General features: G+C 36.3%; 1 protein-coding gene across 1 annotated transcript; it reads right to left on the reverse strand.

Moving 5' to 3' along the window:
• Positions 1-1154: 1154 nt before the first annotated feature.
• LOC131031398 (upstream activation factor subunit spp27) lies at positions 1155-40193 on the reverse strand. Its single transcript, XM_057962516.2, has 5 exons — positions 39364-40193; positions 7903-8014; positions 7594-7768; positions 7334-7506; positions 1155-1651 (listed from the first exon to the last, which is right to left on the reverse strand). Exons 1-5 carry the CDS (start codon positions 39507-39509, stop codon positions 1532-1534), a joined length of 726 nt encoding a protein of 241 aa, XP_057818499.2. The 5' UTR covers positions 39510-40193; the 3' UTR covers positions 1155-1531.
• Between the last annotated feature and the right edge of the window lie 25317 nt (positions 40194-65510).

Raw genomic sequence — 65510 nt, forward strand, 5'->3', positions numbered from 1 at the left:
TCATAGTTATAGGGGTATTGGTTAGCGAGGATAAGAATGAGACTAATATTTTGCCAGTAAATGCCATGAGCTTGTAGCACAACTGATGTTGGATGATCATAGAAGCAATAATGAAATAACTCAAAGATGGACAAAGTGCATGATGGAAATTTACCCATACCTTGATAGAAACAAATAAGAAAGAATGAAGGAAAGTGTATTAATGCCCAAGAGTGCTAAAAAAATCTAACTTCAATAGCACAATACCAGTGGAAAATAGCACTAAAGCCTGAAATAGAAACTGAAGCCGAAACATTAAATAAATAAAGTGCAAGGAGGTTTAGACTCAGTTACAAAGCGTAGCCATAGAATACAAGTACATACTACAGACACAAAAGCCAAGTGAGGGGAGGAGCCTCCAAGGGACAAAGAAGCAGACTGTTGAAAAGGTGCATTTTGTTTCATTTAGATCTTGTGATTTTGGTTAGAAATGGAAACTTGGATGATAACTAACAAGGAGGTCAAATTATCATTCAGATAAGCCAGCATCATGGGAGACAAAAATGTGTTGCATTGGAGAACTGACTGTACATGTGATCATGAATGCAAAATTATAATGCAGAAAATAATGCTATGACTATTTTGTTTGATATATTCAACTTGCTTACTTGCTTGGATTTTATCATGTGTTTTAAAGGGCTTGCCTTTAGGACTCATTAGAGACCTTATTAATGATCTAACGATGCTAGCTACCACATGTCATCAACGCACAAATGATCAAACATCATCAAAAAGTAAAAGATATCAATATGTGTAAAACAGTCATCTGTATGTATACTTGTAAAGGATACCTTTGATCAACATAAAAAATGGAAAATGGATATAATTTCTTCAGCATTTATGTATTTTTATCAGTAACTTTTATGTTATAGTCAGTATCATGCAAAGACAGACTTTTTTATCACTTTAAGACTAGCTATTTTTATATGGAGGATTGATGAGCGCATGAATTCAGGTTACTGCTCTATGTTGTATGAATAGCATCCAATTCTTAAGACTTCCACAGCATGCAATAAAATAATTTGAAGATTAGAATTTACATACTCATATTTTCTTTTCCAGTATACAAGAAAATCACAATAACTTGCAATAAATGATGCCATCAGAGACAGTAGTAGCAACAGAAAAAGGCCCTGGTTATTCAATCATGCAGTTACCAGAACAGAAGGAAAACAATTTCACAACTAAAATTGTCTGTGTTAAGAAATTTATTAAGTATTGTAAAGATTGACCTCAAAGTGCAAGTCTCCAACTATCTCACAACTAAAATTGTCTGTGTTAAGAAAATTATTAAGTATTATAAAGATTGACCTCAAAGTGCTAGTCTCCTTTCTGAGGAAGCAACAGATTGCTGTTGCATAATTCAAGCATGGTAAGTCCCCATGAGGAAAAACAAATCTATTAGATGTCCCAAAGAAACTTCATTACAATTTCATGAATTTACCAAATAATTGCTTCAGATGGTTGCAAACAACCTTTTTTATTTGCAGTGCTATCCTCTTGAGAAGTGAGGAGCTAACAGCTTTATCATCTCAGATTCAAGGAAATTCTCACAGTCAAAGAGCTTTTCTAGCTTTTCATCACAATTCACCTTTTCTTTATCCAACATATCCTGCATAATATCATCATACATTATTAGATTTTTAAAATCAAGTGATGGCATGCTTAGAATTCACACCATCTTACAAGATATGCCACACAATCAAAATTAAGTTGAAGGAATTAAATTGTAAAAGCAATATACAAATTGTCATAAGAAATGATCAAGCAAAAGCGCAATGAAGAACTACTTAGGAGCTCTGAAAGAATATTCAAATGTTTTCCTTAAGTTTAAAAAAATTATATTATCAAAAAACAAGGACAAATCCTGTAGTTACATCATATACCAAGAGATATGTCTCATAGTTACATGATTTACCAAGAGAATACTTAACTTGCTATCGAAGCAAGTTACCTTTACACATAGTAGAAACAAGAATATCCAAATATTTTAAGGACACCCTCAATACAAAAATTGCAAGCACCATAATATACAATAGTTAGGCTTATAGTTAAGGGTATATGTGGATGCATCCCCTGTCCTTTTGCAGGTGTCTTCATACTGAGAACATTCTGGTGATGTGGACATACCTTGAAAACATCTGCTTATCGTTCCCTACCCCTTGAGTCCGCTAGGAAATATCCTAGAGACAGCCCAGAAATGTAGGGAACATATGGCAATCCCTGGGATGGCCAGGGGATGCAAAGATTTAGTTTGGCTGTCCTGGAGATGGCTGGCCATACTCCCTCCAAAAAAATCATTACTGTTTTTTTTCTTTTCCAGTTATAGTTAAAAATTCAAAAGATTCCCTGTGTAGTGGGCCCCCACCCCACACTTAGTTCAAATGCAAAAGGCATAGCCCCTTGTCAATTGCAAACCACATATTCACTAAAAAGAAATTGCAGTGATAGAGTTAACGAGGAAAAAAATGCCAATTATTTGAAGTGCAGGGCAGAATTGTTAGTAATCAAGGTTTACATTTTCTACTTTGTGTTAGTCATTAAAATGTAAAATGTTTAATTAGTTTTGTGGTAGTTGTGTGTTAGTTTCCCATAGGGTTGTTTGGGGAAGTTGTACAAGAATGCAATGGTTTATAAGAATTTGCATGATATTTTATAATGTATCCCAGATAACTTAATATTTTGATTGTTATTCAGTGTTATTACTCTACAATCATGATTTTGTTTTCAACATTTTATATGCTCTTTCATTTTTAACATGATATCAAATAAGATGGAATGATTCTACACTTGAGTGCAAGAAATGCTGGATAGTCATGTTCTGTTGCAGACTTCCATGGAAGTCTGTTCTTCTATTGAGATGAATTTGTATTAAAAGCAAAGTAGGTTTAAAAAAGGCATTCGATGAGGAATTTAATGGAATGAATGTTGTTTATTTGTGGGGCTGTGTTCAACTCTAGTGCTCAACTCTTCTCATGAGAATAACAAAACTTCATTTCATAGCATGCTTTAACTTTAAAGGAATGAGAGTATGTTTGACCTCTGATCAACTCATTCTGCTTGCACCACTAGGAAAAAACACAATTTTATTGCACAGAATCATCGCAAGGCTCATTTTTGCGAGGGTTTTTCAAAGAGTTCACAGGTACCATTTTTCAAACAAGAGAGCTTAAGTATTGTTAGTATAGGAGTAGGAGCCATTGGTTGTTGTCCATCCCAACACAGTAAGAAGAATAGAATAGGGGATTGTATCAAGGAGAATGATTTGGCTTGAATTTTCAATATTGCCTTGTAACCCCTCCTCGTTTCACAACACCAAATCTGTAATGTCCCCTTTTGGGATTTTCCTTAATTTAATCCTGAGACAACAATTCCAACTTAAGGTGATAACTGTAATATATATATAAATATAATTTTATCAAATACGAGAACATTTTATTATAATATTTGACTTAAAATTTCTAAGAATAGTACGAAAGATAGAACTTATCTTTACAGTCATTGCTATCAATCTACCAATCTGGTATAGGTTTGCAACACTACTCTCGTCTTAAATTTGCTATAGTGGAGCTCTTTATTTTTACCCTTAAAACTGTCCAAATTCTCTTCATGAATCTGATATGAAGTTCTTCGTATATCTTCTTTGGCATATTAGATATATCTTCTTTCTTACTTCTCTACCCCCTCCATTGTTCATTACCAATGATATCTTATACTTAATCGAACAGCTGTAATCCTTTTTCAAAGAATGCATCTCTTTATTATAGATGCAACTCCCCATTGTATTTTAACAAATTACACCCCTTCATTTTTAATCATTCCATATTCTTATTAAGGTTTTGTTAATATTTTAATTCATTTGCTTTGGATCGCACCTTCTCAAAGACAACACAGATTGCACCACTTCATAAGTCGTATCTTCTCACCCATACGCTGTCCAAGGTATCATTCTCATAAAATTTGAGACGTAATTATTGATGAACTACTACTGTATCTGAATGGCCTGTCTGAAGCTCTTCTGTCAATCACAATAGAGGAGACACAATTATTTATTGCCCACAATTATTTCCGCAAAGGCAAAAACTATAGACTTTTGCATTTAATGAAATTCCATGCACCAAATATTTAGAATTAACATAAGCCTCCGATGGACTGTCATGCGAGTATTGTATATATGAGACAATGCTCTCCGTCTGGTTGCTTTCCCTTGGTTATTCTAGGTCCGCTTCCATCTTCCCTGTCCCTTTTTCAATCCAATGATTTACCTGATATATCCCTTAAGAAGGGATGAAGAGTCACCACCTTCTCACGGTATGCATCTCTTCATAATCGAGGCGTCCCTTCTTAACTTGATCGTTGTTCTATCAATATAATCATTGCTTTAAACAAATGACTGATTTTGTAAAGTAATCACTGCTTAATATCTTTGTAATAACTTGCTTTCTTTTGCTTGTTTAGTTTTAGAAATTAGGATTTGGATGGGGGACATCACAAAATCTACAATATCAGGGTTTGTTTTTATTTCCCCATCTCTTAAAGTCATGTCAAAACAAAGTTTGTGCAGAGAATTTTTTAAAGTGATGGGCATAAGATAAAAGAAAGGTTGTGCTGGCAGTTCTAGAAAAATGCTTTTGAAAATTTTATTTTAGGTGTGTAGCATGTTAAAATAGCTTAGGCACAAATCTTTTTCTTTTGGCTCCATGTTATAGGTTCAAACTTGGAAAAGTTGGTGTTGTTCACTTCATAATGCAAATTGCTTATAGAAGTGTTGGATTTGCTTCTTTAAACAAAAGGCATTGGATTGCAAAAGAGTAGAATAGTAGAGTTGGCTTGGAGGCAATCTAAAAAGACACTTCATCATTGTTTTAGTAATTAGGAGTTTTTGTTATTCCTAAATGATTTCATTGTAAAGGTGCATTTTCAGTTGAACTTGACACCTTACAAATGAATTATTTTTCTTGTTACCTAATTTTCAAGTCATCCATGTGACAATTAACAAAAATTTCAAAGATTTTGATGTTGTATTTAGTGGATTGAGCGTAAAGAGGTTAAAGAAGGGTTTGGAGGCATTAGAGGTTGGAGAATTTTGTTATCTTGAGCTAACTTCTTGCTCAAAGATGGTAATTTGCATGAGAAGATAAGTTTTTCATTTGTGTTCTTTTCTCCAAATATTGATAATGTTGAAAAATTCATATGTAAGAAGTCCACATTTTGAACATAGGAAAGGATTTATTGTTGATGAAACTCAACATGGATTGTTGTCTTGATAGATTGGGAGTTTGTGGATCTTGGGAATTGTAGCCTTGTATGGTCATGAGACAACTTGATAGACTTGTAGCTTGACATGTAAGGCCATCAAATAATTTGGGAGATTTATAATTCAAGAGTTTGAAGGCAGATTCAAGATCTTGGAAATTCAATTTGGGAGGAGCTACACCTTTACGAGGATTGCAAGGTAGCTTGATGGAGTTCTAGCTGGTCCAATTTTTTTTCAAAGAGAAGCTTCTAAAGAGTATGAGATTATGATTTGTCAACATGTTTTATTTTTTCTGTAGTGTAACCTTATTTCAAGGATGTATATGTATGTATGTATTTATATATATTCTATTTTCAGCTTGCACATTTATTTTTTTAATAGAGCAACATAGGGAACAACAGTGACAGAAGTGCCTCATCCGCTGCTTAAGTGGGTTCATTTCTGTTTCTTCTTCTGTGAGATTGGGTTTTCACTTGAGTCTCTATACTCTTCTTTCTGATTTAATTGCTACTGGAAGCTGGTTTATGCCTCCTTTGTGTTGGGGTTCTTTTTTCGCCCCTTCCTTGGCTGTTCTCGTTACAGTTCAAGGTGCTTGTTTAAGTTTTTGGGGTTCTTGTGAAATCTCAACAATTGTGAGAATGGAGTCTTAGTTCAAGGTTGGCACCTTTGTTTCCCGTTGGTTATTGCTCCGGTCAAAAGATTCTAGTTTTGTTAGTCTCACTCCTTGTGATACTCGTTCTCACTTTGCTGGTGGTTTTTCCTTTATTTTTGCCTCTCATTTGCCTTGATGGCTGAACTGTAATGGGTCTTGGGCCTCTTCTGTGCTTACCTAATCAAAACAGTGATGGTAATGAACATGAAATGAAAGAAAGGAATAGAAGAGTTTCAATTGGGTAGCGTTTGAGGTGAACTAGGACAACCACACAACCCACTTGAGCACCCTTCCACCATCTTGAAACATTAGGCAAATGGCCGTTTAAAATCTTCTCCAATTTGTGATAGCTATAGATAAAGATAGAAAAGAAAAAATTGGGGGGGGGGGGGGGGTGGTTAAGTAGATTGTGGTTGTGTTATATTTACAACAAAGAAGTTAGAGGGAGCTACACTAGGGTATATGGTCACCTCTTGGGCATTACAAGACAAGGGCTTAAGGTTTTTCTACAGAGAAATACAACTACATGAAACAAGGTCTAAGGGTATGCCACTGCTAATAGAGTTTACACAATCTGCTATGCCATGCATGGTTGCTAGTGGTATTGGTGATATTTCTATGAGAGGATAGAGGAAGACTAGTGGTAGTGAGAGGCCAGGGATAGTTGTAGTTATGTTCAATTTGCAATCATCATAAGTAATTGAGTCTTTTATTGCCCAATTTTTTTCGCCCATGCTATCCCATGTCATGTGGCACATTCTCCTTTTCAAAAAAAATTCATAGATTTAATTTCTATTGGGCCCTCATTCACCCCCTAGAAAGCATAAACTTTGCACTAGTCTCTTTGATCAAGAATATTTTAAAGCGAGTTTGGTGATAGAGAGATGAGACAAATTTGGTTTAGGATGGACTGCTTTATAATCATGGATGGGTGGACCGATACTAGACATTGGTCACTCATCAACATCATAGTCACATGTGCAAATGGGTCATATTTTCTTAGAGCCATTGATTGTTCATGGCAGTACAAGGATGTGGACTTCTAATTTCAGAATTTAGGAGGCCAGAGGAGGTTGGGCCCTCAGATGTTGTATGGCTGTTCATTGATTCATCTCATGGGTGCAAATTAAATTTCTTAATGGTGGAGAGTGTTAACAAGCATATATTTTGGACTCCATGTTTTCATGTCACACAGATAAGATAGATTGGGTGGGGAGATAAAACATGATCACACATTATTAATGCATAAGCAGTACATTGCATGACTAATAACTGACCAACATGTATTATTTGTTTAGCCACTATATATTTATGCCTATTATGGCATTTCAAATGCAAAGATTCAAGTTTTACAGGTCCTTTTACTGAGTAACATAGACACTCACCTGTAAATTGTTTTCTGTGATATAATTCCATAAATGCTTCACAACCTCTTCCTGGGGCTTTTCAATTTCACTAGTTCCCAAAAATGAAGCAAGGCTGTCAGATATTGGGGCAGGTGAAATAAGGGGAGCAGCATTTACATTTGCAATCTTTTTGGCATTTGGCTCCAAATCATCTGCAAAGCATGGGAATAAAAGTAATAATTGCTGAGGAAATATTCTTTCAGTTTACAAAAATTTTGCAACCAGGTTAATAGCATTACCATCTACAGAATCAATTGCCCATATGTGCCTAGCAAGTAATTTGTTCATCTGGAACATATCAGTTGAATTGGTATCAAAGACCAAACGAAGTGCATCATTGCAGATGATATTTCTCTTGTTATTCGGGTCTTGCAAATTATTTGCCCGAATGTACATCCATAATTGCTTCACAATCTGATCCACTACAGAAAAGAACATTAGAAAGCATGAATACTGGAGCACAAGCATGTTGTAGCTAAAAATAGACTTCTAACCAAATTGCCCTTAGATGAGCTGTCTTTGAAAATATTTAAAACTATGTCTGACACCTGGGTTCGAGGCATTGTTGGTTGACCCACAATAGCCTGTAACTCAGGTGACACACCACAAACTTTATTAAGGCCTCCTGGTCTGCTCCTCTTCCTTCCTTCCACTGGTGTACTGCAGATAAATGCAGATAAAACAGTTCATCAGAAAAGTTCTTTGAATTTACAATGTATATTTTCAAAAGGAATACTTTAATCTATTTAATGATATCTACAGGACCCTTACTTCCAACTAAAGGATTCAACACTAAAATATCAAACAAGAAACTATGCAAGCTCACACCTATATTGTGCTGGATGGAAGATGCATAAGCAATAGTTTTCCAGATAGGCAACCTACTCAGGGAACTAGCTAACCTCTGTACAGGTATTTTAAATTATCAAGGTTAAAATGAGATAAGTGATTTAGGGGCATTTTTAACTCATTCCAAAAATATCACTGAATTGAAATGTTTTGCTTTTTTGATCTGTGTTATAATTTCACTCATCTAAGCTATAGGAGTGCATGTTTTCCCTCAAAAGTATCAGGGCTAATTTTGGAACTGATTTGAGATATTAATGTATTTAGATGTTTTGTGCCATTGCCCTCTATAATCCATAGAAGGTTCAGTCTAGAGGTGGTACTAATGCAATGCAATGGAAACAAGTATAATGGTTGATGAATAGATGTGACATGAATAAATTTTCTGCATCATGGGGGGTATATCGTTTGGTGATTTGAGCCCTTCCCGTAGCTGGTGTAAGGAACTGTTTTACAATTGCACATTCACTTCCTACAACAACCTCCTCTGTGGAAATCTTAAGTATGTCATTTATTGGCAGGCATGCATGTGCATTTGAGTATTAATTACTGGGCCTTGTACAAAAACTTATACATGATTATATTTATGTGTACATGATGAAGGATGTATAAGCAACTGCATGGATGATAGGGATTCCAGCTATGGCTGAGAGATATGCCCATGCCATCTAAGCATGCACCCCATGTATTATCTGTCATTTTAAGAGGTACTCAAAAGAACAATTGTGTGCACTCAAGATTTTAACACACTGTGTATAGCCACAAGGAAGATACTACCCTAGAGCCATAAGTAAGATACTACCCATAATAGGGTTGGCTAATACCAAAGTGGTACCAACCATAGGAGTGGAGTAACTTATGCGAGTTTATGATAATTAAGGTTTTTAACATACCATCACTGTGGAGAAGAGACATACTGCGTAGCTTCAAGTGTTAAATTCCTGTTTTTTACATACCATCACTGTGGAGAAGAGACATACTGCATAGCTCGAAGTGTTGAGTTCCTGCATTGATTGAGTAAAGTTGCATTGCATGGCATCTATATTAGTTCTAAGTTCTAACTTATAATATTCTATAATTCTATCTTGCCTAAATGTATTTCAGGTGCAGGTGAAATGGCCCGAAACTTTGAATGGCAGAGATGGAAAGGATGACCCTGGTGACAATACACACATGGGAATCTTAGCATTGGTTCCATCACTTCCATTTACTGAGTTTTTGGAGGTGGATAGAGAATTTCAGTACCATAATATTCCTAATTGTGTTACACTTTGCTCATTTTGTAATGTATAGGCATTCTTCATATGTGTATGTGACTATGAATCACATTAGGAAGACTATACACGAGATACTATTGGATATGCAATCTAAAGTCACAAAACAACCATGGATGTGCTGTGGGAACTTAAATCTTAATGATATCAGATTTCCATAATCCATAGCTTGTTCTTACACTTTCTGGATTAGACTGTGTATTAATTTTTTTGCATCAACGTTTGGGATCACACTCCATGATCCATCATCAGGATACTAGAGAGCTAAGAGCATGAAATCTTATTAGACAGAAGTGCTTTGCATGACTACTTTTTCAATGACGTTTCTAATCAATTCAAAATCTTTTTCATGAGAAACTGCCAGAGGTGCAAGGATAATGCAAACTAGAAAGCCTTTATCAAGAGGTGAAGAATAGGTGGTCAGTATTAATGAATAGGAAGACATTAATTTGGATGAAAATATTGAGAATCAGAACTCTGAATTGCAGTTTCTGTAGCTACTTGTATATATAATGAGCATACAAGGAATTTTCAGCAGCTTACTAAATTCTTTCTCAAAAGCATCGTCATACTGAGCTGGCAGTAGTAGAAATGGATGTTCTAGGTCCATAATTTAGGCCCCAGCCCTAGGCATCTGGAGAAGATCTTCAGAGAACACAAGAAACAGTAAAAATTAGAAACTAAAGAACCCAAAAGAAAACATCATCCTGCAGTTCTATGTGTTGATGTGGCTAAAGTCATGCTACCAAATCTCTTCAGTCAACACAATAGAATTTAGTGGCAATCCCATTCTCTCTTGCAACCTCAAGGTTTATATTCGTCAGGTCTTAACTGTGGGATGGTTCAAAGGCTAACGTGTCTTGCTGGTAGGCACCAGGAGGACTTACGTTAACGGATAGAATAAGCTTCAAAGTTTACACGGTGTCCCTAAGACTCTACAAGTCTTGCTTTCATCAGATTATCAATACACATGATGCTGTTTAACGGGCTGTAACTTCATATTAAAAAAAGGAAAGAGAGAGAGAGAAAGGAAGAGATACTAACTACTCTAACTAAAATAGCACATATGGGCAAATAGACGGGAATCTTATAATTACCATAATCCAACTAGCCAGTTGAACACAACTTAGTAGAATTTGGTGCAATATTCAGAGGAAAGTTAGATTTTCAAACTTTTAAACACTAATGCTGAATCCAAAATATGCATTCATAAAAGTGTTTAACAGCCGCACTAAATACATGGATATGTTTAGATTAACCATGCAGGGGGATTATAATCAGTCAATCCTTAATGGTATGAACTTAAAATCCCTATTAAATATTTTCCCAAATACACTACTTGTAAACAAAATGCGCTACAGAAATTTAAATGAGGAAGAAAAAACCATGGACTCACAGGAAACATGTACAGCTTGAGATTCCATTAAACCTGCAAATATTTTTGCAGAGTTTTTGCAACAATTGGGGATTTCTTACCCCCCAAAAAATAAGGGAAAACCAGTCCCTTTAAATAGAATTCCAAAACTTTGATGAATGGCCAAGATTAAACAAAACAAGTGGCCCAGATTCATTCGAAAAAACATGACTACCCATGCCTAGTTAATAAGGAGCATACCTCCCAACTAACTAACCAACTAACAACCATAAAGCTATCCCCCCCAAAAGTGCATTGCACGGAGCTCAAAAACTGAAATTGTACTTTGGTAGTTGGGGAGAAATAACTAACTTTGGGAATGCACTTTTTATCATCCCAAAGTAGATATTTTCCACTCTTACAATAAAAAATCACTTTCCTCATTTAGGTACTTTTTCCAAATGTCCCAGCTTGCAGCTCACTTTGCCCAAACATATTCTTGGAACCTTATGCCAATTACCCTTATCTCCGGTCCAGGGGGTGTAGCTACACAGTTGATTCGGAACATAATGACTTGTTACCCTTTGCAGCTCCAACTCCCAATCTTCTCTGTTGGTCTCATACTCTCCCGTTGTCAAATGCAGCTCACTGGCCACTACCATATCATTCCTGGTGTAGGGAGCCCCTCATTATTTTTTAGCCGGCCTTTCCAACGTAATTTCAGCTCATTATATTTCATCTTAGGCCTCCAATCGCCAACAAACTTTTGCAGGAGTTGTGTACAATTAGTCCCAATACGTGCTAAGGTGTTCTCGGAGTCCTCCCATGCATCATCAAAGAGGTCCACGTGGTCCCTTTTTAACCGCATAGTTTGGTACCAACTTGCGAAGGTGCTGAATCATGGGGTTCAATGATCTGCCGGCTTGTAGGGATCTTGGAGAATGTCTAGAATAAGGCTGTCATGACTGGAAGTGAGTTATCAACCACCTCTCTTAATTTATCGAGCCCATCCTTGGTGGATGATATTTGCTGGGTGGTCCGATCTATTTCATACTCCAAAAAGGTCAAACCCTGGAGTGTCTGATCTCCCATATTTGTCACCTCTTCGAACCACTCCTGCATCACCTTGTCCAAAGGTCTCATCCTTTCAAATTCGGCGGTTGTCTTTTGTGCTAGCGTCGCTAGAGGAACTTAGGCCTCTTCAATAGGTTGTAGTGGTTTCAATAGATGATCCATGTAGCCCTTGTCTTGCTCAACACGTGCCTTATACATCTCTCTCAACAATCATTCTTTCCAGCTAGCCTAACATTATATCCATAGAATCCTTGAATTTCTCCATCTCCTGACTTTTAGTAGCCTTTCCCATTGGGATAGACATAATATTGTAATCAGCCAATGTGACCTCCTATGTGGACTTGCCTTCGGGTGGGGCAACAATGTGCACCATTCGGTTTTTCTGAGCATCTTTGGTAACCTTGGAGTATGTCTTTGGTTTCTTTTTCCCTTTAGTTTGAGGCTCTCCTATTCGAGAGAATAGATCCTCTAAGCTTATAGTTTGGGCTCGGTATTGTAACCATTCATGAGGGACAGTCTATCCTGAAGTGATTGCTAACTCCCTGCCTTTCTCTCCTGATGCTTCAGCAGATTCACTATCTATCTGTGGCTGATCAGTCATGGAAAATGGCTGATTTGGATCTGTATCCTGATCTTTGCCTATAGCTGAGTTCTCTCCAACCTCACTTAGCAATTGTTGAGTGACCTCAAGTACGTGTTGTTCATCAATTCCATGGAGCTCTTCATTTTTGTTTTCCTCTTCATTCCTTTCAATGACCTCATCATCTTTGTCACTTGCCTTCTTTGTCTTTTCCTGTTCCGCATCTTGCCTGCCATCCTCATCATTGGGCCGTATCTCTCATTATTCAATTTGATTCTCAGGCCCATCTAGATCAATGATCTGCATCTCTTTCTCTTGCACATTAGGCTACTATGAATCGATTGCTTCAACAACAGTTGAATCATTTTGTTATGTGTGAGGGGTAGGTTAACACTCTAGCTCGATCTCACCCTTTGCTGGATTAGGATCTTTTGGCGAAGTGGTAGCAGACGACCTCCTTATTGTTATCATTCCTCGCACAAGAGCCTCAAGTGACTGGCTCTTATCCTTCCTAGACCTCTTTGATGTTTGATTTCCTTTACTAGCCTTCACCTTCTTTCTCTTCTTTTCAGGCCTCCTCTCAATCTCTTCTTCCTTTGTAGCACTCGATGCCTCTTCCTCTTCTGATGAGTGAGACTCAAAGCCTCCCATTGGGTTGTAGGTGAATTGTGTCCCATCATGGGTCAACTTCTGAATCTGCTGATATAGCCAAGCATCTGTAAGTCTCCTAGGGCCTTCCATTATGGTCTCCAAATCGATGACCGAGTCTTGAGACTAGTTGATTGAAGGTGGGTGGTCCTTTACCGCTTCATAGTTATGGTACTGCAGGCAATCCCCATAGTCGACTAGCAGATATGGGGCTTGGGCATACTCGAAAGTCCTGATTTGATGCACATTAAGCCTTGAACGTTCCCACCGACGAACCTCAAAGTCATCCATGCAGTTGGCCCAATAATCCTCTATATTCATTTCACTCTTATAATGCCTACCATAAGCCTTCCTTCCCAATCTAGTAGGGTGGAAGTTATTCTTGAAGGGGTGCTCTTGTAGGCAATAGGATGCCAACTCCTTGCTTGATTGCTCAGCTTGTGCGGGAGTCTTAAAATACATGTCATTGTCCCCTATGACCATTGGGAATGTGACCCCTGACATCTTGTCGCTAAGGACTTGCCCGACTACATGTACTTGCCTAGCAACCTCCAAGAGAATCATCCTATCTGTAGGGTATCGTGGGACCCTGTAAGGAGAGCCTTCGAAACCTAAAATTCTCAAGTAGGAGAATCGGGGAAATTGGATGAACCACGTTCCGTACTTCCATATCAGTGCGATGGGTTGTTTAGATAGCCTTTGATGCAATCCTTCTTGCTTTGTCCTGACCATGTGCATGGTGAATGCATCATTAATGCACTCATATTGGCCCACTGCATAGGCTATGTTGTTTTTCTCCCTCTACTTTATGTTGTAATGTAGTTGAGGGTAACAGCCATATACTTTCACCTGATTTGGCTCGTTTCCAATTTCACTTGGGCGAATCAATCTCGATGGTTTAGGGTGTCTTGCAAACATGTATACCAAGTAGGAAGACATTATGAAGTATTTCTTCTCTGCGAGATGGATTAGTTGTGTATGATTGTTATCATTGATGATTCGAGCCCAATCAAAATTGAGCTTTCCTACAAAGACTGGCTCTACAAAGTAATACATCCATTCCTCAAACAGATTGGAGTGAGGGAGTCCCATGACTCGGCTGAGTAAAGTGATCATGTCTCAATACTCCTCACTGAATTCACTCCTGTAGACCTTCTTGAGGATCCTCGTGCTAGGGGCTCTCTTCTCCTTAAACCAATTTTCATTGATCTTCCCTTTGTACTTATTGGGATTAGTGTCATACATTGCCTGGGCCTCTTCCATTGCCACCACAATTGCATCGTCGTGGAATGGGATGTCGAATGCCTCTCCAATGGCCTCTGGGGTGAAATCAGCCATTACCATCCTATTTGCAAGTACCACCCTGTTGTCCATCCTATTTGGATAGCTTGTGGGAAACCTACTACCTATGCAATTCCACTTTCTACCATCCTCTTTGTTTTCCTGTAGGCATTAACAACATATACCATATCTTTGAAATGTTGAATATCAACATGTCCAAAATTAGTGTCGCGTACATTCTCCCAGTTACTTTGGACCTTTGATTCTCGTATCACTCCTTGATATCGATACTTCAATTTCTCAAACTTGCAGGGGTTGTCAACCTTGGGTGCCTGGGACGTCCCTGGTGCATTAGGTCCTTTGGAGGATTATGCCACCTTGGGAGGCATTTACCTCGCACACTTGGACGCAAATTACAAGGCGGATTCAAAATGTAAAAGTGGTTAGTGGTGCCCAATAACGGCGTTTGCAGCGAAATCATGGGATAATCAGCATAGAGGCATGAAATTGAAAAGGTTGTTATGATGCGTTGTCCTTGCTTTCAAAATTTTGTTGCATGGCTAGAAATTTGAATTTTGAGCACAATTTAAGTTTAAAGTTTAATGGCTTGAGCACAATTTGGCCATTTAGGGATCGTTTCCTTGAGGCATTTTAAGTTTTAACTTTGTTCTCCAAAAACATAGGGAGATTTTTGGCATTTGAAGGATCACTGGGAAATGTTTTGAAGTTTCAGTTTCAGCTAACATCCTCGAAATTTTCCCAAGTTTAAAGTTTTTGAAATTTTGGGCATAAATTTGGATTTTGGCAGCGCCCATTTGGCCTAGGGTTTGATTTTAAAATTTGCATATAAAATTGCATGTACACCTTAGATTTAAAAAATGGCATCTATCACATGTTGGAAAAAGGAACTCTTTCATTAAAATTTCAATGATTCGATGCATACGTGGAGTTTTGGGGAAATGCCTGGAATACGCCTCTTTCTTTGAACCCTCCTATTGGTGTGACTTATGCGTGAACAAAACCTTGGCGAGTGAGAGGTAAAACAAAATGCTATTTCAAAATGCCCCCCTTTCCTTAATCGCACAGCACGTGGATGCCCTCTAAGGGTGAATGGCAGCGGATAAAGGGCAGTATGCAGAAAATGCCTTGCTCAACACCTGTCAAACTTTCCCTCTCTTTCTTTACTTGCTCGCCTTCACTGCTTTAATGGAGAGAAAGTGAAACATGGCGGTACTAAGTAAAAATGCGAACATGAACTTCTGTATTTTAAAATGCCCTCTCCTTATTTTCAACTTTCACCCCTAGCTGGCTAAGGGAGATTTTGGCAATTAGAGGTAGACATGCAAAGTTAAAATGATTTTCATCGAACCTCTTTCTTCCTTTTGTCATTTAAACAACTTATCGCACTCTAGAGGAGAAAACTCGGCTTTGGAGCAAAAATGCAAACTTGATGTTGCATTTAGTCATTGATGTCAATTCGAGCCAGTTGTGTTTAGTGTGATCTCTGCACTTTCCTGAGTTTGTATGTTGTTCATTTCTTGACAAGTGGCAAGTCTAGATTTCTTAGTGTCCTTAGTGGCAGTTGAAACAGGAGTTCGACAGTGAGCAGGTTTGTCCTCTCTGTCGTCAGTTTCATTCCTGGTGGCAGACTGGGTGCCTGTCTGTATTTTGTGCTGGAAATAGCAGGCATAAGAACCGTTTTATTCTCTGCCGTATTATTCAGAGCTTAGTTAATCATTGATTTCTCTGCTAATTTTGTGTGCGAACTGCTCTTTGCATCCTTTTATGGACTCAGAAAACGTCTTTCTTTATATACCTGGTGTGCTGGTGTATTGGTCGCTTTTCCTGTCATATCTGTGGAGGTCTTTTTGTTGTGTGCAGAATTTCAGTGCCGTTGATTTCAAGGTGTTGTGCCCTTGCCAAGTGTTGCAAGTTCTGTGACATATTCCATTTGGACTGTCGATCCATATTCAGGGAGTTGTGTGAAACAACTACTTGTTCTTTGAAGCCGTTTTTTTTCTGAGTGATGAAGAGTGTGTGGCAACGGTTTAGGCAACTGTTTTTAATGTTTTGATATTCTCTCTGAAATCTAATGCTTCAGTTTTTCCGAGTGTCGTATATATGATTGGCTGTTTTTTTAAAAACGGAAGTCTTTTTCTTTGGCAGAGTATGCAGCCAATAATGATGTTTTCGGCAAGGTATTTGGCTTCTTGTAGTGCCGTTTTTTTGGCTTTTTAATTTTCAACAACTGAAGTGAAGTTGTCTGTGCTTATGTTGATGCTCGATAATAACAAGCCAATTTTTCATAGAATTTTGAGTGGATAGAAGTGGTGTGATTTAAAAAAAAAATAGTATGATACAATTTCTGGAAGAAAATTTTCCGAGGCTGTCTTCTATTTACAGATCCTGAGGTTTTGGTTCAAAAAATGAGAGGTGTATTAGGGAAGACGTTGTGTATGAGATATTACGATATTTTCAGCTCCCAATTTTAGTTAGAAGTGAAGTTGGTATGTAGTGTGAGACGTGAGTTTGGGGATTTGATTTTCTTTTTCATCAAAGAGGATACAGTGTCATATTGTTTGTTGCTGAAGCTCGGTTTTTAAAAAAGGGTTGCATCTTGTGAGAATTTGTTTTCTGTTTGAAATCTGTGCATTAAGATGTAAGCTTATTCAAGCGGGATTTACACTGGTCATACTGATTGAAGGGAACTGTGCTGTGCAAATATCATTCTCTACTTCTGTATAAAGTCTGTTTAGTGCAGAATGAATATGTTCAAAGTCAATGTGTTCTGTGTTGAAGATGTCTACCAGATTGAAATTACTCTTATGTGATGTTTGGGAGTAGCATATCAAGGCTAGATAGTTTGAAATCAGTGCTGCCTAAACAGTTATATATATATATTCAGTGAATTTGCTGCTTGTAGAGAAAAAGGACAATGTTAAAATGTTGAAGAACTGAGATATGAATTTCAGACAGAAGTTTTGCTGTACCTCTTTTTGCTTTCAATTCAGTGAGTTGTGTTTATAGAGTTGGTGCTCTCGAGGTGATTGTAACCTCCAGTATAGTGAGTTGGTGCTCCTGTCTGTAATTGGGTTGGTGCCCACTTTGATAATGGAAATTTTTGTATGACGTGGTTTTTTACCCGAAAGGGTTTTCCACGGGAAATTCTGTGTTCATGTGCTGACTGTCTTTTGAATGTTTTGTTATAATTTGTAGACTTTAGCCTAGACAGCTTTGTTATATTTTATCACTTCGCTGAGTTGAGGCAAAAGTTCGGCATTTAGAAGCAATAAGTGAATCTTGATTTAAAACGCCTTCTTATTTCTTTTTATCATTGTGCCCTCTAGGCAAAAGTTCGGCTTTTAGAAGGCAAAAGTAAAGTCGATTCCCTTGTGGTTTCTTTCTTATTTTGCCGATTTGGGAAAAGTTCGGGTTTGGAAGGTGAAAACGCAAAGTGAAATGTCTTTGATATTTCTTCTTAATTCACTCCCGACTTAACCTTTTCTATGGGGGAACTATTGGTTTTGCAAGGCAAACTGAAAAAAATGCACGACTTCATGTCTAAAGGTGCCCCTTTTTGGTCTTTTTACTTAGTGCTTGCTTGCTAGGGAAAAGTTCGGCGATGCTAGGCGGGTACACAAAAAGAAAATGCGAATTTATCTTAACTCCCCTTTTATCTTCAACTTGGTTTTATCGTATTAGGGGAAATTTCAGTTATGTTAGGGAAAATGCAAACATCACCTTATAAAAGAGCCCCCTTATTTTTATTAACTTTCGCCCTCTTTTTGACTTGAACCACGACTCACTGCATTTGAAGGTGGAATTTTCGGATTTTTGAGGGTAAAGTTGTGCAAACTTTCACTTTTCTTTAGATGCTTTCCCTTCTTATTTTCTTGTTCCTTTGATTTGCCATTTTGTCACTTAGGGGAAACAATTCGGCTTTGGTAGGCAAAAGTGCAACTTTTTACCTTTGTGCTTTTTTTAAACCAAATTTACCTAATTTTCCCCTTTCTTTCATTTTGCACTTCGCTTAATGGGGGAAAAAGTTAGGCATTTTAAGATCAAAGTGCAAGCAAAGGCACTTTTACTCCTCAGATATAAGTTTGATGAATTCTCCTCAATCTTCAGTTTGTCATGTCTGAACCAAAATTGATTTCTCTCATCCTGCATCTAACTCTGCAAACTAGACAAAAACTCCTATGGGACCTCAATGAGGCAAAGAAAAAAAAGAACGACAAAGGGGGTCCTTGCCGGCAATGGGGAGTGTGTGCAAGGCACAACACTATGCAATGTGATGGGGTTGCCCAAGTTTTGTGTTTTTTGATGGTGGTTTGGGTTTGCCCTAGGTTTCATACTACTGTGCTTTCTGCATAGATACTATGTAGTATTCGTTACTCCATTTTTTTTTGTTTCACAAGAGTTTGAAAAATTTCTCAATGAAAAATGCAAACTAGAATTCAATAGCATATAATTGCAGGAAAATGTCCAAAACATGCATGATTTTTTTTATGTGAACATTGAATTTCTCACGCACTTTATTCAGTAAATTTCTGTTATATTCCATTTACACTTTGTGGCAGCAATTTATCTTAACCTACAGTTCATATAGAAAAGGCGTTTTATATCATTCTAGCCTTGATCTGAATGTGCAAAACTGAACTGTAGAAGTGGATTGTGATATGGTAGACAGATTTGTGAAGGTCGATTTGTTGTAAATTCTACCACAACACCCAAACATGCCTTTATCTGAGAATGCAATATTAATTCGAGTTGTTGCTTTTAACATTGGGATGACTTTACCAAAATGTTTGACAATCTGATATGAGCCCCACACCTTTCCTTATATAGATGCAACTGCCTCCTTACATGCCTCCAAACTGCCATAAATCCCATTGCTATTCTCTTATAGGTGTGACTCCCACACTATGTATTATTAATAACTCGTTTATTATAAGCAGAAGACTAATAGAATTTGTATGGCTCAAATTTGCAAACAATTAAATATTAACTGACCTCTTGTGGCTTGCAAATTTCCCAATCTTGGAAATATGTATATTGCTTTGTTTCAATCTCTAACTCCTCAAAAATTCAGCACAACTTGTGGCCTTGAATGAATTATGCCATATTGGCTAGGGAAGAGCTTTCACTCTTAAAACCAATCTGTGCTTTAGGGCTTTCCTCTTAGGGTTGTTGTTGAACAAACCTACTCAACCTCCACACCAAGGGTTTCAAGTAAATATCAAATAAATCAAGAAAGAGGAAATGACTTCTCTCAACCTTCTTTTATAACTCCTTTTTGGGAACTTTCTAGAAGTTATGTTTTATAACCATTTATTAACTTTCTAGTTAAATCAAGTTGTATTTCCTAATAAAGTGGCTTTTATTTTAATTTACTTTTGAACTTTATGAGTCACTTTATAATTAAAATAATTATATTTTTGCGCAACCACCAAGTTACAAAAAATACTAGAACAAACCAAAAATGAATTCCAATCACGCCAAAATACTCTTAAGCTCTTAGGGTATCAAACTTAACGGAATTGGTAATTTCCAAAAAATAACAAACTTTGCCAAAAACATGTGGAGAACTTCCAAAATTTTGAAATTGCATCCAAAAAGTATCATTGGAATCATCTAGATTTCTTGAGCTCATTGCCATTATTAGAATTCCTTTCCAATTAAGTTGGCATTCTCCAAGAATGTTGGAATGGACCAAAATGGGACATTACAATCCTCCTCAAAATTGTTTGTCTTCAAGCAATGCCAACTCAATTATTGATTGATCTCGGATAAACCCAATGTGATTCTAGGCAATCTCAAAACAATCTTAGGAACACTATACCATGCTTTCATTACACCGCTTTGATTAAAACTAGAATATCCATTTAAATTTCTTCTATCATTATTTCTTGTGTGCTAGAATAATGAGCCAAGCTAACATACACACACAATCTGGATTCTTTCTCTATGGAGGGGAGTATCTCATACCAAAGTGTTGTATGAAATCTTTTATCTATCATACCACTAGACATCATTTGAAACCCGATCAAATTATTCCCATGTGGATAGTAAGCAAAGAATAGTACATCACTCACAATTCTATCAATGTAGATATTACATCCAACTTTGCTGTCAAACATGATCTTGGGCATCTTAGCAAACAAGTTAGCATTGTATTTGTTGAAATTTGTAAGTTGTTCTCTCCAAGAAATGGTACAGATCTGTTTGAACTGAAAATATATTTGGACAGCTGTAATCCTTTTGGATTTCCATCCAAGCCAAAGGTATGTTGGTTGGGAACTTTGTTTTCTTCAGTTGAAATTGTTCACCAAAATGATTCCATGATTTACAATAATTATTTTAGCATTTGTTCAAAACCAAATTCAGCAGTGCATTAGCTGATTTAATCAAAGTTGGCTATGTGAAACTGCGACGACAGCTGTAATAATGACTTTTGTAATAATTCATAATAATTGAAAATGGCTGAAAATTCTTTAACAACGATCTTCAACTGAAAATTGCTCCATCCCTTGACTGAAATAGTTTTTCAAATTACCTATAAGTATGCAACTATAATTGTGCAATAGGTGATTGAAATGATAACTCAACTAAATCCAAAATTTTGACCCATCATCCTCCGCAGTAAAGTCCTTTAATCATTATAAACCTCTAATATACAGGGCTAGCAAACTTCTGCATAAATACTCAACAATGAAGTAGCTCCACCATGCTTATGCTGTGCTAATTTAGTATTCATGTGAGTTTCATCTAGAGATTTTCTAATGGTGTTTGAGATTTCTTCTTTAAGAAAAATGCATCCCAACCATCCGATTTCTAACTCATGATTGTGTTCATCTCCTTGTTCCATCATGAGAAAATTTCTTCTCTAGTTCCATGAGTTTACACTCTTGATGATCTTCCCAAAAGCTATCATTATTTGGAATCTTCATGGTCTGACGAACACTAAAACCATTATGCAATATCTCATCCTTAATGATTTCATCTTTGTGTCTCTAAGGGCAGTTTGGCTCCATATTATAGTCCTTCGCAGCTTACCAATCCTTGTATTAAATTCTTGTTCCTTGGGTGTGGCTGCAATAGATGATTGATTTTCTGCTTTGTAAAGTAAAAAGTGAACCAAACTAAACTCTAGGTTGAGCTCATCAACCTCTTTCTCCTTATCTTTTTCTCCTTATCTTTTGCAAACTTGATAGTGTTGTGCGTAGCCCACCATGCCCCATCTCAGACAGGGACCCCGTTTGGCCTGCCCGAGAGAGAGAGGGAGAGGTCTGTAGACAAAATTCAAACTTTTCATTACCTTCCCATTACCTGCTAAAACTGATAAAAACACCGAGAGGGTGTAAAAAGATAGCAGTGTTTCCAAGATCAAAGCGAACAAAGAAAGTTCAAACCTTTTTGGTGAAAACGCCTCCTTGCTAGCCCATGGAAAACACCGAGCATGGTGTAGCAGAAGATCAAGAAAGGAATGGAGTTCGATCTTTTTTCCAAGGCAAGTGCATTTGTTTCAACCTTCCTGAAACCGCTGAACAAACCACCAAAAAACACCAACAATGCTAAGTGCTGAAGCATCGATAACAAAGGGTTTGCACGTCTTGTTGTTGCCAAGAGAAAGCACAAAAAATGTCCAAGCTACTAAAGGTCGAAAGCAACATAAAATCGGGCATAGTTGTCAAAACAAATTAGGGGCAAAGTTGTATATCAAAGCCCAACAAATGCTGATAAAAATCTCGTAAGATTCAAAACAAAGTGAAAGTTTGAACTTAGGTCAAAGCATGCAAAAATAGATTAGATTTTTTTTTACTTATCGCACTCATGCAATAACAATGAGTTCGGGCGTTGAGTTTTTGAATTGTTTTCACTCCTAAAGCCTAAGAAATATCGAACAAAGTCCCCCAAAATGATGGCCAATGCAATGAGTCAAAACAATAAACATAGGTGTGAGTGTTCTTTTCAAAAGATCATTGCTTCACACCTTAGTCATGCCAAGCTAAACACTGAAAATGAGTGCTTCAAAAGTCGAAGCAAGCAATTAAAGCTCAAACATAATTGTTTAAAACAAAGCAAGGGCATTTCAAAGAGATAGGCTAAATCGTATTTCGACTTGCCTTGCCTTGATCGAAAGAAACACCGAACTCCTCTTAGAAACCATCAAAGTTGAAATCGCAAAGTTGGCTTTTTTCCAAACAAATTGACCTAAGACGTGATTACAAATACCAATATAAATACCGAAAATTCTTCGAAAAGTGTTTTGAAATCGTGTTTTTTTTTTAAAGACATAGCCTATGCCCAAATTCGGTGTTGATAAATCATTGCCATCAAAGTGCAGCAGGATAGGGGATCGTATCATTGAGTCGGTAGAAAAATGTTAAGCAGAAAGAGGGCGTTTCAGAAAACAATTACTAGAAAGGGGAGCGTTGCCAAGAAGAAGGTGATCCCCAAGCCCAAAATCATTCCATAACCATGAAGGAAATAAAGTGTTGTGTCCAAGGACATTCCTATCACATGTGGGCCCAAACTTTCCCAAGGTTCTGCGACCTTCTCACGAACAATAGTGTTCATATCCTTCGGAGAACAAATGAAATGTGAGATGAGGATTAACCCATGACACTACCCAAGTTGAAGGATCCTCGGGGCAAAGCCCAAGAAGGAATCCCACAACCAACATCCTAAGGAAGCCCATGAATGGAGTCCATGAGCAAAGTGACAGGATTGGACATGCAAGGATTTGTACTCCCACCACAACACCAACGAAGAATGTGTCCCAAAGATCGAGAAGGAAAAACCATCACCACTGGCAACAAGTTGAAAGACAACAAAACACTTAGAATGCTACAGGAATATGCAGAATCAGAAATACACAATTGGAAACAATAGAGAAATCAGTTTGTAAAAACCAAATTGCTTTATTGTAAAATGACTACCTATGGGCCCCATTAATGTAAATCAGCACAAAAGGGGGACACATGTTAGTTATTTCTCAGCTACTTGATTTACCTCGAGCCTAGTGAAGTTTTGTCTTCTAGCAAAATTGATTAAGAACAATTGCAGGTAGCTGAAGCGGTTGAAAAGGGGTAGTTGGGAAGTTATGAGAATTACAAGGCATGGGTTAAAGTTGTCAGGACTTCTAGAAGGTAGATTAGAGCCATGGGATGAATTCAATCCTGGCCTTTGATCTAAAATGTAAAATCTATAAAAGGCCAGTGCCTCTCTCTTTGTAAAGAGTTAGATTTTAGAGTTAGACAACTAGCAGGTTAGCAGTTAGAATAAGAAGTAGCTGTAAGTAGAATAGGACTGTTGGACAAAAAATGTTTTAATGGCAGTTAGAACAAATGAATGAAACATTGAAGCATGGTGTTTTGTTGTTTGTCCTAATTTTATTGCATGGTTTCTCTTCATCTAATAGTTAGTGTTCAATGATTTTAATGGTGAAGTGTAAAGGTATTTGATTTGATTTCAGGTTCATACCATTGGAGTCTTGTTGACTACAGGTCTCTGTGTATGGTTAGTCTGAACCCAATATTGTTCTTAGTTCAACTGCGGGTGTTTGTCTCAGGTTGCGCCAGAATTGGGTGCCTGAATGAATATCCATAGTTTGAAAATCTTTTATTTCCTAGGAGCTTGCTAAGTAGGAATTAGTTTATGTGAAATCTATCTACCCATGGCACCAGCTATTACTATCATTGTCCGTAGGATTCCTAAACCCTATCCTTTTGCTTTTATTTTCCCCAATTCGAAAAATCAAGGCATTGTCAAATGCAAGCCAGCTTGTTGCATTCCTAGGTCCCCTTTGTGTTTACCAGCAAACACATCACTGTTGAGTTATCCTCGTAGTCAAGACCTGATAGTTGGAACCTTGATGTTATCCCCTATGATTAGTACGAACAACATTAGGGGTTTCCTTATTCAAGAGAGGATAAGATACTCAACATTTTATTCTGTGTTGACGAAAAGATTAGGGTGCACTTTTTCCGCATCAACAAATAGCATGATCCCTATCTATAAGCAATTGTAAGTAATTTGATTTCATTATTTTGAATACATATTTGACCATTTGCAAATTTGCTAGAGTGGTCACCAACGCCTTTTTGCCTCTCCTCAATTTAGGCTTTCCAAATGAGGTCTTCAATGAATTTTTGTGTGCTATCAACTCTTGTCAAAACTTGTACCACTTTATTTTCCATGACAAAAAAATGATTCTTCAATACTTGCAATTCTCTAGGCCTTTGATCGATATTAGCAAAGTGACTTGACTCACCGCACAACAAAATTTTTGAATTGTCTTCATTTGTAGGAATAATATCATCTTCAAAATCAGCTATCTCTCTAATTGTTGCATTGCAAATTCTTTGAATAGATGGCATGATAGCATTATGCTCAAGCAATGAATCATCAAAGCCCTTGGTTAGAGGTTTACACTTGGTACATGGAGATCAAAACCTAATGGGGTATATTTATTAGGCCATGGATAGGACCAAAGTGTCCATTTAAAACTATTACAAGGGAGACAAATTTAAATTTGATCCCATTTAGGAGATCGTTGATTGGAGGTGGAACACTTAATTCCAACCCATTCATGCAATAGGGTAGTTCCTCAATTCTGAGTTAGCTTCACAAATCCTCATGGAGAGGTTATTGAGGGCCTTATGACATGTATTAAGAGGATGACACTTGAGGTTAAGGTGAGAGACCTCATTGTTCAAGAATTGTAATTTTTAGGATTGGTAGGCGTAAGCTCTTTTTTTGTGCACTAGCTATCCAAGGAAGAACTACCTAGCTAGCAAATGACAAAATTGGAGTCTTTGCATCACATGCATATTATAAATTACAAATTACAAATTTACAACTATTGATAAAATATGGTTTGCTTTTTAACTCTTGAATATCTAATTTTGTAGGTTCTTGATGGGTAGATTGGGGTGCACATACTCCAAATTTTCAAAGTTTAGCCTTTTCATTTTGTATATCTTGTTGTGATTGCAACTAGAGTTTGTTTGAGGCCTTTCACATGAAGGAATAGAATAAATTAACTCAAAAACACCTCAATGACCTTGTCTTTGTAGGATATAACCTTCAATTTCAAACAAGAAAGTTAGAGGACATGGTGGTCATTGATTTGGTAGGATATAACCTTCAATTTCAAACAAGAAGTTAGAGGACATAGTGGTCATTGATTTGGATGACACTAATCTTTATAGCAATTGGATGGAGTGAGATGAGAACCCCATTGTTTATTGCAAACGAGATTCTTGATTTTGAGAGGCAGGCAATGGAGGATGTGACTGTTGCAAAAGACACTATTGGATGACATTAATGAGGTAGAGGAGTCGTTGCCATCTATTTGTAGAATGGAGGTCAAGTTGGAGCCACAAGTAGAGCTTTCTATGTCGAGCAAGGAGCTGCAACAGAGTGCAAAGATTAGAACTTCCTCAAGCCATCACTAGATGAAGGAAGAAGATGTAAAATGTAAAATGTTGTAATATGTAATTTATGAATTATAATGAAGATTTTCAAAGAAATCATCATAAATTCATAATAGTTGTCAGCTAACTACTGTATAAAAATTCTGCATTATGAGGCAATTTTGTTCTCAATTTGTGTTCAAATTAATCAAGAATTTTGTAGAAAAATGTGTTATCAAAGAAATTTTAGCAATTTATTTAGTTGATGAGTCACAAATTTTGGGTCTATTTGAGTCTTTGGTCATGTCAGAGTTTGCCAGCTATGGCATGTACTTGTTATTTACAATTTGTACTAGGTATGTTTTCTGGGGTAAATTTTTGCATAGTGAACAAAGAGAAAAGGGTGTCTTTAAGCATTCAATACAAAAAAACTTAAAATAAAACCTCTTTTTATGTTCATTAGCTAAGGCACATGGCGATTGAACACTTCTACTCAAGGTGAGAGGTTTTTACATTTTTTGAGTAAACAAGCTAAATAGCTATCAAACACTTTCTTTGTGTAGCTAAAGGAAGATACTAAAAAGATGTGAATAAAGCGGAGGGATTGAATAGGTTTAAACACAAGGACACACACTTTTGTAGATTGAATCACAGACTTGCATATGAAGCCACAATCTCCAACTTTGAGTTAGTTTTGTAATATAAAGCTTAGAAAGTTGCTAAAAGAAATTTAATTTACGTCAACACACATATATAAGACATTAAGATCCAAACACAATAGTTGCATTCAAAGATACAATTAACAATTTAACAACTATTACAATAAAAATTTCACAAATTGTTAGGCAATATTAGAAAAGCACAAATAACGTTGAACATCTCAAGAATAATTTAGAAGATAGACATTACCAAACTCTATTGAATGAATAGACATTACCAAACTCTATTGAATGAATGATACGAAACTCCTAAACAAAGTGCCAAGAGGACTTATTTATAATAGTTTACAATGAGTTGCATAAAAAATAAAAAAATAAAACCAACACTCATTCACGAAAAATAGATTGCTTGCATGAAAAGCAAACTTTATTATACAATTAATCTCACAAATATTAAACCCTAAATTGGGCAGATAACTATCAACTAACAATAGGCCTTCTAGAACGTCATATATGAATATATTCCTCAGCACATGCCTATCTCCTCAATGACAGTGATGGCTAAAATTAGCCTTTGTTTTGTTGATCTTTGCACCAAACAATAGCTGAAATACAAAACCTCAGACATCCAAAATCCTAGAGCATATGAAAATATTGCTCTCCAAGCATGGATTTGCCAAAATGGATTTGTCCTCATTGAAACCCAGCAACTGAAAATTAACAATGGTATGTTCAATGACAAAGACCTCCAAAACCCTAGGTGGCACCTATGTGTTTGGAAATCTGAATTTGTGATAAATGAAACCCTGCTGAAACGTACTAGTTACATGATTGAAATTCGTGCTGTAAGTTGCTGCTAAGAGGTGATGCACTACTGTAGTTTGCTGGAAATCAACAAGGACTGAATTTGAATACTAAAATGCCTTTCACATGATGAAAATATAGGATGATATTGATATGAGGAAAATTGAAATAAATCTCTGCTGATCTTCTGCAATCAAATGGTGTAAAGAATAAATAAAATCAGTCAGACCTAGATATTGATGCGCTCCACAAAATGTGCATACAAAGTATTAAATTTGGAAAATTGGGTTGGACTTAATAGTGGTGTAATGAATAGTATTGCACATCTATCTAAAATCTTGAAATCTGGTGATTACACTATACAGCATGCACTTGAATAGGTGGTTGCATATTTTGTTTTCAGATTCTCTGTTTTTCTAAATAAGGGCACATTGCATATTTTGTTTTCAGGTTCTCTGTTTTTCTAAATAAGGGCACATGCCCTGATATTGTAGTGGCAATTTTTGACAAAAATGTTGCCTCCAAAATCAACAACACATACCTCACAATAAAGTTGGAACTCACAATAAAGTTGCATATTTTTTTTCAAATTATGTGTATATTGATTTGTGCCAGTACATTAGCTTGCAGGGTTTTGAATTAAAAACTTATTTATACCTTCAATGGCATGTGCCTCTTAACTCGACTTGCGACTTTGAATTTCAAGAATGTGTCCGTCCATCCAAAGGCATGCAATTGAGCATGGCAATGCAGCTTGTCAACCCAATATGGCACATACCTCTTAATGGTGTTGCAAATTTTTGTTTATATATCAATCACCATTTGATAAGGTGCACACTTTTACATGTCCATGCAGCATTTTGACTTTAAAAAACAAATTGATCTTTCGTCCTTTAGTATGATGCACCTCACTTTATACTCATGCAGATTTGGTTTTTCCAAAAACACTTCTCTGCTCTTTGTACTGCACACCTTTATATTCTTGCTGCAACTTTTTATGAAACACACTTTTTTCTTGCCCTTTATTGGTGTGTGCCTTTGTACCTCCGCAATTTTTCAGGATTCAAAATCTCCTGCCCCACTATATGGTGTGTGTCTGTATATTGCAAATTGCAATGCATGCTTTTTCTCTTTGAAATTTGCTTACATCCATTTAGAGGGCATGGACCTCATAATTGAGAAACACTTTTTGTATTGTGAAAACTTGCAAGTCTTGATATTGGCGCAAGCTCTTACACTTGGCAACATTTTTTGTTTTCAAAACTTACTTTTTGCACTACAATGCACTAGTGCACACTTTTACATTGGTCTAGAACTTTTCAAATTTGAACTTTATGCATGTCTTTGGAGTGGAACATGCTATTGCATTTGCAAACATTATTTCAAATTTTAACTTGTGTTCCTCTTTGTTTATGCTCACACCACAACATCGTGATGTGCTATCATTGACTTTTGGCAAAACTTGCACTCATTTGTTGAGGTGCATGCCCTTCCATTGGTTGACAAATTTTCATGCCTTTCCAAAATTTATGCATTTTCTCCCTTGTTTGAGATTTGATTTTCAGCTTATTAGATGCTTGGTAAAGTTTCTTTCATTGGCCCTACAAAGACATTCACTAGAGATGACAAAAATGACATGGATGACTAGGACAAGGTTTAGAAACGTTACTCATGAGTTGAGGAGATGACAAGTTTTTGGTTTGAAACTTGACACTTGACAAAAAAATGTGTGGGTACAACAAAATCTTCATTCCATTCCCATCGCCCCAATGAAATAAGAAATATTAGTATCTTTTTTGAAAGAGCATGAAAGGCTAAAATTTCTTGGCTTCTTTGTGCAATAAATAAATTCATAGGATTTCTATCAACACCTAACCTTCTTGATGGCCTCTACTTATCAGTCATGATAGAAATCCTCTTGTTGAAGCTCCCTAAATTGAAGCACATAAGATTTACAAACAAGGAGTTTGCACCGTTGTTGTAAAGTCTGTACCAAATTGTTTCAACAAATTTGCAAATTTTCTGGTTTCCTACTCCTAAACAATTCGTCAAATAGTTTGTAGAACATTGAGCCGATCAATATATCAAAATTTAGTGCTTAGAAACAGCTGCAAGTATCTTTTATTATCATGGGCATATTCACAAACATCTGCAAACAATTCATGGACATTTTAACAAATAGTTTTCTTGCACCAATCTTTCATTTACAAATTCACAAATAATTGGCCAACGCAACCCTTATTGGTATTTAATGTCAAGATAAAATAGTGGCAGCAACTAATATGTTATACATCAAAAAACCATTCAATAGATGACTAATTTTTTATGCATCTTTCATTACAACACAAAAGATTTGTCAAATGCTAGTTTCACATTACAAAATCACCAAACTCACAAGTAGCGCCTTCCAAGGGTGATTATACAGTTGGAAAGATGTTGATCCCTCCTTTAAACAATAGCAAGCACTATAGCCACCTTCAAAAATCTAAAATATTTTTGTTCAAAAATCAGATTAAATAAATCTCTTTTAACCCATCCAATAAATGAAGCACAATGGTTAATCCTGGGCGAATTCACTCAATCAGCTAGGTGAGTTTTTGCCCACGAAATTAATTGCAAAAGGGTTTTTTCCTTCAATTGAAGAATGAATCAAGTTCAATCATTCCAATAAGCTAGGGTTTGATAAAATGCATTGAATTAGTTTTCTCTCCTCATATCCCGCTTATATATAGTTTTTGGAAATAATAAGATATTATTTCTTGCAACTTTTCATTTCCCTCCAAAAGTGACTTTTTAATTTAACTTTACATTTTGGTCCCCCAAAACTAAGTCACTTTTTAATTAGACTATCCAACTTAATAAAATAATTAATTATTCCCTTATCATTTCCCACTTTACTTGTGGGAATTAAATATAAGCTAACGGTCTCAGCCAATCACTTATGCCTATGAAGGGGTTATACAATTATATATGTTTTTTGCCATGTCTCCCATTCTTGGATGTCATGGCCCAATCTCAAGGCCAAATATTAACTCCAGCCATGTTTGAGGCTTTAAATGGAATCATTATGACTATTCTTGAGGAATCCCATCATGAGCTTGGGAATTCTCATTCGCCTAGCCCAATCTCAAGGCCAAATATTAACTCCATCCATGTTTGAGGCTTTAAATGGAATCAGTATGACTATTCTTGAGGAATCCCATCATGAGCTTGGGAATTCTTATTCACCTCTTTTGTTTCATGGTGGCATGTAGACACACCTTTTGCTTGATACTAGACTCAATTTTGCTATGATTTGATGAGCACGCGATTACGCTGAGAGGGGGCTAGGCTGAATCAGTATGATGCAAACTTTTACTTTTTCAAACTTAATACCATAAGCATATCAATTACACAATATCATTCACAAGAACGCACAATTTTACGTAGAAACCCTTACGGGAGAAAACCACTTCTTGCTGCTGCAAATTGGGCCCTTTGTGGTCTACTGTCTCAATGATAGCTGAATTCATTTGTAGCATAGGAGGGGTAGGTCGACGTTCCCCTTTGTGGTCTACTGTCTCAATGATAGCTGAATCTGCTTGTAGCATAGTAGGGGTAGGTTGACGTTCCACCTTGGTTGCATCATTTGCTGTGGTAGAATCCTCTTGTGAGGTAGTAGCAGCAAATGGTCTTCTTATTGTCAGCTTCTTGTGAGCAGAGGCCTCGGGTGATTGGTTCTTATTTCCTCGGGACCTCTTTGACGCCCTTGACCCTTCACTGGTCTTTGCCTTTTTCCTTTTCTTTAGGCTCCTTTTCACCCTCTTCTCCTTGTGTTGCACTTGATGCTTCTTCTTCTTTCAATGATTGAGACTCAAGGTCTCCCATCAAGTTATAAGTGAACTACACCCCATCATGAGTTAGTTCCTCAATACGTTGTAAATCCAAGCATCGGTGTATCTCCTACGTTCTTCCATTATGACCTCCAAGCTGGTGACAAGATCTTGAGACCAATTAATCAACGCAAGGGGGCGATCCTTAATGACATCAGAGACTTGCTGCTGTACACAGTCCCCATGGTCATTTGTTTGGTCGGGGACCTGGGCGTATTCAAAAGTTCTGATTTGATACAATTTGAGCCTGGAGCATTCTCTCCTATGGACCTCAAAATTATTGCTACAGCTAGCCCAGTAGTCGTCTACATTCATCTCATGCCTGTAGTGACAACCATAAGCTTTTCGTCCTAGTCTTGTAGGATCAAAGATTTTCCTACAAGGATGCTCTTGTAAGCAGTATGTGGCCAGTTCTTCGGTAAACTGCTCAACTTATGTAGGGGTTTTAAAATATACATCATTGTCCTCAATCTTCATTGGGAATGAGACCCCCATAACCTTCTTGTCTCTGAGGATCTTCCCAGTTGCATTTGTTTGCCTTGTGACTTCCAAGAGCACCATCTTGTCAGTGGGGTACTTAGGGAGTCGGTATGGAGAGCCTTCAAACCCTGAGATTCTCAAGTCTCATAGGGTGGTAGCCTGGTGGTTTCTTTTGCTTTCCTGAAGGTTTCACTCTTTGTGGTGACACTCCAACTCTTGAATTGACACTATAGGCATGTTCAAATCCAACTTTCAGGTTCAGCTCTTCATTGTGCTCAAGGATACTATACTCTCTATCTCTCTCTCTGCTTCTTACTCTGCCAATCCTAACAAAATCCTACTCAGGGCCTGGACGAGGCAAACCAAGAAAGGGGGTCCCTGTCGGCGATGGGGAGTGTGTGCAAGGCACAACAAGCACCAACTTAGAAAGATACACCAATCTCTCCTTTAGGAAGCACCAACTTGCAAAATCTGGGTTACACCTCTGGAATGTTGCTCCTGCAACAGATGATGATCAATTTGATCTTCTTCATAAAATTCTTCTTATTCATATATACTCTCCTTCACAAATTTGCATATACTCTCCTCAGCTTTTCCATATACTCTCACTCGTGCATGCTCCATGATTAATATATTATATCTTCATTTGCTCTACACATGTATCTCTTTGAAAGATCTTATATATTCTTCATTGATATATCTTCATATATTTCTTTATTGATGTCTTATTGTTATCTTTATATATATTCTCTATTCACTCCATGATATTTATTCTTCATAAATTCTGCTTCATAAAATGATATTTTATTATCCACTTATACTCCTCTTCAAATCTGCTTATATATTTGCTGTTTAAAGATAAAATATCACTTCATAATTGCTTTTCCATTCTGCTCTGCGTATGCTTTGGACCAACTTTAACTCATATAATATTACTTCGAAATTTTTTCTTTGTCAAAATCTCCTTGCATTTATACCCATTGCACCACTTCTTCAAGGAATGCGATTCTCCCAAAAGTAGTGATATCTTGGGGGAAGTCGGCCCTTTCAAGAAACATATAAATTTATTTTATTATAATTTAATTTAGCTTGCCAGGAATTAATTATAATAATTTAGCACTGCCTTATCAGTCACTGCCTCTTCATGAATATTAATTGCTGCTTTTGTTCTATTATAATCGCTGCCTTCTAACAATGCTAATCACTGCTTTAAAATCATGATTGCTCGATCTTAAAAAACGGAAACTTCAGCAATATATATATATATGCTTTAAATAGCTGCTAAGTAAGTTGACCAGCATAGAGTGTGGTCGGCCAGGCATATATAAAGGAATACTTAAAGTTGAACTTGTCTTGGTTGCCAATATGAACAGGCCGGCCAGCATATGAAAGATATAAATTTAAATTTAATTCCATAAGACTTAGGTGCCAATATGGAGGAGTATAGGCCAACACTTAGAAATGATTAATGGCATTTGGTCATTAGATGTTTTCGTGCGTTTTCCTCAATGTCTTTAAGTTCCTTTGACATCGATGATAATTTGTCCAACATGGTTGACTCTCCAAGTAATTTATGAAAGTCTCGATCACAAGGGGAACCTCAACCACTTCTCAAGCGTAGAGGAGAAGGTTCAACACAATATGGCAGGCAATTGTTAAGCTCAAAAATACTCAGTCTTCCTAGTATCCTCTTTGTGAAGGCCTTCCTTTTAGGGATAGGCTTTAACATGTTGCATTGTAAACCCCAAAGGCATGTTTATTGATGTCCAAAGTCTCTTAAGCATCTTTTGTGGTTTTGCTCTTGTGCCCAATCTATTGGGAACTAGATTCACATTTTTTTCAAACCCTTTAAACCAAGATTACAATGGCAGTGAAACAGCATATATATATAGGCTACTCAAATACAAAACAGAGTACTCCATAACAGAAAGCAGACTAAGTAGCAACAAATAGGCTGCCAAAACATGGAAAACCCCACTTCTAAGTGAGTAAAAACAACACAGTAGAAACCTAGGGCTTAAATTTCCATTGCATATGCTTCCTCTAGGGAATTTTTTGTCCGAATATTCACTTCTAGCAATGGGAAGATAGAAACAATACTAATTTTGCTCAAGCATAGTTTGATCTCACTTTGACATGATCTCACAGACTTATTTTAAATGTTATGTTGCAAGTACAAATCCAATTAGAGAAAGCTGTTCTTGAGGTTGACTGCTAGAGCCTAGGATAATACCACCCACATGGTGACCTACCTGGCTGCTTCTCTCTCCAATGCCATGGTGCACCCAGGGCAATGCCAAGGACATGAAAAGATTTTTAGCTCCCTCCCCATGGAGGCTATGGTTAGGCCCCGACAAGATAATTTGCTACAGCTGGATTTAGTATTTGTGGCCACCTCGTCACAACAACAGATTCACTTGCAGGTTACATCAGCAAAAGAAAATGGAGCAGAGCAGCCATGTTTGGATCCCTTATCTAGAGACGTTGATTTGCCAAAATAAGGGCATGGTTGGGGTGATAAGGTAGATAATTCTCCAACACCTATTGTGTTGGTTGCCGTAGTAGCATATTCATGTGTGTTTTGATGTTTGTACTCATTTTTAATAGCATCCCTTGGGGATTTCAAAACATTTTATTGTAATTATTTTTTATTTGACAATTGTGCTGGTCTAGCGCTATGCAGACTTTACCACTTCACTCGGGAAGTGACTCTTGGGGTGTGATTCTTATTCTAACCATACAAAAGTTTTCGTATCAGGCCATATTTCAAGTTAAAACCTTGTCTTTTCTTCATGTTTCAGAGCTTTGTCTTGTTTGTCTATGTTGTTTTCTGTCCTTTTTTCATTTCAAGTCCATATCTCTACGAGGTTGATAAACAGAGTTTTCAAAATCATTCACCATGATGGAGAATATATTTATAATTAGTGAAAATGTTGGGAAATCGTCAACAAAACAAAAAGTTTACGGTTCCTATTACAAGGCACACTACACAAGGCAAAGACAAGTTTTCAAAAATGAATTGTGCAGTCTCATTACTAGGCATGTGCCAGGTAATAAAGATGCAATTTTTGAAAAAATCTGCATGCACCTTGTACAGGCATGCACCGCTGGTGAGCATAGGTGAAGTCTTAGATAGAAATGCAGCATGGTACAGAAGTGCATGCCATTTACAGTGAAGATCAATTTTGTTTTAAATCTCAGGTGTAGTTGCTGAGCACACACTAAACACAGGAGAAGCAAGTTAGGTTTCAAAAATTGCATAAACAAGCTTATGTAAACAAACAGAGGTTCAAAAACGAAGTGCGCAAACTCACATAATGACATGTGCTTTTATGAATGTAGAGACAATTTGAGATCATCAAAAGCATGTAAGACCTTTAACAAGCATTTGCTGCATATGAGAGTAAACAGATTTTTCAATCCAAAAGTGTGCAACATAGTATTATGGCACACACCATTATATGGGAAGCACACATTTTTGTTTGGAGTTTTTAAAAGTTGCAAGTATAGTGTTGTAGCATGCAACAAAGAGAGTAGATGCAGATTTTATAAACTCTTCAAAGAAAATGCAAGGACAATAGTGAAGCACACAGCTTACAATGGGTAGACAGATTTTTCAAATGAAAATGAGGTTATTAGTAGAAGCATGCTTGTCCACAAATATACAAATCTTTGCTAACAATTGGATCACAGAGAGAGAGAGAGAGAGAGAGAGAGAGAGAGGCCTTAAAGAAATTCAGATTTTGATCAAAGAACAAAAGCAGAGATATATTGGTGATTGAATTATGAAATAGCAGGGGTTTTGTATGTAGACTTCTATCTCATTCATCACTTGACATTTCCGATCAGCAGTAAGTGTTTGTCATAAATGCAATGACTTTCATCTTTGAAGAGGGTTTTTTGGATCAGTTTCAAGGGTATATACCATTTATACTCAGCAGTTATCATCAATCCTTGATGAAAGTGCCTGATCTTGATGAGTTTTATTAGCAGAAGTAAACAAATTCCATTGACCTTCAATCATACTAATGGTCTTCATTGATTTCCATTGACTAACAACAGTGATCATCATCAGAAGGGCCTGGGATCAGCAAGGTTTCATCTTTCATGAAATTCAGATTTTCAGATTTACATAAGCAGAGAACCTAGGAGTTTTACCAATTTGTATGTATCCACATTAACACCTAGTCCTAGGGTTTAATGTAAGAGCAATAGAGGAAAATTTTCAGATTCCAGTCACCAGAATCAGTGAATTGACAAAGTTTAATGTTTCTTCAAAGGAATTGCCATGGTTAGAAATTAGAATAGAGAAAAGCTTTGCCAAAATCACTATCAAGCTAACTGTTAGGATTCATTATTTTTGGCCGAGCTATTTATAGCTGTCATTTTTTTTGAGAATCGTATTTTTATTGGCTATTTTTTAGAAGACTTTCTAGAAGTTCTATTGTTAGCTTTAGTTATCTTAATAAGAATATTACTTCAGTTATAGTATAGTATATATTGATGAATTTGTGTAGTAAGCTTGCTTTGCATGCAAGCAATCTATTATTAGTGTGGAAGTGTGTGTTTTTGTTTCATTTCATGCGACATCTTGTCAACACTTATAAATAAGTGCTCGACACTAAATTTATTATTCAATATCATTCAATAGAATTTAGTATACCTATTTTGCTACTCAAATTGTTGTTGAAGTGTCCTATGTCCTTACGTGTTGTTGTGCTTTTGTGAGTTGAATATCACTTAATAGTAATCGGAAGCCTTGCATTGCAGTAGTTGTTAAGTTGGTTGTTGTAGCCTTGAATGCAATTACTATATTTAGCTTTTAATGTTTGACATATGTGTAGAAAGAGTGAATTTAAGTGTTTGTACTATTTGTTGTAGGCTTTGTATTGTAGGTCACAGTGACTTGGGTCTTGTAGTTTTTTATGCCATTCCTTTCTTCTAATCTTATACTTTGGTTTGCCGATTAATTCCCCAAACGATTAATGTTTCTTTGGTTTAAACCAATGCAAATCTTATGTATGCTTGGACTACTTAGTGTTTGGCATTTGTTGATAGTGTGGTAGTTGATGTGGGGTTTACTTTCATTCAAAGCATAAAAACCTTTTTCCTTAAATAGAATTATGTCTTGGCCTTTTGCCCCAGGTGAATCCAAAAAGACACCTTTAATGTTATTTATGCATGGATAACCCAAAATACACGATATAGACTGTAAATAAGAAATACATATTGTTATGATTAAGGTTTTAGGTTATTTTTTGTTGTGAGGAGCTTCCCTTCTAATTTGAAAAATAGTTTTACTTGAACCATTCACTATTTTTTTTCGTGTGACATTAAATGGTGCAAATAAAAATGCTAACAATTCATTTTCGTCCACTTTTCAGAATGATTTTCCTTCAGCTTTTCATTTTTATTATAAAAACATAATTTGAGCTGGAAATTTTAGACTCTCATATGTGAAGCAATCATTTATGGTGGACTCTCGTGACATAGAAAGTTTAGTTGCTGGCTCAATTTTCTTCATAAAAGCACAAGTTGGTAGAAAATGAAGGACAACAAACAAATATTGAGCAAGAAGCTACAAGGTTGAGAGAGAACCAATGGTTGAACCCTCTCCCTTTGGTTGGTGGGTTTGATTATATTTAACGACACCCTCCCTTAATAGTCGAGGGAAACCTCAACCTCAACCATTCGAGGTTAGATGTGGGGTTCACTTATTACCTTCCCACTAGTCAAGAGACAACGAACCAAAAACTCATTTATCAGTTTTGTTCAAGATAATGTGGGACAAAGACACCAAAGTGTCAAAATTCAGAAAGGAGCATGATTAGTTCTAGTTGCTGCTGCAACTGTTTGCTTGCTGTTGGTACAGTTGCATCACGTGACATCGGAAAGACAGGACCTAGCAATTAGATAATCTTTGGTTTGTTGTCTGTAAGTCTTTGAAGCTTTAAAATTTCAGTGGAAAGTATCTTTAGCCTATTTCTGGATTTTATGTTTATAGATTTTTTTAACAAGCTCTGTTGAGTAAACAATATATCCCTTACTGGTTCGAGAAATTTTATTTAGATCACTGACTGTTCAGTAACTTAATTGATTAGTCAAATATTATTTACTATTTCTTACAAAAATCTCTTGGCTAATTTATTTTCAAAAAAAATTATCACTCTAATTTTAAGAAAAACTCTATTGGGTAGTCAAAATATTTACCTTACTGGTTGTAAAAAAATCTTTGCCGGATAACCACATACTTACCTCGCCGGTTCTTGAGAAAAGTCTATTGGGTGGTCAAAACATTTACCTCACTGGTTTCCCGAAAAATTGATTTTGTTTGACAGTCCAAATATTTACCTCACGAGTTTTTTTTCTTAAAATGTCTTGGATAGTTTGACACTTACCTTGGGTGCCCTTACTTTTACCTTACCGATCCTTTTTTTTTTTACATGTTTTGGATATTCATGACCCGATCCTTTTTTCATAAATGTTTTGGATAGTCATGACACTTACCTCAATTATATCGAGGAAATTAAACTGAATCGTTTCAAATATTTACCTCATTGGGCTATTAAAAAACTAAATTGGGCAGGTAAACCATTTACCTTGGCTGTAAAATATCTCAATTGCCTAGTATATTTAAACCCCTTGTTCTGCCAAAAAAAATGTATTTGGTAGTCAAAACATATTTGCTTTCCTGTTGCTTTCCTGGTTTCAAGAAAGCTCTGCTGGTTAATCAAAATATCTATTTCGTATGCTCTTAAGTCTTAACAGAAAGCACTAAATAAAATTTACCTTCCCGCTTTTAATCAAAATTCTGTTGATATTAACTTCCTGAATGTGTTAATACGGGTCAAGCCAAAGTAAATAATGTGGTTATGGAGATAGCACATTTACAAACTTTGTTGGATCACTAAGCCAACGCTTCATGTACCATGACACATGTTTCTCCAGCTTTGCCACCTAGCAACTGGTCACCCTGATGGGACCAAAAGCATGGCTGCTCAGGCTCCTACTAGCACTGTTCCTAGAGCCACCTAAGGTGACCTTTCCCTTGGGTAGTTGGAAACATACAGGTTGGTCTCCTCCCCACACTAGCCAGCCCTCATTGGCGTTCTCTCAGCGACACAGTTGAGCTCCACCCTTGGGGCATGACAAATTTCTCCAGTTAAATCTAGCTATCTCACCTCAACGCCAAAACACTCAAGATGTTTGAAGTTCCTGTCATGAAAACATAAGAGAATAAATAAAATGCTTTTACTAGTTGGGAGCCAATAGATGATGGTAAGGACTTTCTCAACAGAGTTTATCTTAATAGAGGTTGGGTTGTGACAATTACCGATTTTATAGCTCTTGCTGCTTAGTTTTTCATGTTTTCGTGACAATATGATGTCGGGATTGGCTGTGTCTTTTTGAGGTCAAGGTTCTATTGTGAGATTCTTTTCTTTTTAAAACCTCGTTGACGCTCTGCCATTTTTCTTTTTAAGATCTCGTTGACGCTCTGCCATTTTTCTTTTTAAGACCTCGTTGACACTCCACCATTTTTTGAGGACAGAATAATTTTTTTTGTTTTAAAGTAAACTGTAACATATATGCTCTATTTCATTAAAAAAATATTTGCCTTGCAGGTTCTTTAAAACCGAATTGGGTGTTCAAAATACATTTCTCACTCGTTCTTTAATAAGTTCATACAAAAAGTCTATTGTGTATTCAAAATACTTACCTCGCTGGATCTTCAGTTCTGTTCTCCTTCAAGTCCCTGGACTCCCCCTCTTGAGCCTTACCTTCCATTTGACCACTCCCTTCGCTCACATCAACTCCCAGCTGAGGGTCATTTTGCAGCATGCTAACCAATTCTTCGGAAACCATTCTACAGCACAAATAACAGACACCAACTACGCTGTGAGGCTTCACGTTCTCTGGAACATGAATATTGTGTTTTTTTACGTGGAACCGTCTAAGCGCTGTACATGTTATTACCTATTTTCTCCCACCAAATGAATGTGACTGGCCCCACATTTACAACGAACACCCACCTGCATCATATAGCTAAGCCCATGCTAATTGGGATTTAGTTACTACAGACTACACATCAAATTCTTGTCGGTGTCTAGATATAACCAACCAGGAAAAGTCTGTTTTCGTTTTTCACAAGGCAAAACTTTCAATTGATTCTTAAATGGAGAAGCTCCATTACACAGTATGGTTGGAAGCTTTTTTATTGCTTGTGTGGCACAGGAAGTTGGATGCTGCTCTGTCATGACGAGCTTCTCCTAGCTTGAAATTAGTTGGATAGTGTCTGTCTCACACAGGCACTCAAAATCTACTCTTACCTAAACAGTTGCACCATACATACCTCTGTCAAGGTTGCTTAACCTTGTGACTCTGACCGTGTATAGCCTTTGAATTCAAAATATATTATATGATATAAGGATGCTTCTCGGAGCAACCTAAATAAGGTGCCAGTTACATGAATATAGTTGAGCGACATTTTTCAGAGTATTCCCATCAGAGTATGAATATAGTTGAGCAGACATTTTTCAGAGTATTCCCATCAGAGAGTATGAATATAGTTGAACCACATGGCATAAATTAAAAGTTTAAAGTATGGAGATAATACCAAATTTCTACGTAGTGCACTGCTCCATCTAACAACTGGCGTAGAGTTCCGTTACCGCCGAGCAGACAGACAAGGATCGATTTGAATTCACAACTAGCTTAGGAAGCTTTAACTGTTATGTGCAATATGTCATGTGATGTAAGCAAACATTAAGGATATTGCCATTGCCTATGGGCTTTCTTCAATAGGTTATTTTTAGCTTTCATTCATTTATTATAATTATTATAATTGAAGAGTAGGATGTGTTTTTTTCTAAGATATGTTGAATTGGTGTTGAGGAAGAACAACTTTAATTTTTTTTTGTTGTTGTAAGTTCTTAATTTTTAGAATAAATAATATTAAAAAAATATTTTGAAAAAAATATATGGTAATAATATAATTTTTTATAATGTTTTATGACATTGCAAATATGTTTTATGATCTTGAAGTTCTTGTAAGCAAAATAATTATATGTTATTATGAATTTTGTATAAGGGATGTAATATGAATACTTTAATTTTGTATTTATATGGAATATAAAAAATATTTTTATACAATGTGTTATAATAAATTAGGATTTATATGTTTTCAATATTGAATATTTTCAATTTTAAATTTTAAGAAAAATATTTTTGGGAGAAAAATAGTGTTTTAATAAGAAAGAATGACAATGAAATTGATTTAAAAAATAAGAAAAATTACAATTTATAGGCTAAAATAATATGAATGGTGAATTTTCTTGGCTTAGTGTATGTTATAATTGTTATAAATCTGAAATAGTTGTATAACCAAGATCTTTTTAAGAGAGGGATAAGCTATAAAACTATAAATGAAACAAAACTATTACAAATTTGTGATTCCAAGAGATGTGCAAACATCAAGATGATAAGATTGCATTAAGAACTCAAAGAGATGTTACAACAAAATGATTGCATGAATCGAAGTACATGAATTGCAACCTATGGAAGAGCATCACAATGTATGCAAAAGAAAGTCAAATACAAGCTAGGTAGTGAAATTATATAGAGCTGACAGGATGGAGATGACAAATCTGACCAATAAGGTGTGACTACCAAATAATCTAAAATGGTAAATGATTCACCCTTTAAAGATGGGGACACCACCTTTTAAGGAAGGGATACTTCAACATTATATCCTAGTCAAACTCACTTTATGAACCTAAGTAAGCTTAATAAAAGTGTAGGAAAAACCCAGGACCAAAGGAAAAAGAAATAACTTGCTACGAAAATAAAAACCTACACTAAAACCCTCTTAAGTGCAACTTAGGTGGGTGAAAAGATTATGGGTCTCGACAAATGAAGCTAGGTTAGGTATCCATGTACATAGGAAAAATCCTACGCCCACCCCACCCCCCCAAAAGAAGTCTCTCCCTTTGCCCCACAAGAAGGAAGTACACTCCAAAAAATACAAAGAGAAGAAGTGGAAGGACTAAGTAGCCCTCCCCCCCAAGAGGACACCAACAACACTCCAAGCAAAGATCGTAAATGAAGGAACTTGCTCTTACTAAAGGGTTTGGTGAAGATGTTTATACCATGATTTGCCTCTAATGTATGACAGTACCAAAGATCAATGATGTGTTCATGAATAAACTATCTAATGTAGTACATATGGATCTCAATATGCTTTATCCTCTAATGGTGGATTGAATTACGTGAGATTTGAATCACATTTTGGTTGTGACAATGGATGAATGTAGGCTTTGAGAACAAAACACCAAACTCATTAAGCATATTTGAGGCCAAATAGCCTTAGTAACAACATTAACTGCTCCTCGATACTCAACCTTTGTCAATGAAAGAGCAATAGTAGACTACTTGCTCAACCAACGAATAAGATTTAAATCAGGTGAGAAGCAATATCCTAAAGTAGACTTGCAATCTTGAGAATTGCTTGCTCAATTTGAATTTGTATATCCCAACAAATCAACATCAAGTGAATCCCATTAATTGTGAGTACCCTAAATGTAGTAGAGAATCTGGTTACCTACTTTGCAATGCAACTCATGGGGCTATTGCATGAATCAAGAGACCATGCCTACAACATATGAAATGTCAAATCTCATGTAAGTATATGAGACTACTAACAAGTTGTTGATACAAAGTGTCATCAACCTTGAAGGTGAAAAATGTTTTGCCTCAATATTGACTTCAAATCAAAATAAAGTTGATGTAAACTTACAATTAACCTTGTGAAATTTGGAGAGCTTATCTGTAATGTCCCCTTTTTAGCGCAACATGATATGGGGTGTCGTTAGCCTATTCTGACATGGTCCCGAAGGCTAACAAGGACATTGGTGGGATCCTGAGGTGTTTTGGCCTAGGTGTTTTTAGTTTCAAGCCAATCGGTGCTACTTTGACATGGTTTCTAGACACTTACTATTTATAGTAAGTTAGTCCCCAAGCAGTGACTTGAAATTTTTAGTGTTTCCCTGGTTGGCATAATTATCAATAAAAATGTTTGAAGGCGACAATGATTTAAATAGATTATCAACAATGTTTTAATGTTTAACGATAAAGTGTAAAGTTAAATTAAATATTTAACTTTATCGTTATATTATAAGGTTGGGAATATAAAGTAATGTTTAAAATATTAAAAGTTCCCTTTAATGTGTACATTGTGGGAAATAATATTTTATTCTAAAATGTATTATCCCACATTTAGGAAATGAAGTGTTTTGCATCCAGGAAGAAGATATAAATGGAGGTTGAGAGCTCTTTTTTGGGGATGCTGGGATGAGATTAATATTATGCTGTTGGATTTCGTAGAGATCTGATTATTGGGCTTGGAGGACGGAATCCCTCTTTGCTAGCATTCTCTTCGCTGTTGAAAGACACAGTCAGGAGGATTAATGGTGTTTTCATTCAGGAAACACATTAGGCTTCATCTGGTGCTCTCGCATGAAGTTTTTACAGGGGTTTGAAAGTGCAGATTTGAAGATAGTGATTTTGCTACAGTACCGCGTGAATAGTGTTTTTGCTACAGTACCGCATGAATAGTGTTTTTGCTACAGTACCGCGTGAATAGTGTTTTGCTACAGTAACACGTGAATAGTGATTTGCTACAGTGCCGTGAATAGTGCAGCTACAGTGTGTGAATAGTGTTTCAGCAGGTTCTATACTTGTGGAGTCCAGGTTTGAATTTGTTTATTATCATATGGTCTGTAATGTTCTTCAGATCTGATTTGTATGCTTGAAGTTGGAATTAAATAAATACCATCAGCATTAATCTTCTTGTTTTTGGTATTTGATATGTCTGGTTGTTTTTATATTGAATAAACTTTGAAAGCTTTACAATAATATATCAGTTTATCCAATTTATCCTATTGCAAATCAAGAACCAAAAAATCCAGTAGTCAGCTTGCAAGCCAACTGTTTGACAAAATTACACTAAGTAAAAAGGACATAAATTTAGTACCGAACAGGGGGTGTCCATTACAGTGGTATCAAAGCTATAAGTCCTGCCATCCTGTGGAGGTCTTACAGAGACTTTGGAACAGCCGGATAGAGGGAAAAATGTTTGACGAAATATCAAAACACTAAAAACAGAAATTATTGAATTAAAAAACATGCTAAGCATGTATGTTTAAGCATGCAACAGGGGCCTTATAACTTCCGCCATACCAAAGCAAGACAAAACAGAAATTTGAACTCACAAAGCGAGCAGTCTAGTTCATCCGTGCAAGTGGACATAGAATCCAGTCATACAGACACAGAGGAAATATTCTTTGATCAGGACAGCAGTATGGGTGACCGAGATGATAGGAATACCGTTCCAGATCAGGGGGAGGTAATGTTCAGACAGTTACTGGGTACGTTAGAGCAAGGGCATCGTATGCAGCAGGAGCAGAATAGGCGAATGGACATGATGTTGTAGCTTATGGCTAGACAGATGGGCGTCAATATTAATCCAAGTGATGCCAACAATGGAAACAATAACAATGGGGGAAACGATAACAATAGGGGCAATGATAATAATGGAGGCCGAGGCAACAACAATGGCTCTGAGAATAACATTAATGGTAATAATGGACATGGCAACAATGGGAATGAGGCGGATAACTTTAGACACGTTGCACGCCCAGCTCGAACAGCGAGCTCGAGACCTCTTCTACCCACCTTCCCACCTAGGGATCCGGTTCAACCAGTGAACGAACCGCAGATTACTGAGTTACAGGGTCAGTTCAGGAGGGACTGGGAGGCCAGTGGACCCGAGTTTCAGGCAGATATTTCCCTCAGAGATTATATGGACTTGAGGATGAGACATATGCCTAGAGCAGGAGGGAGGAATCAGAATTTTGAGTTGAGGAAGAAAGTTGGAAAACTTTCCTTGCCTTATTATGATGCTTCAGGGAAGATGACCGCACGAGCTTGGGTGCAGAAGGTAGATACATACTTGCAGCTTAATCCTATACCTGAGGAGGAGGCTATCAAGTATGCGACTATGCATTTGGACGGCGTTGCGCATGAATGGTGGCATCATGGCATGGTGACTCTGGGGCATAATCAGATTACATCCTATGAGGAATTCACAGAAAGATTGATCGAGAGATTTGACACTAGGGATCCCGAGTTACATTTCAAGGAGCTAGCACAGTTAAAACAGTCAGGTTCAGTGGATGCTTACATCGCCGGGTTTCAGCGTTTGTCTGTACTTGTTACTGATATCTCTTCTAGGAGATTGGTGGTGTTATTTTGTGATGGGCTTGCTGATCCATTACGTGGTTGGGTGAAGGGACATGATCCACTCACCTTAGCAGAAGCAACTAAAAAGGCACGAGATTTAGCCCCTTCGGTATACAAAGGAAAATACCATTCAACAGATTCTTCCTACCGCAAGGACAAAGACAAAAAACCATTTCAGAAAGAGTATAACAAACCCAAAGAAGGATCAAAAGGACTAGACAGTGAAACCTTGAATGAACTTCGAAAGAAGAAACTGTGCTTCCAGTGTAGAGAGCCTTGGGACTTATCTCATAAATGCCCTCTCAAGGCTAAGGCAAATCAAATGGAGTATTTTTCAGCAGAGGAGTCAGAGTCAGAGGGGGAGGATCAGCACTCCGATTCAGATGAGGGTAACACGATAGAGGAGAGCAGCATTCCTAAGGATGATAGATCGTTGGCACGCTTGATAGGGGCCCAAAAGGCAATCGCATTTAAGGTCAGGGGTACTATCCAGGGGCAGAAAGTGATATCTCTCATTGACACTGGGGCTACACATAACTTTATAGATACACAGTTGGTAGCCAGGAGAGGTTTACAGACAGAGGAGCATGAGGGTTTTAGGGTCATGGTGGCTAATGGCCAAAAGCTATTATGTACTCAGAAGGTTTCAAATCTTCACATTAGATTTGGAGATGGCTATGAGTTGGAGGATGATTTCTACGTTGTGGACATGGGAGATTACGACGTCATCCTCGGTATGACATGGATGGCATCGCTGGTTGAGTTCACTTTCAACCTAGCAAAGTTGGAAATGAGGTTTCAGCATGAGGGTAGGACTGTTGTTCTCAGGGGACTTTCAGATGGGAGTTGCAGGGTAGTCTCTTTGAAGAGAATGGAGAGACTTTTTCGACATAATGACATAGAGTGGGCAACAGAGTGCTTAGTTATGCCAACTTCACTAGAGCCTCGGGTGAAGAGTCATCCACCAGATATACAGGAGATTTTTGATAGGCATGCCAAGGTATTCAGCGATATTCCTCACGGGGTTCCTCCTGACAGGGGTGCAGAGCATGTTATTGAGCTCGAGGAGGGAGCCAAACCAGTGATGATCACTCCCTATCGTCATCCTAAGAAACATAAAGATGAGATAGAGAAGGCCATTAAGGAGTTGTTGGAAATGGGGCACATCAGGCCTAGGAAAAGCCCCTTTGCTTCAGCTGTAGTTCTGGTAAAGAAGAAGGATGGGACAATGCACATGTGCATCGATTACAGGGCACTGAATAAGAAAACAATTAAAAACAGGTATCCCATTCCTAGGATTGATGAGCTGATTGATGAGTTGCATGGGGCATGCTTCTTCACCAAAATTGATTTGCGATCCGGATACCATCAGATCAGGATGAGAGCAGAGGACATTGAGAAAATAGCCTTCCGATGTCACTATGGCCACTTTGAGTTTATGGTTATGCCATTTGGACTAACCAATGCACCCGCTACATTTCAGAGTTGTATGAACCAGGTATTGAGGGAGCAATTGAGGAGATTTGTCTTGATCTTCTTTGATGACATCTTGGTCTTCAGTAAGACCTAGGAGGAACATTCACAGCATTTGGAGGAGGTATTATCTATCCTAGAGAGAGAGTCTTTATATGCCAAGGAGTCTAAGTGTGAGTTTGGTATGACAGAATTACTATACCTTGGGCATATTATTAGTGCAGATGGAGTTCGAGTAGACCCTGAAAAGATTAGAGCTATAGTAGATTGGCTTACTCCCACGAACCTCACACAGCTTAAGGGGTTCTTTGGTTTATGCGGGTTTTACAGGAGGTTTGTTAAGGGGTTTTCACAGACTGCAGCACCTTTGACAGACCTCACTAAAAAGGGAGCCTTCGTATGGACAGAAGCAGCGCAACGATGTTTTGACCACTTCAAACAAGTGATGTCATCTTGTCCGGTTTTAGCTCTACCAAATTTCACGAAGCCATTTGAACTTCAGTGTGATGCTTCAGGTGATGGGATAGGGGCAGTATTGATGCAGGAGAAACATCCCATTGCATTCGAGAGTAGGAAGCTCCGAGGCGTTGAGAGGAGCTATTCTATCTATGACAGGGAGATGTTGGCCATAATGCATGCATTGGCCAAATTCCGATCATACTTAGTAGGTGGACGGTTTGTGATCAAAACTGATCACAATAGCATAAAATATTTCATGAGCCAGCGTGATCTTAATGACAGGCAGCAAAAATGGATCACTAAATTGTAGGCTTATGATTTTGACATAGAGTTTGTCAAAGGGAAGAAGAATGTGGTGGCTGATGCTTTATCCAGGAGACCACATGTTTGCGCTCTAGTTGAGATTTCAGGGGATTGGAGAGATCAGATTATAGCAGAGTATGCAGGGGATACTTGGGCTTCTTGAATAGTTGCAGGTACCATACATGATGATAGGTATATGGTGTTGGATGGGTTGATCAGATTTCAGGATAGGATTTATTTGATTCCTACATCACTGTTCGAGGGGGAAATTTTAAGGGCGTTCCATGATGCGCCTACAGCTGGACATCCTGGGGTCTTCAAAACTTACAGGCAGATCTGTGAAAGGTTTACTTGGAGGGGACTTAAGGATGATGTGCAGAGATATGTGAAGGAGTGTGCAGTATGTCAGCAGAATAAGGGAGAGCACACTTTTCTTGCAGGGTTGCTTCAGCCTTTGCCCATTCCAGATAGGAAGTGGGAAAGCATATCCATGGACTTCATCACCGGACTACCTAAAGTGCAAGGGCGAGATTGTATATATGTTGTGGTAGACCGCTTGACAAAGTTTGCCCATTTCTTTGCTATACCATCTACTTACACAGCAACGCAGGTGGCAGACCTCTTTTACAAGGAGATATTCAGATTGCATGGGTTGCCCAGGTTTATAGTGAGTGATCGGGATAGCAGATTTTTGAGTGCTTTTTGGTAGGAGCTCTTTCGGTTGTGTGGTACGGAGCTCACACCCAGCACTAGTTATCATCCACAGACGGATGGTCAGACAAAGATTGTGAATAAGTGGGTTGAGGGTTATCTGCGAAATTATGTGACTGCACAACAGAGGGCCTGGGTGAGATGGTTACACATGGGGGAATATTGTTACAACACGACATATCATATGTCTATCAGGATGACACCCTTCATGGCACTTTATGGCTATGAGGCGCCGAGCTTTGTTGACATAGTCTTGGGGGATAGCAGAGTACCCAAAGCCTGAGACTCATTGTAGGATAGTCAGGACATCTTGAGGGCGCTCAAGGAGAATATACAGCAGGCACAAAATCAGCAAAAGTTGTATGTCGATCAACATAGGGTGGAGCATAGTTTTGAGGTTGGTGACATGGTGTATTTGAGGCTACAACCATATAGACAGTCATCACTCAAGAAGAGCGGAGCTGAAAAGTTGAAGCCTAGATTTTATGGTCCCTACAGGGTGATTCGCAGAGTGGGTGAAGTCGCCTATGAGCTTGAGCTTCCAGAGGGCAGTCGGGTGCACAATGTGTTTCATGTGTCTAGGCTTAAGAAAGCCATTGGTCAGAGTGTAGTGCCTTCTGCAGATTTACCCCCTTTGGATGAGGAGGGGAAGCTTGTGTTAGTACCCGAAGCTATTCTGGATGTCAGGGAAAGGACACTCAGGACCAGAATCGTTAAGGAATACTTGGTGAAATGGAGAGACCTGCTAGATGAGGATGCTACATGGGAGAATGAGCAGGTATTGCAACATTCAGGACCGAATTTGTTTGAGGACAAGCAATTTCAAGGGGGGCGAACTGTAATGTCCCCTTTTTAGCGCAACATGATATGGGGTGTCGTTAGCCTATTCTGACATGGTCCCGAAGGCTAACAAGGACATTGGTGGGATCCTGAGGTGTTTTGGCCTAGGTGTTTTCAGTTTCAGGCCAATCGGTGCTACTTTGACAGGGTTTCTAGACCCTTACTATTTATAGTAAGTTAGTCCCCAAGCAGTGACTTGAAATTTTTAGTGTTTCCCTAGTTGGCATAATTATCAGTAAAAATGTTTGAAGGCGACAATGATTTAAAGAGATTATCAACAATGTTTTAATGTTTAACGATGAAGTGTAAAGTTAAATTAAATATTTAACTTTATCGTTATATTATAAGGTTGGGAATATAAAGTAATGTTTAAAATATTAAAAGTTCCCTTTAATGTGTACATTGTGGGAAATAATATTTTATTCTAAAATGTATTATCCCACATTTAAGAAATGAAGTGTTTTGCATCTAGGAAGAAGATATAAATGGAGGTTGAGAGCTCTCTTTTGGGGATGCTGGGATGAGATTAATGTTATGCTGTTGGATTTCGTAGAGATCTTATTATTGGGATTGGAGAACGGAATCCCTCTTTGCTAGCATTCTCTTCGCTGTTGAAAGACACAGTCAGGAGGATTAATGGTGTTTTCATTCAGGAAACACATTGGGCTTCATCTGGTGCTCTCGCATGAAGTTTTCACAGGGGTTTGAAAGTGTAGATTTGAAGATAGTGATTTTGCTACAGTACCGCGTGAATAGTGTTTTTGCTACAGTACCGCATGAATAGTGTTTTGCTACAGTGCCACGTGAATAGTGTTTTGCTACAGTAACGCATGAATAGTGTTTTGCTACCGTGCCGCATGAATAGTGTTTTGCTACCGTGCCGCATGAATAGTAAAAATGCTACAGTGTGTGAACAATGTTTCAGCAGGTTCTATACTTGTGGAGTCCAGGTTTGAATTTGGTTATTATCATATGGTCTGTAATGTTCTTCAGATCTGATTTGTATGCTTGAAGTTGGAATTAAATAAATACCATCAGCATTAATCTTCTTGTTTCTGGTATTTGATATGTCTGGTTGTTTTTATATTGAATAAACTTTGAAAGCTTTACAATAATATATCAGTTTATCCAATTTATCCTATTGCAAATCAAGAACCAAAAAATCCAGTAGTCAGCTTGCAAGCCAACTGTTTGACAAAATTACACTAAGTAAAAAGGACATAAATTTAGTACCGAACAGGGGGTGTCCATTACATTATCAAGTGCATACTTAGGCTATGCCAAAAAGATATTTGAGGAAGATTGAGTGATTTCAATCCCCAAGTAGTGCAATGAACCCAAGTCAAACATTAAGAATCGATCATGAAGGGCGATTTTCACTACTTGGATGGTGGATTAATGATTCCCTATGATTAACAAATCATCAACACAAAGAACCATGATAGTATGAGTATCATCTTATTGTAGAATATACAAATTTGAATCAAAATGACATCTAGTGAACTCAATTGTCAAAAGGAAGGAGTCCATCTTGACATACCAAGCCCAAGAGGCTTGATTAAGGTCATAGACTTCCTAAGACAACAAACAAGTGAAGGATTTCATACAAAACCTTGTAGTTGCTCCATATATATATATATATATATATATATATATATATATATATATATATATATATATATATATATATATATATATATATATTCTCCCGAAGGTGATCATGAAGAAAAATACTCTTCACATCCATCTGATGAACTCTCCCATCTATGGATTGTAACAATAGCAAGGACATGTTAGATGGAATTCATCTTGGCGATTGGTGCAAAAGTCTCAAAGTAGTCAATGTTAAGAACAGGGGAGAATTCTTGGGCAACCTAGTGAGCCTTATGTGCTTATCAACCAACTTGTTTGCACCAAAATTTGTTTGATAGATCCACTTACACTAAGCGTGTTTCCTTCCCTTAGAAAGAGGGACACGATCCCATGTGTGGTTCCTCTCCAAGGATCTAAACTCCTACACAACAATATCCCACTTGGGGATACTTGAAGCTTCCTAAAAAGACTATGGATGAAGTTGAAGCAGTGAAGAGATGTGGAATCTCCTAAAACTATGATCTTGTTCTTATGGTGTTTGAAGAATGCCCAATCGATTCCCTTGTTGACTCTTATGTCTGTCAAGCTCAAAGAGGCTCTCTAGCCTGAGAATGTGGAGAATCCGGAGGAGGATTTGAATGATGACTAAGTGAAGAATGTGTATCTTAATCATTGTCTCAATTTGAAGAAGACTCCTCAACATGATCATGATGATCAAAATCCTTAGAAGAACAATCATTATGTTGTAATGACTACGTAATGATGATTGGTAGAGAAGTGGAAAAAAAAGTTATCAAGACTCTCCTCAAAACAAAAACTCCTCTCAATGAACAACTTATGTGTGGTAGGATTCTGTTGGATCTGTCCCCTTGGTCCCTGGGATGGGATCTGATACTCCTTCAGTGGATGTCGTTGATGGTGTTGTCCCTTTTGTTGATGTTTCAAATGGTGTTCCTACTATGATTCCTTTTGAACCATCTGGTGGCCCTGATATTTTACAAATTGTTGGTTCTGCCCCTATAGTTGGGGGTGATAGGATTCTGGATAGTACGTCAGTTGGTGTTGCCCCTATACCTTGTTTCGGCTTTTGATGCTTCTGTTGGAGTTGTCCCTTTGTCTGTTTCTTCTTCCAGGGATGTGCCTGGCCCTGGATTTGTTGGTCCTGCTGGTTCTTCGATGTTTGTTGGCCCCTCCTTGGGTGTTGGGTTTCCTGCGTTGGATTCGCTGGAGTGGCAAGCTGAGGCTGCTAAGGTTGAAGAAGTTTGGATTTTAGTTAAAAACAAACATTCTAAAGGGTCTTTGCCCTCTTTTGACATGACCCTTAGATCCCAAAAGAATGGATTCAAAGGGAGATCCTAGTTTGTTTCTCCTTTTGGTTTTTGGACTGCTTGTATATGCTTTTATTTGTCAGGCAACTTTTCTTTTTGGAGGGGTTTGTCTTTTTCAATCCCCTTTCTTGGCTTTGTTTCGTCTCATCTTTGCTCTGTTTCGTTTAGTGGTTTTTCCTGAATATCTTTAGATGTGGGTTTCAGGTTCCCCTTTTTAACTTGCTTTGTACAGGGTTTCAGGTCCCTTCAAAACCCGTTTTCCCTTATTCAAAAACTTATGTGGGGTAGGATGAAGAATCTTGTATCCCTTGACACTATAGGCACACCCTTAAAATATACAAGGGTTGCTTTGTGGATCCATAGCCTTGCACTTTTCTATTGGACTGTAGGCCTATGTGAAGAGCTAAATGCTTGAAAGTGTTGTATTGAGGGTTTTTGATTGATCCAAACTTGAAAAAGAGTTACCCCTTTCATAACTTTATGAGGAACTTGATTCTACATATAACACACATAGTTGATAGCTTCCACCCAATATGGTGGTGTCAAACATCTAGAGTGAATCACACAACTAGGAATCTCTTTCAAGGATCGATTCTTTAGTTCTACAACTCCATTGTGCTAATGACTACATAGAAGATTGTGTTGCAAGTCAATGCCCTCCAAAGCACAATACCGCTCAAACTTGTGGTTGACGTACTCCCCATTGTCTGTACTCAAAACTTCAATAGAAATCCTAATTTGTTTTGCTACAAATGCCTTGAAGTCCAAGAATTGATCAAATGCTTAGGACTTTTGTTTGAGAAGATACACAAAGGTGTACTTAGTAAGATTATCAATGAAGGTCAAAACACATTGGGCTCTCCTAAAATATGGATGTGGAAATGGACCATCCAAATCACTATTCATTAATTCCAAAAGTTGTGAGGCTCTCCAAGCTTTGCCTTTGTCAAAATTATCTTAAAGATGTTTGCAAAGAATGCAACCATAACTCAAGGCAATTCAAGAACCATGTTATGTTGACTGAGCTGCTACAAGTAATAGTAGTTTGAGTGGTCAAATTGTTGATGCAACAAGTTGCTCACTTCATCTGAATGAGTAAGCAAAGATGTTGAAGGAAGATCATGAGCAAAACGAGAAAAGTGACAGAGCCTTGATTGATTATTTACTTTCCCCATAGTAACTATAGATCCATGATGTAGGTCATTGATATCCATTGTATCTAGAGTGAATTCAACTCTTTTGTCAAAAATTATATGCATCATCTGATACACTAATAGGAGACTAGTTGACACAGTAAGCACATAGAACGTCAGTAAATGTCCCTTCACTAACATCCAAAAAATCTATCCCAAGAACTTCCTCTAGTGAGTTATTACCCCTAAGAATATTTGGAATTGAACATGGCCTTAAGGATGTGGAAATTTCCTTTTAGTTACCCATGTGATGAGAATCACCTGGGTCAATCACCTGTGAATCTAGTTTTGAAACAACAACAACAACAAGAGGCTTTCCTTTTCCTTTCTCCTTATTGTAATTAGTGACCTTTGAAGATTCTCATGAATTTTCTTTGTTGAATCTGGCACTTTGATTTGATCTTTTCAAGAAGATGTGTGACATGAGTTACTTGCTCTTTCAAACAGTTATGCTTATGACGGTCCTAGATTTTTTTACAAAAGTCATAATTAATTTTTTCCTTCTTAGACTTGTCTTTTGAGGAAGAGGTTTCAATATTTGAGATAGTCAGTTTATGATATTGTTTCTTCTTTCCTTGATTCCTTTGTTTCTTATTTAGTTTTGCATTACCTTTCTAATCTTTATTGCCTTAATTTGTAGTTAAGGCATGGGAGTTAGAATGTTTAATTGTGCCCATTTGAAGCAAATTATCTTGCTCTTTTACAAGTTCATTTGCAAACACATCAAGAGAAGATATTGTGTAGGATGCTTATAAGGCACTTTGAGTAGCATATAATGTAGAAACAAACAATGAATAGTTTGGACCAATTTTTAAAAGAATACTTAAGATTAATCGCATATCATGCTTCTTAATTCCATATTGTTTCAATTGCAACATATGACCATAAGTTGGGTGAACAAGTTTGTGTAGTATTAAAACTTGAAGAACTTAAACCAATGAGCTTATTCCCCAATTTATGACCTCTTGATTCATCTTTCTTACCAAAGAGTTTTTCCAATGTTGTCTAAACTTCATTTGGTGTAGACAAAGGCTCAACATGAAAGAGAAAATCTAGAGATACATACATATATAAGATTCCAAATGCATCATTACACTTGTTAAACTATCCAAGTTTTTTTGCATCAATTGTTTGTTTAGTTTCTAGTCCCATTGTTACTCTATACAATCCATACTTTTCAAGTAGATTGTCATTTTATTTTTCCAATCAAAATAGTTGTAGGGTGTTAGAATTGGAATTATTTATTGATCCATTATTAATAGAATAGAAGATTGTTTTATGAGTGTACAAAAATACAAAGCAAAGTGCGAAATAAACACCAAGAGACACCTCTCCTTTTCACTAGTCTCAGAATTCACCCCCCATTATGATATTAGAATATTAACAGTTTATGTTTAATTTGATTACAAGGCTTGTACCAATTACAATGTTCAATAGGCCCACAATGGCCAAAATAACAAATTTTGATTAAAAAAAATGAGTTTGACAAAAAATATAGAAAAAAATGACCTTGTAGTTGTATAGTGCTCTTCAATGCTTTCCAACACCTTTTCATTTTGGTTAACAAAGCTCTAAGGTGTAAGTTATGGCCTATTGAAATAAATAATAAACAACTTCAACTTGCAATATCTAGCAAAAAAAGGATCAAGTTTCTAATAAAAACCACCATGGATGGAAAATCTCATCTCCATTTTGTTAATGATATCTCGTTTGCAAACAATTGACTTCTAGATAAAAAAATTAATTAATTTTTGAAAAAAATGCCTAAATTTAGCTTGCAATGATAGCCCCCTTTCCAAAAAAATTTTGCCAAAAAATCAAATTGTTGGAATGGACAAAATTTATATAAAAATAAGGGGTTTTTGGGCCCTCTAAATGCAATGGCAACATCTGTTTGGGCTATAAAATGCTCCAATAAAAAAATGTTCACCCAATTTGAGCTTCAAACCCTTATTTGTTATTGTGTCATATGGTGGCCAAATTGAGTGAAACAAAAACAAGATCTAACTTTTTTGAGCCTCCCAAATGCAATGGGATAGAAAAATATATTGCCAAAATAGTTGCAATAATCATATCTCACCAAAAACACGTGCAAAGATAAATTCTTTCTAATTCTCAAGATCGTATGAAAATGTAAAAGGAGAGAATATGATGATTTATAAGATCATACAAAAAATCCAATCTCTTAATTAGGAATTGATGTACTCAAAATTCTTAAAACCAAAGCTCTGGTAACATGTTAGAAATCTAAAATTAGATACATAACCATGATATTTTTAAGAGACGCAACTTATAATATTGTAAATGATACAAAACAATTACATACTTGTGATTCTAGAAGATGTGCAAATGTCAAGATGACAAGATTGCATTAGGAGCTCAAAGAGATGCTACATAAGAATGACTACATGAATGCCAACCTATGCAAGAGCATCACAATGTATGCAAAAGAATGTCAAATACAAGCTAGGTAGTGAGTTTATATAGAATTAAGGAGAGGATGGAGGTAGCAAATCCAACCAATAGGGTGTGACTACCTAGTAGTCTAAAAATAGCAAATGCTCCACCTTTTAAGGATGGGGATACCTTAACATCATATCCTAATCAAATTCACTTTATGAATCTAAGAAAACTTAATAAAAATGTAGGAAAAACCTAAAACTAAGGGAAAAAGAAATAACCCATTGGGAAAATAAAAACCTACACTAACAATAAATTTTAGTTATATGAAGGTTGTAGAGTTGAACTACAACCATCAATTATATTTAATTTCAAGAGCATGTGTTTGACTACCAAGTAGCGTGATATTATCTTTATATCTAAATAAGATTTAGCATTCAACCTAATATACCACTATAAGTGTTAAGATTACCTCTAAATAAACTTGTCTCACTTGAACATAAGACTTCACATTTAATATGATGTACCTCGAGAAGTGATATTATCTTTATACCAATGGATGCCATTGACAAATGATTTGCATTTAGATTGATATATCTCAAGAAGTGTTAGAATCATCTCTTAAACCACTGACATATTGTAACACAAGACCAATCCATCCTTCTTCAACTTTAGTTGCCTCAACAGACCGATCTGAAGAACCTAGCACCGATCTATCCGGATTGGAAGAAAGAGCAACAGTAGAGGGAGTAACAACTGTCGCGGACATAGGACCACATCCAGTAGATGGGTATCAACACACGGTGAAGCAGTCGACGGGGTAAGAGACGACAAACCATTTTCAGCAGAAGAGACAACAACATCTTGTATCACAACATCTTTAATCACAGAAAAATCCTTTGTGGCATCCAAAGAATCTTTCTTCGCCATTAAAGAATCTGAACCAGCCATAGTGGAAACCCCAGCATCCAGCGACTCTTTAGAAGAGTCCAAAGATTTCTTTACAATCATGTAATGCTGGTATGAGGCCCCCGACCACCGTGAAGCCACTGGATTTTTCTTCTCAAGCCCACAATTCCCAGCCACATGGTCGATTTTAAAGCATCTACGACACCTGAAAGGAATACCTTCGTAATCCAAAGTTTGGACCCAACTGCCAAAAGAGGGATTAATGACAATCTCAGCTGGTAGTCCCTTAGACACATCTAGCTCCACCAGAATGCGAGCAAAAGTAGTATGATAAAGCCCAAAGGATTCATTATCCGCCATAATGAAATTCCCAATAGCATCACCTATTTCCTCAAAGAGAGAATCAACCCACAAATGGAGAGGAAGGTAAGGAAGCTGAACCCAAACCAAATTTTTTTTGAACTTCTCAGAAAGGGGGTTAAAATCAGAGTGCCAAGGTTTGGCCAAAAGCAACATATTATCTTTCTCATAGAAAAAGCTTTCACACAGAATTTTTCTTCTATCCTTAGCATTCTCAAATTTAGCAACAAAGAAACCTTTAGCCATAGGGTATATGTGAACTAAACTAGAAATGAGAGGATCCCGATGTTGAGAGATCCATTTATGCAGCTCCGGGAGGCTGGGCCAAATACCCCTGAATCTACAGATAGCACTGTGCTCCGTAAAAACCTTCACGTTGTTCTCTATTTCCTGATCAGAATCCTTATTCACATTGATAGAGGTGGCACAAGAGACAAGGATAAACCCCCTGCCTCCCCCTTTGCGTAAATTTGAGGCAATAGATGGATCTCGCGACACTCGAGCAGAGTCGGGGCGAGGGCCCTCAGCAGTCACCGACACCCAAGAGAATCCTGCACGACCAAGTGCAACGGTGGTGACCAGATCCGAGTTACCATCGGGGAGAACAGATGTAGGGGAGCGGGTGGGAGCAGTAGGCGGGAACATTTTCGAAAAATCGAGATAGTTGCACATACTTTGTTAATTTTTGACATTTATTATAACACTTTTCCATCATCAAATTTTAGATTAAGATTAGATTTAATTTATTTATTTTTTATGTTTAATATCAATAATAATTATTATCAATCCTAGTTTATTTGATTTTGGTTACTAAATATTATTTTTATTTGATTAATTAATTTAAATAATTTTATTGTAGAATTTTTTTATTTATTTTTAATTTCTTGTAGACAAAACCAAGAACATGTTTACTAAAATTAAGATTAGTTAGTTGCCACATTAGAAGAACACATTTTATGTGGATGAAACATATTATAATATTGCCCAAGGCATAAACATCTAATGTGTAAATAAGGATTTTAGTTAGTGTAATTTAATATTTTATATTTAGGGTGGGGATGCAACCATTTGGAGAAAAGAAAAGGTGTTTGAGCATGGGTGGTTGAGGTATCACATTTAGAAAGGTGGGTGCTCAAATTAAAGAATGGTGAAGTTTATGGAAACAATTTTAATGGGCAAGATGTGAAAAATAGTAATTTTAGGGGTTTAAATTTGATTGTTGTATGAATATATTTAATTTTTTATTATAAAAATAAGATAAAAAATACATCATATGAAAATCGAGATTATGAATAGATTGTCAATTTTTTTATATAATTAAAGAAGATATATCTTTAAATTTGAAGGTCAATTTTAAATTGATAATTATCACAAAATTTGTTTGTCAAATTTAGGTCTTAGATAAAGTGGTGTGAGAAGGATGGACAAAAATAATTTGAAATAAGATTTTTAAAACAAATGTGTAATTTGATGTTGGAGAGAGGGAGATTGATTTGACCAAGATAAAAATTTATTTCAATCATTTTGATATAAATTCAACTGAATTTATGTATATACATATATGTATGTATGTATAAATATATGCATATACACACAGACACACACATATATAGATATATATGTGTATGTGTATATACATATACACATATGTATATGTATATGTATACGTATATGTATATGTATATGTATATACGTATACGTATACATATACATATATGCAACACACACACACACACATGTATGCATGTATGTATGTATGTATGTATATATATACGTATACATATATACATATACATATACACACAGATTTCAAAAAGTTGATATCAATAGATATAAAAAATTGACAAGCATTTTGATACAAGTTTTAATTTATACATCTATTATAAATTTTGTTATTTTATTACTATAAATTAATTTAATTGATCATATAAACTCTATATCTAAAAACTTCAACCTAGAAAACCTTAAACCCTAAAAAAATATTATATATATATGAAAACTTGTGTATTTGTATCAATATTATATCAATGTCAATTGATATCATATTAATGAACTAATTTATAATGACTGATATTAAATCAAAGTAGCCTATTTATAGCATCCAGAGAAATGTGGACTTCCTCCAAAAGATGAATTAGGTTGGAGATTGGATGAATGGAGGCGTGGAGCTTTGGAAGTTTTTTTGGCTGGTGGTTGCCATCTTCTCTGTATATACAATGTCTCTTACAGTATAGTCAATATCTGCACTATACTCATTTCTCAGTCTTCATATGATATGTTTAGGTCTATGTATTTAAGTATATATATAGCCAACATTCTGTAGCCCTTTGTAATGGATGAATACAAATCTCTCGTAGCTCTACTGTGCATTATCTAGCAAAAAAAATTTTAATTATTTATTTTTGTTTGTTAGTTTTTATGTATATAATTTTATATGTAATTAAATTGTATGTATTAAATAATTTTACATATAAATGTATCATATATATTTAATTTTATATTTATTTATTTCAAGTACATGTGTATAAATATAATTTAAAATATAATTTTGATTTGATATATATATATCATTGACAAGTTTATATGCGTATTTAATTCAACTAGTATACCTGTTTTTAGAGAAATATAGGTAAAGTACGCCGAAAGATATCGTATTTGTTTATTATTTCACTTAAAAAATAATTATATAATTATATTTTAATTAATATTAATTTATTATTATATTGTAATCAATATTATATCATTATTAAGATATTACTATATTTAAATGTTTTTTATATTTCTATTAAACTCTTCACCAAAGCAAAAAAATCTATTAAGACTAATTATTATTATTATATTATCATATCTTATATTATTATTATAATATTATTTTGATGAAGTAAATATAACTGATTAATAGTTAAACTCAGAAAATAAATAATTTTTTTTTTAAGTTTTTCATGCATTTATTTTAATTTAGGTTATTTAAAGTTATTTAAATTATTTTTATTTAAGTAATAGTAAAACTGATTGTAATTATGACGGGTGTTAATTTTAATCACGGGGTTTTTTAACCTCGCATATCTATCAATCCATTATATGAGTATTAATACGCCTTTTGACATAATAATGTATCAATTCAAATTGAATTAAACATGTCTAGACACACAATTTCATTATATTTTGAACTTATAATTGTATTATATATATATATATATATATATATATATATATATATATATATATATATATATATATATATATATATATATATATATATATATATATATATATTTTAAATTGAAACAAAGGGGTAAAAATTTATTGAATCGATAATACATCAATAATATAATCCAAACAAAGTCAATTCCCAACCCCAATAGGGGTCTTAACAGTCTAACCAGTAGGACATCTGCAAAACATAAGGAGAACCAAACCCACAATAATCCCAAACTTTACAACACATTAACCAATCATGGCCTTAAGAATAAAATCTTCTAACCTTTGAGAAAAATTCGTGGAAAGTTGCTCCCAACCATATCTCTCTTAGCTCTCTATCATCATAATGATGGATCACAAAGTGTGATCCAAATGTTGATAGTAAAAACTAAGGCACAATCTAATCCATAAACAACATCAAATACTTGCAAAATTATGGATTGTGAAAATCTTATATTAATAATATTCCAATCACCCATATGCTTGGAAGCCCACTTAGCCAAACAATTTACCACATTGTTCCACTCCCTCGAGATGTGGACAAAGGAAGAAAATCTAGTGAATTGCTCAACTAAAGAATCTATAAAACCATTGAAGCCAGCTGTCAATTCATACCATCAAGATTCTAATTCATAATATTAATCAAAACATGAGAATCCAACTAACAAACAACCTTGTGCTAGCCAAGCACACATATCCTTTCTAGGATAATAAAAATAGCAAGGTCTTCCATAATATTATTAGTTTGTTGTACCTTATAGATGGGAAAGAAGAAGAGGACAACACTTGTACTATCTCTCCCAACTTCTCCAACCCCAACATGCCAAAGATTTCCTCTAGATGACTCATTTATATTAATCTAGAAGAAACCAATAAGAGGCAAATATTTTATTCTCCCTCTAGGTTTTATTTGGGATGACTCGTCTTCCATGACAAGGAAGAGATCAAATCATTCCCAAATAAGCATTGTCCTAACACATCTCCTCGACCTGACCAGGATCCAAGGGGATAAATGCCTCATATTTAGAATAAATAGTCTCTTGAATTATACCAATAATCCTTTGCCATAGATGTTGTACCGTTAACTTTCTTCCTTAAAAGATTTTATGATTCCTTTCCAATCAAATCTATCAAAGGATCTAGGAGTGGCCAATATTCCAAGCCACCTAGAGAAATAAATCTTTAGCTAGAGGCCCCAAACCCCAAAATTCAACTAGAGACGATCTACATGAGCACATGGTGGCTTTCAAACTCCCCACCATATGTGCCAAAATGTGTCTAGCAAAGGAGCACTACAAAAATAGATGTGAAGAACATTCCTCACTATTACCACAAAGGCCACACATATAAAACCCCTAAAAACCACACTTATGCATGCTATCCTAAGTGAGACACCTATTATGGGCAACTAGTGAAAGAAAGGAGTTTCATTTATGTCAACAAAAATTATTCCACACATTCTTCCACCAAGTGACTTCATCCTCCTTATTTATGTTGATCCAAGTCCTAATACCTAGAGGCCACTGATTACGCCCCTTGGGATTAGGGATTCAAGTCGAGATATCACCCCTCATCAAATAAATGCAAGCTATTAATGTTAAAATTTTAGTTAAGTCTTCTTGATTGTCAACAAAGCCCCAAAATGACCACTTAGGAGAATCCTTCCACTTAAACACCTCCACCTATCCCAAGTACTTCGCAACTTTGAAGTCATTAACACAAGATCAAACAACTTCCATGAAGTTATGATAGGGAGACTATAAGTGCAGATACATGGACATGATTGGGGGGAAATAATCCTGAGTCATACAAAAAAAGAGCCTTAGAACCAGGTTCGATTTTTCTCTTTCCTCAGCTGGGCCTTGCTTCGTATTCTAGGTTTTTATATTTATGTAATTAATGGTATTCTTTTAACTAGTTAACAAAATACATTTTTTGAATTAGTGAATGACTATTTGTTATAATTCCTAGAATTAAAATAGAAGAGTATTTCATTGCTTATAATTTATATTGTTACATCTAGGTGATTCGCCATTAGATTTCCTTATAATGTAAATTTAGATGGAAATTCCACCAAGACATGGTTAAATTTAAATATTTTGTGTTTAATATATTTTAGAATTGTGTGGCTTGCCTTCAGTAAGTTAGTTTCCAAATCATCATATTCTCTCATTGTTAGGATTAAGGTTCCATGTACCTTGTAAATCTTATTACATAGTGCCAACATCCTTGTAAAGTGTCCTAATACACTTAGGATGTATTGGGAAAATAATTTGTAAGAATTTTCTTGTTTGTAATACATTCATAAGGGAAGATGGGTTCCACTAGCAACGATAAAAGTGGGTTGTGAACACAAATATTTTAAATTTTTTCCTCGCTTATGGATGTTTAGAATAAGATAATTAATGACTTAGGAAGTGGAAAAATGAGTGACCTTTGGGCTTCTCCATGCAGATGATTGGAAGAAGCAACATGTCTCTTGGTATTCCATCGTTTATTACATTTAATGTAATGTTTATCTTGCTAGAATGAGTGCCCAAGTTGGAGGGAAAGTATTGGACCAAAAATTGGTGTCTTTTGAATTCCATAGAGGTATTCCAAGGGATGGGGTCGTGAGAAATGAAGAGGCTTCTTTGGAAATCTTTATTGGAAGTTTTGGAGCTATTGTCATTCTATAAATTTAGCCTTTTGGATGTAGAATATGGGAAGTAGTTGAATGTAGAATTTCTTTGTAGGAACAAGGATGGGTGGGAGGCATAAGGAGGTTTTCCACATGTAATAGGTGCTGCTATGTTGGAGGCAAAGAGGAGAATGAAAGTGATTGTATTGTAAGCACGTTTATTGTTTACTTGACCTCTCTTCTTGTTGGAATTTTTCCATCAAGGGTTTCTCCATGTAAATCTTGTGTTATGTGGTGTTCTTATGTTGTTGATTTATGCCTTATTGTTGTTACCTTGTGTTGATGTTAATCATTATTTATTTCAGCTATAAGTTCACATATGTTAGGTTTATTAAGCATGACATGGAAGCTTATTTTTGACATCATTAAGAAGGATCTAATCATGGTTTTCTACATTAAGGCAACTTAATTTTTTAGATTTACATATGAGTTTTAGATTTTCATGTTGCAGCTATCCAAGCCTTGTATCTCATTTTTTGATTAGTTTATTGGATAGAGATTGATCTTCACAATATTTGGTATTGAACATGTTTATTCGCTAACACAAACATTGCTCACATCGGGATCTTGACGAAAAAAATCCTAACATTTACAAAATAAAATATAAAAAAATAGTTGAAAATATTATATGTTTTTTAGTGGTAGGCTCATAAATATTCCCATATGAAGGGAGCTTTATCAATCCTTTTATGTTGTCAAAAAATTCATTTTAGTTGAAACCTTATCACTTCTTTGCTTAGTAAGAGCTTTACCACTTTCCACTTTGACGTTATCTCTCATGCCTCTCCCTTGTTCTTTTATTACCTTTGAATAATTTTTCAAGCAAATTATAATTAGTACCTTTGTTAAATATGCGACATAAGCTACTTGTTTCATGTCTTTTTTCTTTTACAATTTTCTATGAAGCACTCATTGCAAGGAGAGTAAAAGAATTCCATATCCATATCCTTTAAGAGTTTGAAATTTTTACTCTCCATGTTGATAGCTCAAGTTTTGCTTTGGCATGCATATTCATAATAGTTCACATATAGATAAAATTCAAGGAAAAATGAAATTGTGAAAATCACACACCCATGCCCTTTTCCATTATGTTTTAGGCTTACTCCAACCTATAGTGTTCTTTATGCAATTACAAGTCCACACGTGGCATATTCTTGCATGAAAATTATCTCAAGAACCTATTCATAGTTGTAAAATTGAGCTAGATTAGTTTTGCACACATAGATATGAACCTGGAAATTTTCAATCTCAAAATTCAAATTGAACCTTGACAACTTCTTCCTACTAGTTGTTGTGAGCCGACCTAACACAAGTATATGTATTATGTTTGTCCTAATTCATATGAAATCATATAGGGTTTATATACAAGCATCAAGGATCCATCATATGAGCATCATAACAAAACTATAGAGCATCCTAATTACATTATTTGCTTGCACCACCATACTAGACATATTGCATGGTTTCTTACTTTCTTAAATCTTGGTTCATCACTATTAAAATACTCTCTATAGAGGCTTCACCAAAGGAGAATAAATCCTTATCTAAAAAGTTTCCAAATGATGCCTCCTCACACCAATTTACTTTAGAAATAGATATAACAAGTTGAGGTGCATTTGTAACAATTACCACTTATCTACTGGTTCAACCCTACAAGTTAGGTTCACTTCTACACACCGACTTCACTTCCAAGATGTAAAGATTAGTTGTGTAGGAACATATTTAAACCAAGAACAAGTAAAATTAATATATAGATTTTGAAGCATTCCTACAAACAAGCCTTAACTTTTTCATATTCCTAACATATTTAACAATATATTCTTCTATACAAATTCAAACTAAATATTAGACTTAATTTATTTAAATAAAAAAAAATGAATTTTGCATTCATTATTTCAATTATCTTAAAGTGTTAATTTAAAAGTATATTTTGAGTCAGATTTTGGAACTGTCCCCGTCTTGCCTTGTTTGGGAAATTTGGAAAGAAAGGAATCGAAGGCTCTTTGATAATAAAGCCAGAAGGTTTGAATCAGTCCTAAACTCAATAGAAATGTCAATTGTTGAGACAATAAACTGCAAATTAGCTTTCTCAATAGAACCGTCCAAAATTTTCTCTTCTTGGGATGAAAGTATAAGGAAAAATTGGCAGGTAATCAAGATTCCTCCCTCTTTTAGGCAAAAATCCAAGTCTAGAAAGGAAGCTATTTGGACCCCTCCTAAGCGCAGGTGGTTAAAATTGAATTTTGATGGTGCTTCCAAAGGCAACCCAGGCCCTTCAGGCATTGGATATGTGATTAGAGACCACTCAGGATCAATCATTGGGAAAATGGCAAAGCCAATGCCATCGGACACTAACAATATAGCAGAATTTAAAGCCTTACAGTTAGGATTAATGGATTGCATCAATCATGGATTAAGAAACATCACAGTGGAGGGAGATTCAGAGATAGCAGTCAACGCAATCAAAACATAAAATACCCCAAACTGGCGGCTACAGGCAATTCTAGATAGTATATCAGAAAACTTGGCAAAGCTAGAGCAATATGAGGCAAAACATATTTTCAGAGAAGTGAACACAAAGGCATATGCCCTCTCAAAATTTGTAGCGGAGGGCACTTCTATTCACTGGTGGGAACATGGAGGCAATTAGCAAGGGTAACTATAACAGGTTTTTTATTCAACAAGGATTCCCTTTGGCTTGATGAGTGCAAGGAATGGCTATCAAAGTAAATGAAAAGGTCTAGCGGATCCTCTTACGTCTTTAATTAATTTTCAAATTCAATCCATGGTGCTTAAGTTTGGGGAACGACTGTTTTTTTGAATTCAAATCTTGGCCTTCTTTGAGAAAAAAAAGGACTCGTTAACAGTGACGTCACTTAATTTTCTCTTTTAAAATAGCATTACCTTTTCCGTCTCCTGAAAAGCCAGCCAGCGGTAGCCGCCATCTCTAGCTTGAGGCATGCATTGTCCACAAGATAGACATCATTTCAGATTCAGGGAGATTTTGCACGATTAGGGACAAATATCCTTCGCCACCTTTGTAGGCAAATTTAATGCAAGCAACTCCTCATTAATGTGCATTAAAGAAAGTGTCGCTTAGGCTTTGCTACACTTTCTT

Source organism: Cryptomeria japonica, chromosome 9 (assembly GCF_030272615.1).
Source record: "Cryptomeria japonica chromosome 9, Sugi_1.0, whole genome shotgun sequence".
NCBI classification, from domain to species: Eukaryota; Viridiplantae; Streptophyta; class Pinopsida; order Cupressales; family Cupressaceae; genus Cryptomeria; species Cryptomeria japonica.

Bases quoted from the DNA above. Each gene is read 5' to 3' on its own strand.
- LOC131031398 (XM_057962516.2), bottom strand. From the start codon at position 39,509: ATGGTTTCCGAAGAATTGGTTAGCATGCTGCAAAATGACCCTCAGCTG. The intron at 8,015-39,363 runs GTAAGTATTTTG...ATTTATCTGCAG, and splicing joins AGAACTGAAGATCCAGCGAG to TACACCAGTGGAAGGAAGGA. The intron at 7,507-7,593 runs GTAATGCTATTA...CATGCTTTGCAG, and splicing joins GGCAATTGATTCTGTAGATG to ATGATTTGGAGCCAAATGCC.